This window comes from Natrix helvetica (assembly GCF_964273705.1).
Source record: "Natrix helvetica genome assembly, chromosome: 1".
In the NCBI taxonomy this organism is placed as follows: Eukaryota; Metazoa; Chordata; class Lepidosauria; order Squamata; family Natricidae; genus Natrix; species Natrix helvetica.
Window position 1 is genome coordinate 363,516,451 of NC_138548.1, and position 72,089 is coordinate 363,588,539.

At 40.8% G+C, this 72,089-nt stretch overlaps 1 protein-coding gene across 1 annotated transcript; it reads right to left on the bottom strand.

Annotated features, from left to right (window-relative positions):
* Positions 1–2,830: 2,830 nt before the first annotated feature.
* LOC309382504 (vomeronasal type-2 receptor 26-like) lies at positions 2,831–42,382 on the bottom strand (the record flags this gene model as incomplete). Its single annotated transcript, XM_081934087.1, has 6 exons — positions 2,831–3,726; positions 14,438–14,564; positions 16,708–16,935; positions 20,634–20,925; positions 41,880–42,052; positions 42,149–42,382. The coding sequence occupies 6 exons, from the start codon at positions 42,380–42,382 to the stop codon at positions 2,831–2,833; spliced, it is 1,950 nt and encodes a 649-aa protein (XP_081790213.1).
* Between the last annotated feature and the right edge of the window lie 29,707 nt (positions 42,383–72,089).

Genomic DNA, 72,089 nt, shown 5'->3' on the forward strand with positions numbered 1-72,089 from the left:
GCCGCACGGGCAATCATGGGAAGTACCAGGTACTCCCATATAACAGCTCTCCTGCGCGGGCTGCACTGGCTACCTGTGGCTTTTCGGGTGCGTTTCAAGGTGTTGACTATCATCTTTAAAGCGCTCCATGGCACAGGACTAGCTATCTGTGGGATCGCATCCTACCCCACACATCCCTGCAACCAATTCGCTCTCACAGAGAGGGACTCCTCCAGGTGCCGTCCACTAGGCAATGCCAGCGGGCGGCGCCCAGGAGTAGGGCCTTCTCTGTGATGGGCCTGACCCTCTGGAATGAGCTCCCCCCCGACATCAGAACAACCACCGATCTCCGCTCCTTCCGCAAGAAACTTAAGACCCACCTGTTCCACTTAGCTGGCCTGGCCTAACCGTAGCTTTAATCTTTAATCCTTCTGGCCGGTATTTTAAATTTTCGGGGGTAGACTTTTTAGGCTGCTTTTTAATTTTTATCATTGTACGGCTTTATATTTAATCTGTTTTTAAGGGGTATTTAATATTTTCTATTGTGTATATGGTTTTTTAGCTGCTGTCTGTACACCGCCCCGAGTCCCTTTGGGGAGAGGGGGCGGTCTATAAATTCAATAAAATTCAAAATTCAAATTCAAATTCAAATATAATTATCTTGGCTGGATGTCACAGTGATTTACGGTTTCTTTCACAGAATCTTCCCGGCTCTTGCATGGTGGACATTTACGTGTCTATCCAAATTTCAGTACACAAAAGAGCAACTGACAAGGTATTAAGTTACCATCCATTCTGATAACATGCCTCCCCCCCAATTTCATTTGGGCTCTGATAATCTAATAATGAGCTGATTAGAACTTGATCCTTGAAGAAATACTTTTACCCTTGCTATGTGGCTTCTTTGCCCACCACAAAATTCAAATCACCAGATAACTCAGGCAAAAAAAAAGCATTTAGTAAGGGGTGGGTGGGGTGTGTCATGTCTTTTATAGAATATAGAAACAAATGTTACCTACATTTGTAATATGTGATACATCAGCAAACGATCAAACAATAGAAGGCATTGTTTACACGGGAGACTTCAACAATGGAAAACATGAATTCTAGATAACATTCTACAAGTGACAAATTGATGGCAGCTGGTGATCAGTAGAAGCAGCCTGCAGTAGTAGAGTCTAACCTCTGAGCCACCATGGCTCATGGTGATCAAATGATACATACACTACATTTGTTGTATGTGATACATCAGAAAGCAAGTGATTGAACTCTAAGAGTCCATTTTATTGTTAACATCTTTTTTATTTTAGTGTGGAATGTTTTATCTTGGGTTTGTTTTTCCTTGATTGTAAGCCACCTAGAGCAGTGATGGCGAACCTTTTCAGCACCAAGTGCCCAAACTGGAACGTGCGTGTATGTGCGTGCACCGGAGCACGCTGAACTGAGCAAAAAGTGATCTACCGATTCTACTGAACCAGTGCAAACCAGCTGAATCCCACCACTATATATGGCATATATAGACAGGATTAAATAGTGTATTTTGGATGTTCAATAGTAGTAAATAAATAGAGAGGGGAATTGTATCTCATTCAGGCCTTTGGGGCAATGGGCTGGGGCAAGCCAAGCCACCCAGCAACACGAGCCCGGGTATGACATGGAGTGGCATGGCCGGCGTGGCGAGGTGCCCCCTCGACATGAGTGATGTCGAGTTGGCCATGCCTACCAAGTCACATGCCTACTGAGTTACACTTACCCAGCTGGTCATTAGGCCAGAGAACCGGTCATTAAATTATTTTAATCCCACCACTGGAGTCAAAGGCTTTTCTTTCCTAAAGGATCGGATTGGGGCATGTCTTACAGACAGCCTGATTGCTGTTTGTCTTTGCCTGAGACCCAAAGTGAACAAAGTAAGCAGAGAAGGGTCGTGCTCACCCCTCCAAAGCCAAAATCACCTTGCAAGACACCTCCAAACATTGCTCAGCTGAGCTCATTTCATGGCCAAGGGAAGCTAAGAATTGGAATGAAAAAGGTGCCACATACATTTAATAAACCTCCTTAGCCAAAGTAAACCTTTAGATCCAGACTGTTGCCTTAAATGTACTCCTAAATGGTTCTGGGGTTTTGGTAGCAGGAAAGGATATGGGATCAAGCTCACTACTGAAGGACTCAGGTTAGAATTAGGAAAATTTGTTAAAGGAATTGCTGAGGCAGAAAGTCTCCCAGAGTTGAGTATTTATTTATTTATTTATTTAAACTTATTAGTCGCCCCCTCTCCCCACAGGGACTCGGGGCGACGTACAAAAGCAACAATCAAAACCGTATTCATATGATGCAAAGAAAAAAAGTCTTAGATATAAGAAATATTTGCATCTTCAGAATCTGGGGTTACTATGGAGATGTTATGATGAAGCTTACCACAAGTAACTAGGAACTGCAAGGCCACATTCCTTATGTCTCCAATTGCCTACCAAAAAGTCCCCTTCATCTGGAAACTGACTTTATCCACATGGTTGTGACTAAAATGTATTATTATTGGTTTCTTTAGGACTGTAGAGGAACAGGAGTAGGAACAGCTTTAAGAATAGGAGGAATACGTCCTCTCCAAGTGCGTCTTGCTCCATGCCTTCCCTTACTTATCAATTTTAGACCAATGTTAGTGGTACTATTTATTGTTTTAATCTTTCTTCTTTTTTCTTGATTCTTAAGCTGCCTAGAGTCATCTCCAGCCAAGATGGGAAGAATTTAGGTTTAATAAATGAATAAACAAACATTAAATGATCAAAACGTGTTAATCAAGCCTACTAAATGACATTTTTTAAAAAATAGATTTGTAAAAGTCATTTTTAAAATTTTATTTTGACATCAAATATTCTTTGGTATTCAGATTTGGCCTAAAAATGATAATGTAGCATTTGGGAAAGAAGATACAACCTAGCAATCCAGCACTGGAGGCTAAGATGGAGAAGATCTGAACAGCTACCATGTACTTCCCCTTGGTGCTCAGATATGCTGGCACAAAGGACACCCAGACACTGCAGAAGACCAGCATGCTGAAAGAGATCAGCTTGGCTTCATTGAAGGCCCCAGGGAGATTCCTGGCCAGGAAAGCCACTGTGAAGCAAACAGCAGACAAGAAGCCCATGTACCCGAGGGCCACATAAAACATGGTGACAGAGCCTTGATTGCATTGAAGGATGATCTCTCTAGGTTGAGAGTACATGTCAGAATCAGGAAATGGAGGGAAAGTTCCCAACCAGATGCTGCAGATGATAACTTGGAGGCCAGAACAAGAAAGGACAATGGAGTTGGCTAAGCTCTTCCCCAGCCATCTCTGCACTTTATTCCCTGGTTTTGTGGCTAAGAAGGCTAACACCACTGTGATCGTTTTGGCCAAGATTGAAGAAATGGCAAGTGAGAATATAATGCTGAAGGCTGTTTGTTGGAGGAGGCAGGTTACCTTCCTTGGCTGGCCAATGAATAGGAAGGAAGTCAAGATGGAAAGTAGGAGGGAGATAAGGAGAATATAGGAGAGGTCACGGTTGTTGGCTTTGACAATTGGTGTTTCTGTGAATTTAATGAAGATCCCCAAACCAACGCCTGTAATTAAAGAGAGGAACAAGACAAAGGAAGTCAGGATAATCCCCAGATTTTCCTTATAAGAAAGATAGCTTTTAATCTTGGGAATGCAGTGAATTCGATGGGTGTTTGGATGTTGATCTTCTGGACATTTGATACATTTGTCTGCATCTGAAAAAGAGCAAGAATAGGATCTCCCTTTAACATGGTCTTTAATAAAATGCATTGTTTAAATAAAATTGTTGTTAGTGTGAATAGAAATAGAATAACAGAGTTGGAAGGGACCTTGGAGGTCTTCTAGTCCAACCCCTTGCTTAGGCAGGAAACCTTACACCACTTCAGACAAATGGTTATCCAACATCTTCTTTAGAACTTAAACTGTTGGAGCATTCACAACTTCTGGAGGGAAGTTGTTCCACTGATTAATTGTTCTAACTGTCAGGATTTTTTTCCACAGTTCTGTTGGAAGAAATGTCCTTCTGGGTTCAGCTCCAAGTGGGGAAAAAGACACTGGAAGCATGGAGGCTGCTTGAAAAGATGGTTTAATGCTGGACAGGATTGTCGCTGCAAGGTTCGCGACATACTTGAGCCCGGATTCGCCTGTCTGGGCCTTCAGGGTTCTCCCTTGGGTGGGAGAACGAGCCCCGGTCCTCACCGGGAATTTGGAGGGTCCACACGTGGACGAAGGCCGCAAATTAAGACACCACACAAAGAGTTAGTTCGAGGTAGGCAAGCACAGAGCTTGGAGGATGTATGGCTACATTCCTCCTGACATGTTCTGTACAGACCCTTTTTATTAAGCAGTTTCTTTAGGGCGGGGGAGTGGACACATCAAAGAAATACCTTCAGTAATTTTCCACAAGAAAATAATTAATAGGTATGTAGCAGTTAAGGGGTTTTCAAAAACATCCCTAATAATGCATCGTATACACAGTTAGATATTTGCAGTTAACCAACAACCTATACAAACTCTATGCTAAGCTAGATAAACGGTTAGTTAAATATTGTGGTCAGCAAACATCCTATACACAGTTAGATATTTGCAGTTAACTATCAACCTATGCAAGCATTATGTATGTTAAAGGTCACATTCTCATGGCCTACTTTCGTTTCAGCTTCAACAAGGCCTGAACCAAACTACTGTCATGCATTCACATCTCCTCTGTTTTGTTTTAAAAAGAGGTCAATATCCCTCCAAGGCTATGCGTTCCTCTAACAGCCCACCCTCCGGCAGGCAGTGAGAAGAACCATTCACCTTATCCGGGAATTGAAGCTCACTTTCTGTATCGGAGTCTGAATCCGAAAATGTTAACAATGGTTGTTTGTAGGTGTCATGCGAGGAGGGTAACAAATTTTGCAGTAGGTTTAAATCTTTGCGAGTAGCATCAACTTCTTTATCTATATCACCCAGGCGATTACGTAAAAACCTGAGCAGTTTTCCCATAACACAAGGACCAATGATACAAGCAATCAAAATCAAAATCAAAGGACCTATAAGGGCTGAAAGCAAAGTTGTAAGCCATGGAGAAAAGTTAAACATTCCTTGATACCATGTGTGAAACTTGGAGCGTTCTGACTCTCTCTCTTTCAATCGGGTATTTAATTCTGCCATAGAATCAAGCACAATGCCTGAACTATCAGTATAAAAACAGCATTCTTCTTTTAAAGCTACACATAAGCCGCCCTGTTTTAAAAATAACAAATCCAAACCCCTTCTATTCTGTAAAACAACTTCAGATAGTGAAGTAAGGGAATTCTGGAGAGCAACCATAGATTGAAAAGGTACTGCAGAACCTATGGCCTCATAAAATGGTGGTTGGAAAAAAAGGCACATCCAACACTCCGGATCAGCATTAGGAAAGGCATGACTGTTATTAAGAGCAAAATAGGAGGAAGAAATAAGAAACAATAAGGCTTATTACTTAAAAATATAGTTAACTACATTAACACATGTTACATTTTTCAGAGGGAGGATCATAAGCAATTAATCCTCAATGAAAGATAGTCTTATAATTCGAACCAATGAAGTGTTGAATTACTGCAGGCAAAATTCAAACAGGATCCAAGCATATAAAAAGCAAATGTTTCATGTACAGTTCAAGTCAGTGTGTGTAATGTTAGTTGCACACATAGATTTTTATTGCAGTCACTGTTCAAATGAGTTTTTTGGTGAGATGACAAAACAAGTAAACATAAACAAATGATGACTAATGATGACTAAAAACTTGGCAAAAATGGCAGCACATAAGTTGTCGTGTCGTTGTTTCAGCACTGCTTTGGTGGTTTTTGGTTTTTCATATCACTAGACAGCTGTTTTGGCAAAATCGTATTGGCCATTGTGCTGTCTGTAAAGTCATCTTGGTCATCTCTGGAACTGGATTTGGGAACTGGTACGACAATATTCTTGTCTAGACAAACATCACGTACTAGAATCCATAAAAATCTGTAAAAACAAGCACAGCATATCCTCGTCCCCCTTGCGGGGGAGGCAAACAAACTTTTTAAATCTATTGTGTTACCTATGCCAAATTAGCCAAATTGGGGTACACCAAATTACTAGGTACCCAAAATCCCTCCTTTTTTATATGTTTGAAAAAACAGTCCCTGAAGGACCAATTAACACGTTCCACAATGGCTTTAACCTGTGGAATTATAAGGAAAAACCCCAAAAATTAAAACTGGTGCAATTAGTACAAAATTACAAAAAGGCCAATGAAAAATAGGCCAGGCCATTGTCAGTTTTTTTTAAAAAAAAGTTTGCCCAAGGCAATAAAGGCTGGAAAAAAAAATGTGGCCAAAAATTAAAAATAGATAATACAATAATAATACAATAGTAGAGTTGGAAAAAACCTTGGAGGTCTTCTAGTCCAACCCCCTAACTAAATAAATGAATTTATTTCTAAGGAGCCAAAAAAAAAAAAAAACATAGGTGACATCCATTTGCCATAGTGATTAGAGGCCAAATCATAAAAATTAACTTCTTTGTCCCCAGAGGGGGATGCCCCAAAACACTGGGAACAAAATAAAACAATTTGCTTGGCCTGGTTGAGTGGCATATGGCAAAATTGTGCCAGTCCCCAGGCATTTTGATGAGAAAAAAAATAATCAAAAATAAATCTAAAGAAAAAAAAAACATAGTTTCTAAAAAATTAAAAATAAATTGACACACATAATAAAAGTCAGAAATATAGTTAAAAAGCTTATTAAAAAAAGATGTGAAAAAATAAAATAGCAAAAAACAATTTTTAGTGTTACAAAAACAACAATATTGCAAGGTAGGAAACTTTCATAAGAGTCCTTATAAACAATTTCATCTTCCATCCCAAAAAAAACAGTCTTATGAAAGCAAAGAATTGAGAACAATAGGCAAGCAGAAAAGTCATACAGACCACATAGTCAATTAAAAGACACTGAAAAAAAAATTATTTTGAAAATAAAATAAAAAAATCAAATTTTGGAATAGAAAAAATAATGTTAATAAAATCAGTCCAATTACCTAGGTCTTCCATTCAGACAGGCTTTACCTTTTTGTTACCTGCTAAATTTCTTACTTTTGCTTGAAGTGACCCGGCTGTTCTATCTCCTTAAGCACTAGATAGTTAATGCCTGTCTCTGCCCTGGGGTGTTCGTTTCTAATTTGGATCTGCCAACGGACGTTGGCTAATTTTTAAAGATCCAAATTCTATCTTGATATCCCAGCACGCGCTGGCATGTTTAAATATCAAGATGTATAAAAACAATGTACAGAGATGTTTGTCCACACATTGTTTGCATTCAGCCAGGGTTCTAGGTTGGCTCATGCTGGCATATTTTTAAAGATCCAAGATGTATGGAGACTTTCATTAACACATCATTTGCATCTGGGTGGGGCCCTTGATTCATCTGATGGTGGCCAGAAAATCAGCAAATTTGTTGACAAAATCTAAATCAAAACTGCCTTCTGGAGGCCAGGTTTTTACTTTAGGACTAATAGAGTAGGTTGGTCAGAAAAATGTGCAGAGGGTTTTTACTCAGGTTGAAGGCAAACCTTTAGTAGGAACTTCCTTCATTTCATACATACATACAAGGCAACAAAGGCAGAAAAGGAGCCAGCCCGTGGATCTACATCAGGAAAGTCAGTAGGAGTTTCAGTAGGAAAAGAAGCAGAAGTCTCCGCCAGGGGAGCGGAGGAAGCGACTGAGACTTTGGGGGCCTCATAAGGAGGTGATGAAACCTTCGGGGTTTCGTCCGAAGGAGAAAGATTAGGAACAAAAGAAACGGAAGAATCGTCTGAAGGAGAATTAGGATAGAGAGTAAGCGATAGATTTTCGAGAAAGCAGATAGACAGTGATGCTATTAATCTTTTGGAGAGAATTAGTACGCTTCACGAGAGCGAAAAGTTCCTCTCGGTGATGAGCAGAAACCTGTTAGCCCGAGGAGCCCATGACTTACGTGTGCACAGTGGCGCGTCCGGCCGGGTAAGTTCACAGGAGTGAAGGAGAGCACACCGCTAGACAACGATCGTGCCCACGAAGACACCAATACAGGACAGGACGAGCCCCCAGATGTCGCTAATACAGGACTGGACGAGCCCCCAGATGTCGCTGCAAGGGTCGCGACATACTTGAGCCCGGGTTCGCCTGTCTGGGCCTTCAGGGTTCTCCCTTGGGTGGGAGAACGAGCCCCGGTCCTCACCGGGAATTTGGAGGGTCCACACGTGGACGAAGGCCGCAAATTAAGACACCACACAAAGAGTTAGTTCGAGGTAGGCAAGCACAGAGCTTGGAGGATGTATGGCTACATTCCTCCTGACATGTTCTGTACAGACCCTTTTTATTAAGCAGTTTCTTTAGGGCGGGGGAGTGGACACATCAAAGAAATACCTTCAGTAATTTTCCACAAGAAAATAATTAATAGGTATGTAGCAGTTAAGGGGTTTTCAAAAACATCCCTAATAATGCATCGTATACACAGTTAGATATTTGCAGTTAACCAACAACCTATACAAACTCTATGCTAAGCTAGATAAACGGTTAGTTAAATATTGTGGTCAGCAAACATCCTATACACAGTTAGATATTTGCAGTTAACTATCAACCTATGCAAGCATTATGTATGTTAAAGGTCACATTCTCATGGCCTACTTTCGTTTCAGCTTCAACAAGGCCTGAACCAAACTACTGTCATGCATTCACACAGGATCACATGGCTTGAGCTCCTGAACAGAAAAGGGGGATCACATGCTTCAAGATGTTGGGTGAAGAAGAAGAAAGGGCTGATATGCTGAGAGGGCCCTGGTTTTATGCTCTTTGTTGGGCAAAGAGCTTCCTGTTGCTGTGTAAGATATGCATTCTAATTGGTGGTGAGACTCCCAGGGGGCAGTACAGAGGCAACTCTATAGGCTATGCTGAGACCCAAGCCTGTTTGTCCTGCTGGCTGATGCAATCCTCCCAGGTGCCATGTGGTTAAATGAGTAGAAGGCTAATCCTACCTTTGTTGTGTAGAATACACTGGCCCAGGCCTCAATGGCTTATTGAAAAGGGGCAGTAGGGAGCTGCAGGGAACTACTTTGTCTTTAAAAACATGGGTTTTTTTTTCGTTTTTTCATCCAGGGAACTATAATATTCTGCCTTTGTAATATTTCCTAGGATGAAATGCACAGGTACAGTATAGGTGGTACCTTGCTCAACAGTAGTAACTGTGAAAGGGATCTTGGAGTCCTAGTGGACAACCATTTAAATATGAGCCAGCAGTGTGCAGCAGCTGCCAAAAAAGCCAACACAGTTCTAGGCTGCATCAACAGAGGGATAGAATCAAGATCACGTGAAGTGTTGATACCACTTTATAATGCCTTGGTAAGGCTACACTTGTAATACTGCATTCAATTTTGGTCACCACCATGTAGAAAAGATATGGAGACTCTAGAAAGAGTGCAAAGAAGAGCAACAAAGATGATTAGGGGACTGGAGACTAAAACATATGAAGAACGGTTGCAGGAACTGGGTATGTCTAGTTTAATGAAAAGAAGGACTAGGGGAGGCATGATATCATTGTTCCAATATCTCAGGGGTTGCCACAGAGAAGAGGGAGTCAAACTATTCTCCAAAGCACATGAGGGTAGAACAAGAAGCAATGGGTGGAAACTAATCAAGGAGAGAAGCAACTTAGAACCGAGGAGAAATTTCCTGACCGTTAGAACAATTAATCAGTGGAACAGCTTGCCTCCAGAAGTTGTGAATGCCCCAACACTGGAAGTCTTTAAGAAGATGTTGGATAACCATTTGTCTGAAACGGTATAGGGTTTCCTGCCTAGGCAGAGGGTTGGACTAGAAGACCTCCAAGGTCCCTTCCAACTCTGCTATTGTATTGCTACGACAGGACTAGTTCCTTAAGGTCTGTGCTGGAGCCTGGCAGAAGGAGGGAGCAGAAGGAGGGAGACCTGTGGCACCAGGGACAGGGCGGGTTTTTTGCCCTGGAGACTGGCAGGAGGCTTAGCGCCAGGCAGGCAAAGGACTCATCGGCCCCTGCCACCTGCCTGCCATGGTTGTGCCCAGGTGCCCCTCACTGACTGATCATCTGTAACCATCTGTAACTACCTGCCCACCTGCTATTTTGGCTACTTATAATCTGCTTCCAGCTGACTACTATGCGTGCCTGCTTGATTACCCCCCACCATCTTTCATCCCTGCCGTCCTATTGTTCATCTACCCACCCCGCTTATCATCAAATATCATCAAATATTTACCTAGACTGTTTGCCTTACCCACACCACAGACTGCCCCTGGCCTCCATCTACCTACCATCTACCTACCATCTACCTACCATCTACTTACTCCCCACTTACCATTCACTTATCATCCACTTACCATCTACTCACCATCTATTTACTACTTGATTTATCATTTGAAGTGGAACCTGGCTTGTTGACTCAATTTAACACCGATAGCACCCTGACCCTGTTACAGCTCTCTCCAGCATATATTCGAGGTCAGACTTGCTCCTACTGCGGGAGTCCACCCTCTCGCAGGTATGGCCCTTTGCCCTCACAAGGGCCCACCTTAATGACGGGTTCGTTAACCCAGAGAGGTGGAGGAAGCGAAGACTCAGGGGTTTTTTAACTAAATGTTTTTTATCCATTTTAGGGGGTTCCAGGGTGGGTGGGAGGGATAATCAGGCCAGGAGGGGGACTTATGCCAGGCGAACAGGTGAGGTCAAGGTGGGAGTGAGCGGAGTGGGGGGCAGGGAGAATGATATTCCAATAGAGGGTTGTTTTATTCCAACAGTCGTGGGGAGGGGTGGGTGCGAGGACAGAAGAAAATCTCGTAATCGGTTGGGAGACCATGGATGTTGGACACATCCAGTCGCCTGTACCAACCCCCGCAGTCTAGGTGGCCAGGACCTACAGAGCCAGGGCCTGAGGCTGATGCTTTGCAATGCAAGGTCCGCTGTCAACAAGGCCCCCCTCATCAATGAGTTGATCTCGGAGGGGGAGCTGGACCTTGCAGGAATAACGGAGACCTGGTTGGGTCACGAGGGCTGTTTACCCCTCGTGGAGATGTGCCCACCAGGCTACCGTGCATTTCATCAGCCGCGGGCCCTGGGAAAGGGTGGTGGGGTGGCGGTAATTATACGGGAGAGTCTGGAACCGAGAGAGTTCACTGTGGCACAGATATCCAGGTGTGAGTCCCTTGGTGTGAAATGGGGCCCAGGGAGGCAGTTGGGCTTGCTGATTGTATACTTGGCTCCTCGCTATACATCAGCGGCCCTGCCCGAGCTCCTCAAGCTGATCGTGGAGACGGCAGTGGATACCCCCAAACTTGTGGTTATGGGGGATTTCAACCTGCCGTCGACGGGTGAAACATCTGAGGCGGCTCGGGAGTTCATGGCTTCCATGACAGCCATGGACCTGACCCAATTAATTCAGGGCCCCACACACGAGGGTGGTCACACACTGGACCTTATTTTTGTCTCTGGACAGTGGACGAGTGATCTGAGAATAGGGGATTTGGTTATTACACCCCTGTCATGGTCAGATCACTCATCTCTCCGGCTCGACTTCCCTGGCGTTACCCCCCACCGCGGGGAGGCAGAACCCGATTGTCCCAGATGGTTCCGCCCCAGGCGACTGATGGAACCGGATAGGTTCCAGACGGAGCTTGGGCCACTTCCTGTAGCCCTGACCCACTCCCGGACGGAGGACCTGGTAGCCGCATGGAATAGGGCGGCTGCTGGGGCCTTGGACCGGGTAGCGCCTTTGCGGCTTCTCCTGCGGCAACGAACCACCCTGGCCCCTTGGTTTACCGAGGAGCTGAGGGTGATGAAACGCCACAAGAGATGCCTAGAAAGCAGGTGGAGGTCCTCACGCTCCGAATCTGACCGAACACAGGTAAGAGCCTATTTACGGACCTACCTTGTGGCACTGAGAGCGGCCAAACGTAGACACTGTGCTGCTCTTATTGCGTCCGCAGATAACCACCCTGCCGCCCTGTTTCGGGTGACCCGCTCCCTCCTATCACAGAGGCCGCGGGAAGCCCCTCTGCAGGGGAGAGCAGAGGAGTTTGGGGAATATCTGCAGGACAAAATCGCTCATATCCGGAGTGGATGGGCCCCCTTCAGTGGACCAGGGGAGACGTTGGACACAAATCTTGAGGCACCACGCTGGGAGGAGTTTGACTCTGTTGCCCCCGAGGATTTGGACAGGTTACGTGGGCGACTGCGAGCCACTACATGTTTATTGGACCCGTGTCCCTCCTGGCTTGTACTGGCATCCTGGGAGGTTACACGAGACTGGCTCCTGGGTCTTGTGAACGCTTCATTGGAGGAGGGGTCCTTACCGACCGCCTTGAAAGAAGCGGTGGTGAGGCCCCTACTCAAGAAGCCTTCCCTGGACCCAGCGGAGCTAGCCAATTATCATCCCGTCTCCAACCTTCCCTTTTTAGCGAAGGTTGTAGAGAGTGTGGTGGCGCAACAGTTCCCAGGTCACCTGGAGGAAACCGACTATCTAGACCCGCACCAGTCCGGCTTCCGCCCGGTCACAGCACAAAGACGGCCTTGGTCGCGTTGGTGGATGATCTCTGGAGGGCCAGAGATAGGGGCTGTTCCTCTATCCTGGTCCTATTAGACCTATCAGCGGCCTTCAATACCATCGACCATGGTATCCTATTGCGCCGGCTGGAGGGGATGGGAGTAGGGGGCACCGTTTTGCGGTGGTTCTGCTCCTACCTCTCCGACCGGACGCTATGTGTGTTGGCAGGGGAGCAGAGGTCGACCCTGAGGTCGCTCACTTGCGGGGTGCCGCAGGGGTTGGTCCTCTCGCCCCTCCTGTTCAACACATACATGAAGCCGCTGGGTGAGATCATCCGTGGCTTTGGGGTCGGATACCACCTGTACACTGATGACACACAGCTGTACATTTCCACCCCAAACCACCCCAACGAGGCCGTCAAAATGATGTCCCGGTGCTTGGAAGCCGTTCGGGTCTGGATGGGGGACAACAGACTCAGACTCAACCCCTCCAAGACGGAGTGGCTGTGGCTACCGGCGGCCCGGTTCAACCAGTGGACTCCATTGCTGGCCATAGGGGGCGAACAACTGCCCCCCGTGGAGCGGGCGTGCAATTTTGGGCGTCCTCCTCAATGCCCGGCTGTCGATGGATGACCATGTGGCAGCCGTGGCGAGGGGGGCATTCCACCAGGTTCGCCTGGTGCGCCAATTGCGCCCCCAATTGGACCGGGACGCCCTACGCACAGTCACTCATGCGCTGGTGATGTCTCGCCTGGACTACTGCAACGCTCTCTACATGGGGCTCCCCTTGAGATGCACCCGAAGACTACAGCTAGTTCAGAATGCGGCCGCGCAGGCTATCATGGGGAGGACCAGGTACTCCCATATAACACCACTCCTGCGCGAGCTGCACTGGCTGCCTGTGGTTTTTCGGGTGCGTTTCAAGGTATTGGTTACCATCTTCAAAGCGCTTCATGGCACGGGACCTAGTTACCTGCGGGATCGCATCTCACCTCATATATTCCTGCGACCAATCCGCTCCCACAGGGAGGGACTCCTCCGGGTGCCGTCCACTAAGCAGTGTCAACGGGCGGTGTCCAGGAGTAGAGCCTTCTCTGTGATGGGCCCAACCCTCTGGAATAACCTCCCCCCCGATATTAGAATTACTACCGACCTCTGCTCCTTCCAACAGAAACTTAAGACCCACCTGTTCCAATTAGCTGGCCTGGCTGATTTATAGTCCCATTTTCAACCTCCTGGCAAACACCTTATTTTGGGGTAATTTTTAAGGGTATTTTTAATTTATATTCGAATTTTAATCTATTGTACAGTTCACAACTTACCTCCTCTGTCTATTTTTGTATTTCTACCTATATTTTTGTATTTACATTGTTTTAATATGACTGTACACCGCCCCGAGTCCTGTTTAGGAAAGGGTGCGGTCTATAAATTAAAGATGATTATTATTATTATTATTATTATTATTATTATTATTATTATTATTATTATTATTATTATTCATTCATTCATTCATTCATTCTTCTAGGAGAGGGGTGGGTGCTAACGTCCTACAGTTCTAAGTTGCTTCTCTCCATTGCTTCTTTTCCTACCCTCAGGTGCTTTGGAGAATAGCTTGACTCCCTGTTCTTTGTGACAGCCTCTGAGATATGGGAACATTATCCTGTACCTTTATCCATAATTTGTAATCCAGTTTACTTGATCAGTATACCAGATTAACTTTTTATAGTTCAGTTTGAAATAAATTCGTATTTTATGCATTTATTAAGTTGTATATTCAAAGGGATGGGGCCCACTCTGGCCAAGTCTTCAAGAACGCATGCTCGTGGAAAATGTCAGGGTCATTCTCCTTCCAAAAATTCTTTCTCCTGCAATCACTCACCTTCCAGGGTGGAGATGCTTCCTTCTGCACATGGATGACAATTGTAACAGCAGATAGGCTTCCCTTCCTGAGCCACCTTCATGAATCCAGGAGAACAACTTTCCACACACCTGGAAGTGGGCAGGGGCTGGTTAGAGAGAGAAAGAAATAACATCCACAACATGATTTATTGTATTTCCTAAACAGGTAAAAAGAAAACTTGGGGATCTCCAATTCAAGGCTTAGCTTTGCTAAATTTGAAGCCTTAAAAAAAAAAACAGCCACCTTGGAGCTCATCAAACTGATTTGGTTGTTTGTTGCCTATTAATTCTCTCTTCTAAAGTTTCTCACCCACAATTTTTACAGAATACAGAATAACACAGTTGGAAGGGACCTTGGAGATCTAGCCCCTTGCTCAAGCAGGACACCTTATACCATTCTGGACAAATGGATGTCCAATTTCTTCTTTAAAATCTCCTGTTGTAAAGTAGCCACAATTTCTGGAGGCAAGCTGTTCTTACTGACAGGAGATTTTTCCTTAATTCTAGCTGAGATCTCTCTTTGATAAGTTTCCATCTGCTACTTCTTGTCTTGTCTGCTGATGTTTTGAAGAATAGGTTGACACCTTCTCTGTAACAGCCCCTCAAATATTGGGAGACTGCTATAATGTCACCCTTAGTCAGAGGTGGGTTTCTCACGGTACGGTACGGTACGGTACGGTACGGTACGGTACGGCAGAAGAGCTAGTGAAAATCTGGCGGACCGGACCGGACCGGTAATGGCCTGAACCTTAGTCAGAAGCTTTTTTTAAAAGCCCCTTTTCCCTGCCAGTTCAGGCAAAAGAAAAGAGGTTTTAAAAATTGAGAGGGGGGGGGAGAAGGGAAGGGAGAAAGAAAGAAAGAAAGAAAGAAAGAAAGAAAGAAAGAAAGAAAGAAAGAAAGAAAGAAAGAAAGAAAGAAAGAAGAAAGAAAGAGAAAGAAGGAAGAATAAAGAAGGAATCTGGGATTCAGCAAAGGAGAAAAACAAATGTTGTCACTTTAAATTGGAACTGAGCATGGAATTCTGAGAGTTGAAGACCACAAGTCTTAATGCTGCTGAAACCTGCTTTAAATTGAAAAGCTGCTCAAAAGGAAGTTTGAAGAGTTTGTTTCTGGGTCAACTGAACAACAAACTGGATAAAAGGTAGGATTTTTATATGGTTCTATGTTTTTGAAGTTTTGGGGTTTGTGCAATATGGGCTTTGTGTTTCTAAAAGGGCTTGGATTATTCTCTGCTTGTGAATGGAGCCAAACTTTCTATAGGCTCATGATCTCTATCTGGCAGGAATGTGGAATGAGCCTTTCTGGGAATATTTTATTGCGGGGAGAGGGTTGGTTTCTTCCCACAGAGGGAAGGAAGGGAGAAAGAAAGAAAGAAAGAAAGAAAGAAAGAAAGAAAGAAAGAAAGAAAGAAAGAAAGAAAGAAAGAAAGAAAGAAAGAAAGAAAGGAAAGAGCAGCACAGCACAGCAATTAGGGCTAGATGACTATTCAGAGGTCATCTAGTCCAACCCCCTGCTGCAGCAGGAAACCTTACATTATCTGGATTATTTTGGTGCCGCTAACAGAGAGGAAAATTGCTAGAAAGGAGAAGGAGTTTACTACTACAAGGCTGCCATGCAGAGGAAGGCAGAGATAGTCCTTGACATATTACTACAATTGAGCCCAAAATTTTGGTTGCTAAGCAAGAGCATTGTTAAGTGAGCTTCACCACATTTTACCAATTCATGACATCTCCTGGTGAGTGACATCAAGTTGGCCATGCCCGCCCAGTCACATGACTGCCAAGCCATGCCCACAGAATAAGCCATGCCCACAGAATAGATAGTAAAAAAAATTGAAACCCACTCCTGCCCCTAGACCTTCTTTTTGTTAGACTAGACATTCAAAGTTCCCAGAACTGTTGATCATTTGGTTGAGCCTCCAGTCCCCTAATCGTCTTTGCTCCTCTTCTCTGCATTCCTTCTAGAATCTCAGGTTCTTTATAGTTTACATTTTCAATGTACATGCTCAAGGTAAAGTTGGATGAATTTTCTGCTTTGGTGAAATGTTGCCCCACAATTTAAATCTTGCTGCCTTGCAGAAAACTGATAGACGGTTAACTGGAATAGTTAAGGATATTTTTCTCAGACACCTGAACATGTAATCAATGAATATGGTTCCTCTCTTGGAGAACAGAGATGGCATCCCTGTCCCAACTCTGGAATTCTCTTGATAAGATCTTCAGAAAGGATAGATAAAAGCCTTTTCCCCACCTTGTTCAGCATTTCCATCTTTGCAGTAGCATTTTGCTTGATCATCAACTTGAAATCCGAGGATCCCTGCCTTTCTAAACTCCCAACAGTCACTTTGCTGACAGACATATTGGAGAAAATCATCCAGTTCACAATGTCCAGGTCTGCTACCAGCAATCCATTCTCATTCAAATATACCCCATCAATACAATTATTATAAAACTGTGGGGTTTGAAGGAAAGAATGAAGCTGGAATGGAAGAGAAAATGAGAAATGTTACATAGACAAAGAAAGTTCTCTGGCAAGACATCTACATTTGAGCTGGAATGAGGAATCTGTACTGAGGAATACAGAATAAAAATCTTGTTAAAAGGAAGCAAAATGAAAAGGATGGTGAACTTTACCTCTTTTGTTTTCATAATTGTCACTGCAGATTTGGCAAAGCAACTGATGAGCTGATGATGTCCAAAATTAAAACCTCTGAAGGAAATGGATATGCAAAAGCACACTGAGGGAATTTTGCCAATGGAGCCAAAATTAAATCAAATGCCCCACACAGAAACAATCCTTTTAACAACTGGTGTGCAGGTCAATGGGCAGATAGGAGGAGAAAAATCTTTGCTCACAGTGAGAATGACTATGGGGGCCTTTGCTATACTAGCAGACTATAATTATGAGGTGATAGATGCACCACTTGGCGTGGAGAAGAGACCCCAGATCTTCACTGTGAAAGATGATCCCTCCTACTAGTTAAAGTCACCATTAGAATTATATGGTACATATAAGGAATATTTAGAGTAGGATAGGATGAATAGAATAGAATAGAATAGAATAGAATAGAATAGAATAGAATAGAATAGAATAGAATAGAATAGAATAGAATAGAAGTGTTGGAAGGGACCTTGGAGGCCTTCTAATCCTTTGCTTAGGCAGGAAATCCTATACCATTTCTGACAAACGGTTATCTAATCTCTTTTTTAAAACTTCCAGTGTTGGAGCATTTACAACTTCTGGAGGCAAGTTGTTCCACTGATTAATTGTTCTATCAGGAAAGTTCTTATATCTAGGTTGCTTCTCTCCTTGATTAGTTTCCACCCATTGCTTCTTGTTCTACCCGCAGGTGCTTTGGAGAATAGTTTGACTCCCTCTTCTTTATGGCAGTCCCTGAGATATCGGAATACTGCTATGATGTCACCCCTAGTCCTTCTTTTCATCAAATTAGACATACCCAATTCCAGCAACCATTCTTTATATGTTATTTATCTTATTATTTAATGTAACGTTCACTATTGCTTCTTCTAAACTTTTTCTCCATCCAACCCAACCCTTTGTCTTATAACCTAGTTTCAGTGTGTTTAGCTTCTCTGCCCAAACACATTTCTACATATGTTGTTGCTTGACGAGACCTTTTGATGTCTCTGATCCTACTGAGAGGAATGAGACTTACTCTATGCAAGACTGTCCTGGAGCAGAGAGGCAATTCATGAAGGGGTAAGAAGTGTTAGACTGTCTATGGAGATTCTCAGTCATCCAGGTCATAGTTGTCTCGAAGGTGCTTTTTCAAAAGGCAACTGTATTGTTTTTTCCTTGATGAAAAAGCAGACATTTCACTTCTCATCCAAAAAGCTTCCAGAAAAGAACAGTCCAATTGCCTTTTGAAAAATCACATTTGAGACGAGTGTCTATGGAGCTTCTCAGGCAGTCATGTCACAGTTGTTCCAAAGGTGTGAATATCTGAAAAGCTAAGGAGGATCTTCAGCCAAAACATCATACATACACACTTTAAACCCAAGAATACACTAAAGCAGAAGCTTGTCCACTCAAAGTTTAAAACACTCAAACACCAACTAAGCAATATGGTACATGCAGTACAATGCAGTGAGCCATGTGCATATCTGTACATTGGGGAAACAAAACAACCACTTCATAAAAACATGGCACAACATAGGAGAACAAACCCATCAGGATAAGATTCAGCAATCTGCATTTAAATGACAAATGCCACACTTTTGAAGACAGCAACGTCCACATTTGGGAAAGAAGGGTCCAAAAGGCCATCCATATCAAAATTGAACATCCCTCTCTCAACAGAGGGGGGGATATGACATCATCTATCTGCAATCTACAGCACAGTCCTTTCAGTAGTTCCAATTTGCACTACTCAAGTGACCCTGAGGACACAAGTAAACCTCCAAGTGGCTTCAATGTCTCTATGAAATAATGCAAATAACTAGCTGTATGCAAAGAATATAAATCCCTCCATTCCCACCATCCAGTCAGAGCTGAAGAGACTTCTTGGATAAGAAGCAAAACATCTTCACAGAAAAATAAGCAAGTCCAGTTGTCTCTTGAAAAAGCACCTTTGGGACTTTGAGACAAGTGCTAAATATGCACAGCACACTTTCTTAGATTGTGGGGGGTACAGTAATGCTCCTGCTTGTAAAGAAAAGAGTCCAAGAATAAAGAGATGGAGGCCAAACAATAGATTTACCAAGAAGCTGTTAAAAAGAAATATATTACAAAGGAAATAAGCAGGGTGAAACACATACAAAAGGGAGAACAATAGAAATTTAGAATTCAATTTAATTTTTATTTTCAAGATAAATTATTACTAGCCATCAGAATCATTATACGGTTCTTAACCATTATAAAAATGGATTCTCAACTGCAATGGAGAGATTGCCAACATGATTGCCAATGTCCAATGATGGATACGGCACAAGAAGAAGAAGAATGGAGAGATGTGTGATAGGAAAGAAATACCTGCCATGCTTTCAGCATTTGATTTTTCATATTTTGACCCTCTTTATATGTTGTCCTCCTGGATCTGGATAAATAAGCTGCATTTAAGGCCCGTACCACAGCCCAGATTGTGTTGTAAATGAAATAGCTGTCCAGAGCCAGGATTGGATCCCTCTCCTCTTTCCTCAGAGTCTCCAGTTCTTCTCTCTCCCTGCACCTTCTCCAGACTTTCACTGAAAAGGCATCCTTGGTGTAAGAACATAGGAAGGAGTTCTTTGCAAAGACTTCCATGGTGGATTCCAACTGCAGATATCCATCATACTTTATTATTTTATTTTTCTTCATAAGAAAGGAAAAGATGCTATGGATGCCTTGAGTGGGAAAGTAATCACCTGCCCAGTAAATACTGGTCATGAAGTCCCAACGGGTTGTAGTGACCAGGATTTTTCCTCTAAGAGGTTCAATAAGTCTTTCAAATATATGATACATAATTACAAACCCTATATTGAATGTATTTATGTCTGAACCATAAATAAAAACCTTCACCTTCCTCCAATGTTGGTATAGATACATGTCTATGAATAGCTTTTGGAGATCTGGGGGAAAGGATTGTAATAAAACTGGGCAAACGCCATTCTTTATCAGCATGGAAGACAATGTCCTCATGAACCTTTGTCCATTCTCAGTGTCTGGAGCAAGAAGACCCACCAAGGTCCACCTGAAATGGAGGACCAGCTTCACTATCCCTAGGTACTGGACCCCTTCAGCAGGGAGCATTGGGTAAAAGAAAGGAAGCTGAGTTTTATCACTCAGAATCTGGGAAATAAAACTGTGACTGATCTGAAAAGGAAAGAAAGGAAACACTATTTTATTGGAGACCCATAAAACCAAAAATCTAGCCCTAATGGTGGAATTGTCCACTTTTGTAGGGGGTCTCTGGTCATTTTACTTTTACATTGCTTCTCTTCTCACTTCAGTGTAGCATTTTCTTCTTGTGAATGGTCAGTAGACATGCAAAATCTGCATTAAGAGTGCCATTCAGGGGATTTGTCTGCTCAGATTCTCGTCTCCCATTTGGTAGAACCTTCATCCTTATTTTATACAGTTCTTATACTAGAACGTTGCTCTTCATTTATAACAGAAGATGTAAAATGTAAAACTGAAAGATGCATGACTAAAAATTCATCTTCTCAGCAAAGACACACCTGTGGGATTTTGTGGGTGCCTAGTATGGTTGAAATCTGGATGGAGATGTCAGTATCAGCCTCCTCAAGAACGGCCACTGTGTTTCTTTGCCTTCCACAGCTGTAGTTGGGAACATTGGCTTCCCCCTCTGAAAGCAGGTCCAGCAAAGCCTCTGAAGTAATTTGTGCACTGAAATAATTGTCATAGATGTTGTATCCCAGAGTGACATTGAACAAAATGTTGGGGTTCTGGTTGATTTCTTGGATGGTGATAAGGAAGGACAGCAATTTCCAATGCTCCATTGCTGCTCTCCTGAAAATATGAATATATTGCAACTTAATCAGTGGAAAGAACATGTAATTAACCCTTTTGAACAATAATATTTTAATCCACCCAAGACAAAGATGTTTGAGAGCATTTCATTATATATTTGAATCAATGGTGAAATTCAGACTTCTTTACTGCTAGTTCTGTGGGCATGGCTTGGTGGGCATGGCAGGTGAAGGATACTGCAAAATACCCATTCTCACCCCAATCTGGGGCCAGCCAGAGGTGGCCTTTCCCCATTCTCCAAACTACTCAAAAATTCTACTACCAGATCTCCAGAACCTGTCAAAACCTCCTGAATTTCATTCCTGATTTGAATGGATTATTTCCAAAAACTGTCTTTGGTATTTGAATGGAACAATGGGGGTCTTTCAACATATTTTATTTTAAGATGAATGCACCTTATGTCTGAAGTAATCTAATTATTAAATTTGGCTTATTTTTATTTTATATTTAATAAGAAATTTATGTAGAATAAAAGTTGAACTCTAAGAAGAAAAGGAAAGAAAGGAATGGAAAAAATATCTTGTTGCAGTTACCATATACAAAATCCATCCACTATGAATCTTTTCTAGTTCATTGTTCAGAGATCCCAATTGAGTTTCACACATGTATTGATAGTCAATTGTGACCTGGGATTCTTTCTTTAACTTAGTGAATTCTGGTTCAAGAAAAAAAAATGTTTGAGAAAAAATGTATTACTGCAGAGAAAAATACAATATTCTTGCATTTTTGTACCCGTGTTGACCCCTTAATGGGACAAGGAAGGAGTAGAAGAGAAGAATCATCACCTCTTCTCATCCACAGTCCAACTGGGTTCAGAGGATATCAAGAAAAATGGATCCAGAAAAAGAAAAGATTTCTTCTGGTGATTTACTTGAGAATTTCATATCAGCTGCAGAGTGGAAAATGTTTCCCCAAGGACAAAATGAGACAGAAAGAGAGAAAAGTTCATAGATCAAGGGAACTATTCATTGCAAGAGAGGAGGCTGAAACTTTAGAAATCAGAGAGGAATAAAGTGGCTCTCATGCAATGTGAGATCAAAACATTATCTACTGGAGAAGGAAATGGCAATCAACTCCAGTATCTTTGCCAAGAAAACCTCATGGATGGTACCAAAAGGCACGGCCCTGGAGGAACGTTGTCCATGAGGTTGCGACGGTTCGGACACGACTTCACAACTACCAACAACATACTATGCAGGAAATTTGACTTACATAAATAATTCAGTTAAAGGAAATTTATTGAAGCATAGGTATTCAAAATCAGCCTTTGTTGCAGAGACTATGCCACCAATGATAAATTCTCCTGGCTTGTAATGGTTTCCTGTGTCCACCTCATTCTTCCTCAGAGTCTGAGGACATTTGGGTCTGAGACCCACTAAGACTGCTTGGGGCAGCAGAAGCAGCAATATGATTTGTGTTCCTGATGGCGTCTCCAGCCTTGCATCTGTTTTGAAGAAACAATGATATGAAAAGGTGGGAGATAACCAAAACCTTCTTCCAAGAGAGAACTTCAGGGGTTTCTTAATCCAAAGTCAAGCCAAGGTTTTACATCTGAAGGTCAGGAGAACAAATGCAGTACCTGTCTGTCCTTAAAGCCTCCCCAAGTGTTCTCTTTCTCCAGAGCCATTTCTACCCCCAAGATGAAAACATGTTATGGCTGGGTTTGTGTGACATCCACAAGTTTTCCAAAATATCTTTAGGGATTTAGCATCAAAACAACACCTAAATCACTATGATTTGGATAATGGCACTAAGGGGAGACATCAACTCTCTAAACTCTGAGTGAGTCAACAGGCAGGTGCCCAATGAGGGGAAAAGTCTACAGAAGTCAGCAACAAGGGGTCAGATGGCAAAAAGAACATGGAGCTTTTGCCCATCCATTTTGCATGTGGATTAGGGACTTGAGGCAGTTCTGCATGTGCTTCGACAATAATGGTTGGGTGACTCTAGAAGATACAAGAAATTTCAGGGGCAAAATTGACCTCAATGGATGTGCTCTCCATTCTTGTTTGGGTTGGGAGAAAACCTGACCAACAAGGAATATGCTTGTTTCTATCACCTCCATTCTCAGTCATGAGTGACAAAGCCTGTAGGTATGATACTACTTGAAGTTGCCCTTGTCCGGTGCTGCACAAAGGAGGAAAAACCTAGGATGGAACTAAGGACAACTTAAGTCAATCTTATTTGTGAACTGCAGACAATGAGAAATAGTGTCTTAGGGAGGGAACAAAAAACAGTAATCAATGCATGTTTCTGCTAGGGTGAAGTGCAAATAAACAATTAACCAATGGAACAGCTTGCCTTCAGAATTTGTGGGTGCTTCATCACTGAAGACTTTCAAGAAGAAACTCGACAGCCACTTATCTGAAATGGTATAAGATTTCCTGCTTGAGCAAGGGAAGTCCTCTAAGAGAAGTCCTCTAAGGTCCCTTCCAGCTCTATTCTGATTTATTGAAATTGAGAAAACTCATTAGTATTAAAACATGAAAGCATTTACAAAGCACCATCAGACTACCTGGAGCCCAGTCCATTAACACAATAATTTCACAGGAAACCCTGAAAAAGCAGAAGGAATGAACAGAGTGAGACCTAACCAAGGAAGCAATAAATAGTTGTGTCAGTCATCAGAGCAGGATACTGGTTCTGTTCCAAATTCAACCCACAACTTTATTCTTCTGGTTTCAATTATATATTTAGTTTGAGAATTCTGTGAATTTAAAATACATTTTATCCCATTTGATCTCAGTATTTCTTAGCTTTCTTACATGACCAACAAAGATGATGAAGATACCTTCAAACTGTTTATATTTCCAACATAGATTTGACACATTCTTTTACATTTTTGACAATTTGTCAGGTGTTAAATACCAATGATACGTCATCTAATAAAATGTACCAGGGACAATAGTGCACTTATGTATGCCCTCTTAAAAAAAAAACTCTTAAATTTGGGGTTTGGTGGTTTCTCTCCTCCCCCCCCCTTTATTGCAAACACAGAATCCGGAAGCAATTTCAAACTAGAGAAAATGAAATTTCAATTCAACAGGCTTATTTTTACAGAAATGGATTGCACATACTGTTGTGTAAAAGCAAAAGGTTGTGATTGTAATATTGTTATCTTCGACTGTGCCAAAGAGAGTCAGAAGCTGGTGCCTTTTTCGTTTTTCATCCCATTACACCAGTGCTTCTCAATTATTTTCTGTCATGCCCCCCCTAGGAAGAAGAAAACATTTCGCCCCCCCCCCCCCCGCGCGACTGTAAATAGTATCATTTGTCTATAAAATTGTTATAAGTACACCTCTGCATAACATAGCACACCGGTCTTTCCTCGTCTCCCACCGTAGTCACATGCTTTCTTTCCTCTTTCCCTCTTACTTGTCTATCCCTCCTTCCACCCTCCCTTCCTCCTTCCCTTCCTTCCTACCTCCCTTCCAGTTCCCTCCTTCCTCTTTCCCCCTGCCTGCCTGCCTTCTTTCCCTCCTGCTTATCTATGCTTTCTTCCTTCCTTGCACCTCCCTCCCTTCTGCCTGCCTGCCTTCTTTCCTCTTTCCCTATCCTCCTATCCTTCCTTTCTCCCTCCCTCCTTCCCTGCCTCCCTTCCAGTTTCATTCTTCCCTCCTTCCTTCTGCCTCCTTCCTGCCTGCTTGCCTTCTTTCCTCTTTCCCTCCGGCGTGTCTGCTTTTCTTTCCTTCCTTCCACCTCCCTTCTGCCCTCCTGCTTTCTTTCCTCTTTCCCTCTTGCTTGTCTATCCTTACTCCCTCCTCCCCTCCCTCCCTGCCAGCAGCTCCTCCAGCATCCCAGCTGGAAGCAGCAGCACAACAGTCGCCGTTACCAGGGGCGAAGGGGTGGCGGTGGCAAGATCGGGCGACCGCCGCCCCTTTGTCCCTTCCCCAACAGCGGCTGTTGCGCTTCCGCTTCCAGACGGAATGCTGGCAGTGGAGCTGCTGGCGGGGAGGCGAGCTACGCGGTGGCGAAGACGGGCGGTCCCATGCTTCCCTCCCTCCCACCCCCGCCCGAGCAGGCTTCTTGCACAGCTCCAGCCCGCGGCTCCAATGAAAATCCACAGTCCGAAGTGCTGCCACTTCCAGGTGGGATATATTATGCCTCGCTCACGCCTTCGCCGCCGTTGCACCCAGATGGAAAGGGAGCCTTCACGCCCCCCTTTACGGAGCCTCGCGCGCCCCCCACTATTTGAGAACCGCTGCATTACACTATACCCCTTCTTTTTCCCTTCTTCTTCTCTTACTTTTCCATGGGTTTTTTTCTTTGTATTTTATACTTCAATAAACTCATAAAAAAGTTAAATTGAAAAAAAACCTCTTAAATTTGGGATGAGATCCAAAGAAGTTAATTTAGAATGAAAACTGTGAAAGTTAGTAGCTGATACAACTGAATCAGTTAAGAAATTCCAGATTTTGATAACTTTGTTACAAAAACTGATTTTTTTACAACCAAGCTTAAAGTGCTTTAGATTATTTTTAAAGTGGTTAACTTGCGTGTTACGTTATGATTAAAACTAAAAAAAAAAAAAACAATTTATAGGTAAGACATTACTGTGTAAAATTTTGTAAGCAATACTGATCACAAATGTCCCAGTTCTAAACTATCTTAATCAAGAATTTCAAGCCCAGGTGCATAAGGCAGTTAATTATGGAAAGTACTTCTGAATTTGCTTAATTGTATTCATGTCTGATATGTGGTAAGAATTCCAAACAGTTGAGCAATATTCTAGGTTTGGGCTTATGTATGTTTTGTAAGCTCTAGTCAGTAATACATTTTTGCCACACACGAAAACTTTCATAAAATAAAATTCACAACTTTTAGTGCTTTTAACAATGCTATTACAATGAATTTTAGAACATAAATATTTACATTCAGATCCTTAATAAAATGAGGATCATCAACTAGGTCAGGGTGTCAAACTCAAGGCCTGTGGGCCAGGTGCTGCCCACGGGGTGCTTGGATCTGGCCTATGGGGACACCCTGGAAACAGGCCTGCAATGCCTCTGTCATCAAAAACGGAGCCCGGGAGGGCTGCCCACGGCCCTCACGAGCTCCATTTTCAGAGTGATAGCAAACTACTAGCAAAAGTAAGAGAGTTCCAAAGGAGTGTTCCTGTTTTCCAGTGTTGGAAAAAAATGTCCATCTGGGTTCAGTTCCAAGTGGGGAGAAAGACATTGGAAGCATGGAGGCTATTTGGAAAGATGGTTTAATGGTGGACAGGAGCACATGGTTTGAGGTCCCGGGCAAATGAGCTCATGGGGGGGTGAGGAGAGGGGGGAGGGGGGAGGGAGGGAAGGAGGGAGGGAGGGAGAGAGAGAGATTTATACCTCTCTTGCTTCCTATTCCTATGTAAGGGCAGGTATCCTGATTGGTTTTCAGACTCCAATGGGGCCACGCAGGGGTAACTTTGTAGGTTGTCTTGAGTCCCAGGATTGGTTGAATCTTGCTGGGAAATAAGAAATAAGATTAGTGGTTTTGGAATTTAGAATAGATCTCTCCATTCTGTTTTTTAATACCTGTGCAATTTCAGAGGTCATCTGGAAAATTGGGGTTGGGTTGTAGTGTTGTAGAAAAGAAGGGACTAGGCCAAGCTCTTCAATGCAGGAAAGAGTTTATTATGCATAGGTTCAAATGGCCAAAACAAAGCACATGGTTTGAACCCCGAGGGGTTTACAAAAGCAGGTTCTTATACTCCAAATTACGTGTACATTAACTGGGTGCCACACACAAACGCACCATCTCAGCCTGACACTGTAACCAATCTTCGGCTTTTTCAGTCAAAGCATTTACCCACTGATCTATGTATGGAAACTGATCTGAGTATTTTTCCTGAGCTACTGCTATAATCTCCCACAACTCATCAGCAACTTCCTCCTTGAAAGATCCCTCTGGCGGCCACCCAGTTCCCATATGTGGCCACACATTTTTACACAAATACTTTAATCTATCCTTTGTTACTTTGGGATATGAGGGGTCTCTAAAATAGCTATCAAAGCCTTTCAACATGCATGCCAACGGTGTGTTGGGCACATTCTGGGTCCCCCCCATCCTAACACACTGCCACCGACTCGTAGCACCAGTGCTCACGGTCACTAACGAGAACTGTGGTGACTTAACCTTCCCACACAGTTACCTCACACAGACTTCATTAGGACAGCCGTCCCGAGTCCAGGGGAGAGATCAGGTCCCCTCTTCTGTCTTCACGTGAGACAGGTAACAATTATTACAGATACTCGCCTGAGGTGTCACTCCACGCGTCCTGGCCAGGAATCCCACGAACCTTCTTTCCTACACCGCAGGGTTCTTGGACTCGCTCACAGCACCATCGGACTCACAGGGAAGTCGCTACCTCATTCATTTCATTTCATTTATTAGATTTACCTCCTCCCAGAAGTGAGGAAACTCCCGTGGCGCCTGGAGGATGTTCAGGAGCGGCTGCCCCGAGGACCCGAGGGGTTGAGTGGTCCTCAGCAAAATATTGCCTCAGCCCAAATGTCCCATCTGGGGTGCCATCACTGTTGTAGAAAAGAAGGGACTAGGCCAAGTCTTCAATGCAGGAAAGAGTTTATTATGCATAGGTTCAAATGGCCCAAACAAAGCACATGGTTTGAACCCCAAGGGGTTTACAAGAGCAGGTTCTTATACTCCAAATTACATGTCCATTAACTGGGTGTTACATTTGACATATATGGTCTTAAGAGGAAAATGCCTCATACAGATATTTGGTTACAGTTAATGGAAGAAAAGGGAGTTACACGCATCTCAAGAATTGTGCAGACCTTATCAAATTCTATCAATTGCATTTGGGGTAAAAAGCAGAAGTGAACAACAGGATACACCCATCTGGGTCAGTCTGCACAGCTACAGATAAAAATACCATATGTCATCTCAGCAACTCCTTCCCGGCAGAAGGAGGAACTATAGCCTTGACCAAAGTTCGGGGCCTTTAATATAAAAGCTATTTAGCCTGAACCAAAGTTTTAGCCTAGCTCAGTAGCACAGTGTATCTATGCTTTGCCTTGCCTATGATTTGCCTCCTGGTCCATGCTGGAGGGGCCTGCCAAATTCTATCTTCATGCCTGAAATTTGTGAGAGTGAATGGGAGACAAATTAACCCACGCAGGATGGAAGTGCTGTATCTACATTTGGGTCTTCTTTTGCCCATTTATTTCTCTCAAGAAGAGTAACTGCTGTTGAAGTCCACAAGTCTAAAAATATTTGAAACCCACCACTGTGTCAGTGCCTCACCAGCCATAAACCTCACTGCACGTCACTGTTGTCAAGACATGTCCAGAAACCAATCCTGGATGAAAGTAGTTCAGCATCAAGGGAATTGACTTCTGCTGTCCTTCAGCATGGTATCTTGTCTCCAGAATCTGCTGCGGAAGTTCACTCCAGCTATGGAGTTTACTGCCACCCTTGATGACACTTAACAATTTTAGAAGATTTTGTTTTGTAAATGGATAGAATGTTATATGGTAGATATAAGGGGTTTTTTATGTTTCTTTCCATGATTTTCCCCCTTGAGGGAAGAGCTGGAGGATCTATAGGACCACCCAGACAGTGATGGCCAGACAATGGGCCATATAGAGGACATCTTGTGAGCAACTTGAAAATTGTCCTACTGTACAATCCTTGGTTTCTACTCTAATGCCAGGCAAACTGATCCTTGGTGGCTCTTGCTTCAAGTTGCTGTTTTTGAAAGGCAGGTTGATGCAAAACATGGTGTCCTCCATGATGTCTGCCATGTCTCACTGAAGCCAGGTTGTGCTCAGAGGGATGGAAGTCCATTCTCATTAAGAAATGTGCCTGGTTTGGTAAGAAACCCTGGTTTGTGAGTTTGCCCCAGGGGAGAGGAGGGGACGCTGTTGTTATCTGTGGTTTGCTTCAGCTCTCAGGAAGTGTCACACATTTTACACACATTCACCAATTTTAAAACATGTTTACCCTATTGCACACATTCTGGTAGGTGGGAACCTACCTCCATCCTGTGTAAATGTGTGAAGCAGGTGATCATTTTAAGATGTGTGGACTTCTATCCTCAGAATTCTCCAACCAGCAATGCAGGAACTTCAGGGATTCTTGCTATGCCCAGATTTGGGTTTGACTGCTATCTCTCTCCCTAGAGCACTTTTCAAATCTTGGCGAATTGAAGGTGACTGGACTCCAAATCTTAGAATTCTCAGTAGTGGCTATGCTAGCTATGGAATTCTGGAATTTGAAGTCTATCTACTTGGAAATGGCCAAGTAGAAACCTTGCACTACAGCAAGGGTATCAAACTCATGTCCTGCGGGCTGGATCTGGCCCATGGGGTACTTAAATCTGGTCCATGGGGCCAGCCTGGAAATAGCAAAGGACCAGCCAGCAGTGCCTCTGGCAGCCAAAATGTGGCATGGGGGAGAACATGTGACTCCCCCACGCAGCCAAATGCTGCAGGATGGCCTCCTGCAGCACTTTGCAGGCCAAAACGGGGTGCAGGGAGGCTGCATGCATCTCCCCTCCCCCCATTTTGGCCAGCAAAGTGCTGCAGGAGCCTGTCCAGGCTGATAACTGGCCATGAAAACACCTCCTCCCCCCGCAGGCCCGTGGAGAACTACAATGCTGATCCGGCCTTTGAAGAAATCTAATTTGACACCCCTGCCCTAGAAGAATGAAATTGTGGTGGTGATAAGAAATGAGGACTATGATAATTAATTTTGAACCTGATCTGCTTTGCATAGGCAGAGCACGAGTCCTACTTAACAACATTTGCTTTGCTCTTTGTTTTTATTGGCAGAAGCATTTGCAATGCCACTAAGTTTGAGAATCCCATAACATAGAGATGACTAATTAATCATCACTCGGTGATTAAAGGGGCTATTTCTTGCCCAGTCCTAACCTCAGAAATGATGGGTTTTTCTACTGGGGAGAGGACTGCACAAAATAACTTATTTTTTTAGGAGGATGTGATACTACAAAGTTTTGGAGACCTGCGTTGCAGGGCTGCTGCACAAACATGAGATTGTCTGACTGACACACAGTTCTCTAGTTTCCAAAAGTTTAAATTACCTCTTCCTCCCCAGTTAAATTTCCAGTTTTGATAGCCTGTAACTCCAGGATATAAGTGAAAATCATCTTTATTAAAGGTGCCAAAGAAGATAAGGTTTCATACAGAGAACACAGTTTATCTACAAAGGATAAAAAACCCAAAACCCCAACACAATTTTGGCCACTACCAAGTCAGTTTTCACCTTTGCTAGATTCACCCCCTCCTTCAGGACTCAGCCAATTCTCTCAAAAGAGCCCCAAAACTCTTCCCACATTTTTTCCATTATTAACTTTCTGGTAAGTTGATTATTATGAAGCGCATCAGTATCTGGAAACTTACTTTAGACTAAATAGAAGCCTTAAGGGAAAGCTCAGAGTGACCTTGGAAAGTCTCTTATCTTAAAAAAAAAGAGACTGAATCTATTCTTTTTTTCTAGCTTGGTGGCAGTTTTTATACTATTTTTATATTATCTTGCTGGGAAGATGGTGGGTTTTTTTTTCTTTTCTTTTTCTTCGTTGCTCTCTCTATTTTATTCTTATTTTTTCAAGATTTTAGAAATAAATGGATGGTTTGCCTTAAATATGAGTAAATTGGATTGAAGATTTTTTTCCTCTCCTCTCCTCTTTTTTATTTTATTTTATTCTTTTTTACTCTCCTCTCTTTTTCCTCTCTCTTTCTTACTTTTCTTTTTAACTGAAAGATCTTCATCTCTCATTTTAACTTTAGACACCTTTCAAGGGTACTGACTGCTCCCTTGGCATTACAAGACAGGCAGCACCAACATTAAAAGCGTTTCAATATTTAAAGGGCTGCTATAGAGAGGAGGGGGTCAAGCTATTTTCCAAATCACCTGAAGGCTAGACAATGAATAATGGATGGAAACTGATCAAGAAGAGATTCAGCCTAGAAATAAGGAGGAACTTTCTGACAGTGAGAGCAATCAGCCAGTAGAACAGCTTCCTTTGGAAGTTGTGAGAGCCTCATCACTTGAGACTTTCAAGAAGAGATTTGACTGCCATTTTTCAGAAATGGTGTAGGGTCTTCTGCTTGAGGGGGAGGTTGGATTAGATGGCCTATAAAGTCCCTTCCAACTCTGTTAATCTGTTAAAAACTGTTCATCAACCAAGAGTGACATAAAACTCCATAGCTCTGTGTTACCTTCCCCAACAGTCTCTGGAGACAAGAGGCCATGTTGAAAGACAAAGAGATTGAATTATCTACTTCAGCTCCACTTCTGGACATGTCCTGACAAGGACAACAATCACTACAGAATAATGCCCCCAGGGGACATTTGTGGTTTCTCTATAGAATATTTTTCTCCAACTAATCATTTGTAAATGGAACCCTTGAAGAAGTTCACAAAAGAAAAGTCGCACCTCATTGTGATTTTCACCAACATGGTCTTTGAGGTCTCTTTTGCTACTATTCCAGTGGTTGCTTCAATGTAAACAACAGACTGAAGCAATATGGAAGGGCGCTTGTATCAGAAAAGGATAAATGCCTCAGGCAACATTCTCTTCAGAACACGTTTTGGGACAGGTAGGAGCTGGGCTCTTGAATGTACTTTCTCTTTTTTCCAGATGAAATTTGGTTTGTCTCTGTCTGATTCAGGAAAGCAGCTGGTATTCTCATCTTGTAACAGTTCTTTGAATTCCTCTAACTCTTCTGGTTATTATTTAGAAACAGCAAAGGGATGAATTCATCTCTATTTATTATGGACCTCCTCCTTGTAGTTCTTATGCTGCTAGCATCCATGCCAGTCTCTGGGAACCTTAGAATCAAGTGCCCGCTGAGTTTGGAACATTCAGATGGAGAAAAACCATGGAGCTATTACAGACCAGGAGACCATCTCATTAGTATAGTCATCACTGCAACAGAAACATCACATACCATATTGCTTTTCAACAAGGCTCCTTATAATCAGTCTGTCTTGTAAGTCATACAGTGTGATGAATGTGTGAATTCTCTCCATTTGGAGCTCTAACACTGTCCACATTATTTTCCTCTCCTTTACAACCCATGCCATTTGTTTCCATAGTTTTCTAACCCACTCATTGATATTCATTTCCTGATCCTTATAGGAATAGATGATTTAGAATGGCTTTTCTGGGTCACTTATCAAAAATCCTCTTTCATTTATGATGGTTTTGTTTGAATGATTAAATTATTTTGCAATAGTTCCTGGACTGAGGAAAATTGGTACTGCTACATATTATGGTGGATTTGTGATACTTAACCCTGGTGGGGAACTATCTCCATCTTCTCTTACCAGCAGTGATTAAAATTAAATTTTGATGGGTGACAATAGTTTGCCGCTGGTTTTGGATCGATATTGGCTTAAGATTCAAAAGACTTGTAGAGAAAAAGAATGTATTAAATATAAAAAAATATATATTTTTATTGCTGTTGATAATGCTGATATTGACATTAACTTTTTTTTACATTAGTTTACCTTATGATAAGTCAAGAATAGTACACTTTGTTTTCAATATTCAAGTTGTCAACAAAACTCCCCAGCTGTTACACAATTTGACACTTGGCTACAACATCCATGACAACTATTTGAACACACATGGAACTTCAGATGCCTTGCTAGACATTCTCTCTGCTGGAGAAGCCAATGTTCCCAACTACAGCTGTGGAAGGAAAGACAACCTGTTGACTCTGGTTGACGGAGCCGAAAGGGACATCTCTATCCAGATGTCAACATTAGTTGGCCTCTACAAAGTCTCACAGGTTTGTATGTTTATTTCTCTATTTGGTATATTGAGTAGAGTGGTAGTGGGTGAGTGATAGATCCAACCATAACACTTGTAGGTATCATGGCCAAAGATTAGGCTCAATAGTTGGGAGGAAGTAAGGATCACAACAGACATATCCTCTTAAAACATCATTCTTATTGCTTTGGGAGCTTCTACTACAGACTTGTGAAGTGAGCATAAGCTTTGTGTTCAATTAAAAAAAACTTCTGGGCAACTGAAAGTTAAGCAGTGATGGAAAGCTCATGTTTTCCATATGATCTTAGTCAAAATAATGACAACTTCAATTTTTCAGATTCATGAAAAGAATCCAAATGGATTATCTTATCTACTGTTGATAAATCATATACTGTATGCCTTTTACTGTATTGTCTTATCACTTTTTCAGATTAGTCTTGAAATTGCTTCAGAGGCTCTGAGTGAAAAAAGTCAGTTCCCTTTTTTCCACCGGACATTCCCCAAACAAGGTTTTCAGTACCCAGGAACTGTCCAACTTCTCCTGCATTTCAGATGGACCCTGATTGGTCTCTTTGCTTCAGATACAGAGAAAGGAGATAATTTCATGAGGACTTTTACTCCTTTGCTTGTCAGGAATGAAATTTGTGTTGTTATATCACAACAATTCTCAACAACTATGCCTAGACAATCCTTCAGGGAGGCCATGTCTAAGTGGAGACAAGTCAATGCCTTTGTTCATTTTGCAGAATATGATCCCATTTGGGAGAGAATTCTTCCTTTCCATTTAACCTTTGAAGATTTGCCGGGACCCATTGAAGGGAAAGTCTGGATCATGACAGGTTTGGGAATGTATGAAATGAGAAAGCATAAACTGCTCAAATACATTCATAGCATGTGGAACTTTGCTTTTCTTTCAAAGGAAAGCTCAAAAGATGATGCCTTTGAACCCTATTTCTTTCTAAACCCCCAGTTTGAAGATGAGTCTTTTGAATGTTCTCTTTCAAAGCATGTATTTTCTGTCAAAGGCCGGAGACGATGCACTGAGAAATTGTCACTGGGAACCCAAAAGAAAGGGAGCAATTTCCAGATCCCAAATGATGAACATTATTACAGTTTCATTAAGACTCTGGCCCATGCCTTGAATGTTGCGTATTCCTCCAATTCCAGGCGAGAAAGGAAGGAAGGGCAAGAAAGTTTGGGCACTCGAAGACTACAGCCATGGCAGGTATGAGGTCCTGAAAAGGCTCCATAAAACCTAGTTAGTTTGGGGGATTCAAAATAGGAGGAGAACCTTCTCAACCTATTTGTGCTACAAAAGGCCAATTTGATTTGGCCAATCTAATCACTTGGGAGGATAATTTTCCAAATAGACTATACTAAAAAAGATACATTTTGATATTGACCATGGCTAATTTTAAAAAGAATGTATGCATTTTAAAATAAATGCCCGTATGTATAGATATGGATGGATGTGGTTAGCATCATATAATTTTACACTTATAAATATGAATAAGACCACTTCTGTATGCAGGAAACCTAGTTAAAGCTTTTTAACTGATGGATCCTCTATCTTTGCATTAAGGGAAATCAGTGAAAGGGAGACTGAACTTTTCTGCTTTATTGGTTCAGTTCTAAAATGGTTCCCCCTTCTAGAATGTTTTCCTCTCATTCAGCCGGAATCTTCTCTCTTGTGACTGAATGCATGTTATCATGTCTGACACCCTGGACCAACAGTGAGAAAATATTAAGCTTCTGTTTAACATCTTTCAGTTATTGGAAGAGTGTGATATCTGAATATTTTATAAGTTGAAAAAGCTGCTTCCAGACTTGTTATTATCCGTTGCCATAGAGCAATGAAGCTCCTCTCCTTGTCTTTTCTGAAGGCTAAGAGCAGACCGTTTGATCTCTTCCTTGGCTTCCTCACTTTTCCCTAAACTTGATTCAGGGTTTGTACAATGCTTCTTCTCCAAGCATGGTGCCTTCAGAGGAACTGTATGTGAGTTTATATCTCCCAAAACCAGAATATTTATATCCTGATATTTTTATGGATAGATTTATCTTCTTTGCACGAGCATCTTACTGCTGACTCAAATTTGATTTGCCAACAACTACAATTTCAAGATTGTAGTATATTTTCACAAATATACTTACCAATTTTGATATCCCTTATGCCTCTTCCAGTGTATCATTAAAGTACTGTAATTTATCAAGCCCATATTGCTAAAGCTCAGATATTTTACTACTGTATTTTACTGATGCAGCTCTTCCTATGAGGAAATCATAAATATTTTTCTGTAAACTTGGCATAGCTGGAATGAGATGAAATTAGCTTTTCTAGGAATTTCTATAAATCTTGCATCAAACAGATTTATCTACTATACTAATGACGATATAGAAAAAATGGTGACCAAGAACGAAGGAGTTATTATTAATCATAACTCCCCATTTTTATGAGAAAGGTTAAAAATATTAAACATTATTTCAGTACAATTTTTAACAAAGTTTTTGTCCACTTAATTGACCTACCATCCAGCCCTCGCATAACTAGGTTCCTAATCATCATTTCATGAAATAGGTTTTTTAATACTTTTCTGAAATCAGATTATATCACCAGAATTCACACAATCTATGAAGAAATATAATATGTCAGAAAAGGATGTGGTGCATAGGGAGTGATTAGATAAGGAGAACTAAGCCTGCAGTTATATAATGGGCAGAGAAAGAAAACCAGAAAGATATTGAAAAAAATTGCTTGATTTATTTTTACAGTCTTGCATGATTCTCTCACTTAGCCTTCAAAAAAGTAGAATTAGCTCATCTGCTCCTGTTTCCCCTCTGGTCTATTAGGGAGAAGTTTAGATTGGCAACTTTTATATTGAAAATCCATGCTTTTTGGTAATCACTCTTTTGCTTTCAAGTTTATGAATAATCTATTTTTTATTGTTCAATTTATTTGACACTTGCTCTAGAATGTTCTCTATAAATAACCAATTGTGCTTTTTACATTTTGTTAATATAAATTCTGTCAATATATTATAGAGAAATTTTGCTGAACTTTTTTCCTTCACTTATGAAGATGTTGGTGACACTTTTCCTCCTTATTAAGCATACTTTGAAGTTAGAGAACAATATTTGCAAGTTGTACAACTGTAGAAGAAAGAATCAAATGTGAAAAGAACACATGGGATAAGAAGTCAAGGTTTCTGCTTCTAAAATTCTTGGATGTTTCCATTCTAGTTTCATCCCTTTCTGGAGAAGAATGAGTTTTGCAATCTTTCCCAATTTAAACTCTACATAGACCAAAATGGAGAGATAGCAGCAGATCTGGTCATCATGAATGTGTTGGTTCTCCCCAAAGAGGATCTCATCCGAATGAAACTGGGGGAATTTAAAAGGCAAAGACTTATTTTCTACGAAGGTCTTTTGTCAGAGCTAACATTGCTCAACAAAGTGGGTGAAATTTTGCCATCTTATCTCTGTTTTTCAAAGCCTTAGAACCCAATTCAAGTGGGTTAAGCCCACAATTACCACAATGGGTGACTTCATTGAGAAGTGGGGAATAGAAAACTTATAGTTACTGCTTGGGAGGATTCAGTACTATTCACAAAATTATTCTGCAGATGCTATAATAAGGGACAGTTTTTTTAAAAATTATTTTAATTGAACAAAAACACAAAAAAAGAATCATCCTTCCTTACATCTTGTAGAAAGCGTGTCAATTGGTTACAGATAACTTTCATGCGCTTCTTCCACAGTCATCACTTATAGTTCACATTAGATTATACACTTTAAATAAAAAATCTTTGTATATCTTACTATCAATGTGCCACCATTCTCATTTGACTACAATTATTTGAACATGCTTTTACCTCAAATCATTTATACTTAAAGACACAACCACATAATGGCATTCATTAGCTATTTCAAAGATCCTCCAATAACATTGCACCTTTACGACATATTCTAAATAAAAATCAATTAATAAGGGACACAGTTTTAAGTTGATTCGGACACGTTCAATATTGGATTTTTCTTTAGGATGCAGACCATGGCTCTCTTGTGGCCCCTCCATCAAATTAGTGAAACACCCACAAGGTGTCTTGAGTGACCATGTGTAAATAGGCAGCAATATAATGTTTCATAAACAAACAAATAAAGAAAGAAACAAATGCTGGGAAATATGTTGCTAATAGCCTCAGATTCACTTATTCCTTATCCTCAAACAGCAATTCTATTGACCAGTGCCTGAATTCAATTTTGGACTGAATCAGATGAAACTGAATCATGACTGGATCAGAGGTGGGTTGCTCCCAGCTTGACTGAACCGGTAGTGGAATTCAGGCCTGGGTGGAAGAACTGGCAGTGACCCAGGCCTGCCACTTCCCTGAACCAGTTACTTGGCCACCACTGGGCTGCTGCCATTTTGGTTTTTAGTGACTGTGTGTGCACAGTTCACTGTAAATTGTTCTGCGCATGCACAAAGAACAATTTACATTGAATAGCGCACGCATGCATTGCGCATGGGTTGTGAACAAGTTGTCAGCATTCCAAATATCATCCAAAATTAAATCAGAGTCCAAGGCAGAGCTTTCCTCAAAGTTCCAATTTATTAATAGAGACATGTTGGTACATCTGAGGAAAACCCAAATCTGAAAGCTTCCTGGGTTTCCCTACCCAGTTGAAAGTTCATGATCTTGCCCCCACACCCACAAGTCCATCACGTGGTCCAATCTTCCACTGGCACACTGGCAGTTCCACCCATCCAGTTCCGGTCAGGTTCAGAGATGCAGAGACAAAATATGACCTTGGGCTTCTAGAAAGAATTTTTTATTTTGACAACACAAATTCTACTCGTTACTATTCCCCCTCCTAATTCCCCATTAATGAAAAAGCATCGTAACATAATAGAGAGTGTGGCAGGCCAAAGATCCTAAAAGGAAACAGCTGCAGGTCTGACACAAGTAATAAAACCAGTAGCAACTCCTGGACTGGATGATTCTCTGGTCCCATTAGAAAATAAGTGAAATCTTATCCTGGTTGAGGAAAATGTGCCCTGAAATGGCAGGTCCATAATCTTTGATGTTTTTAAGCATCCCAGACTTTACCAGAGTTATCTATGCCTCTATTTCACCTCATTGGGATAAAGTAGGAGACCTTCAATATTTTTTTTGTGGCAGTTGGTGTCTCCTAATTGCAGTTCTTTAGCAGAAAATACCTTTTCTTGGATACCTAGCTGGGCTTTAGAACTATTTGTTTCTTCCACAGGGCTCATACCTATGTCCCATGGGCTCAGCAAAAGATTCCTCATGCTACCTCATATAGTGTGGTACTAATACCACTCTATAAAGCCCTAGTAAGAACTCACCTAGAGTAGTGCATCTAGTTTTGGTCACCACACTATAAAAAAAGATGTTGAGACTCTAGAAAAAGTGCAGAGGAGAGCAACCAGGATGATTAGGGGACTGGAGACTAAAACATATGAAGAACAGTTGCAGGAACTGAGCATGGCTAGTCTAGTTAAGAGAAGGACTAGGGGAGACATGATAGCAGTGTCCCAATATGTGAGGAGGGGCTGCCACAAAGACAGGGGGTCAAACTATTTTCCAAAGCACCTGAATCTTCTTTCACTACAGATACAGAAACTAAACAGTCAATGGTAGAAAAGAATATTCATAGTTCAGGGTTAAACTGTGCAGTTCTTGGTGCTTTGTGGTTTTCTTATAAATATTTCGTTACCAAATGAGGCAACATCCTAAGTCCAGTAAATTCATTAGCCTAGCAGCCATAAGATTTGAAGAAATAAATATACAAATAAAAAAGAATGTGCCCTTCAAAGTTGGCAGAACTAATTTGTAAGGAAATTATTTATGTATATTAAGTAAAAGTTCATTTTTTACTATGTTCAAAAGAGAGCAGCTTTGCAATGTTTCATGCATTCCAGAACAAAACTTTCCTAAAGTGTAGAATTTCTTTCTTCTTCACAGTTATACATATTTTAATAAATCAAATAGAATCAAATGTTAATGCATATTATTTAGAATGTTTTATTCCAAAATTTAATATAAATACATTGCCAAAATTTAAAATCATGGATATATGTAGAATGGAGGCCATGTGCACTGGTTTTGATTTAATGCTTAAATCTTGTTTCAGTTCCATCCTTCCAAACTTTGTTAAATAGAAAAATACTTCATTGTAATGTAATATAGTTAGAGATTTCATATTTACCAATAAAAACTCTAAAGATTACTTGGTGAATTGTCATGTATATCTCCATTATGAATAGATAGTATTGCTAACACATTTTCTTAGTCATTCTTTTTTTTTTTTACTTAGTCGCTCCCTCCGTCCATTTGTGTGGAAAAATGCCATCCTGGATTTGTCAAAAGGGCTCAAGAAGGAGAGCCAGTGTGCTGTTACAACTGCGTTCCTTGTCCAGAGGGGACCATCTCCACTCAGGAAGGTGGGTAACAACAGAGGAAATGATTCTGGATTTATCCAAAGCATTTTGATCAATATTCTTTTACAAGCATGGTATTAATTATTGTCCTAAAAAGTATTGCTTGAAAGGTAAAAGGATATAATATTAAAGAAATTTTGCCTTTTGGTTTTCTCAGATACAGAAAAATGCACCAAATGTCCAGATGATAAATATCCAAATGAGGACAAAGTACAATGTATCCCCAAAAGAATAACCTTCTTGTCTTATAAAGAACATATAGGAATCATCCTGATCTCTTTTGCCCTATTTCTGTTCCTAACCACAGACCTTGTTTTATTCATATTCATTAAATACCGAGAAACTCCCATTGTCAAAGCCAACAACCGGGATCTCTCTTACATTCTCCTGGTCTCCCTCCAGCTTTGCTTCTTGTCCTCCTTTTTCTTCATTGGACAACCAAGCAAAGTCACCTGCCTTCTCCGACAAATGGTGTTCAGCATTGTCTTCTCTGTTGCTGTTTCTTCCCTCTTGGCCAAAACCATCATGGTGGTGCTGGCTTTCCTGGCCACAAAACCAGGCAACCAGGTGAAGAGATGGTTGGGAAAGAGCTTGGCCAACTCCATCATCCTTTCTTGTACTGCTGTCCAAATTATCATCTGTTCCACCTGGCTAGGAGTTTCTCCCCCATTCCCTGACTCTGACTTCTACTCTCAGCCTGGAGAGATCATCCTGCAATGCAATGAAGGCTCTGTTGTCATGTTCTACATTACCCTTAGCTACATGGGCTTCCTGGCTGCCATCTGCTTCATGGTGGCTTTTCTAGCCAGGAATCTCCCTGGGGCCTTCAATGAAGCCAAGCTAATCACCTTCAGCATGCTGGTCTTCTGCAGTGTCTGGGTGACTTTTGTCCCCACCTACCTGAGCACCAAAGGGAAATACATGGTGGCTGTGCAAGTTTTCTCTATCTTGGCCTCTAGTGCTGGTGTTCAGGGCTGCATCTTCATCCCTAAGTGCTGCATTATTATTTTGAGGCCAGACTTGAATACAAGGGAGCAGCTTACAACCAGAAGAAATGTTGAAATGTGAAACAGAGGAATTTTGACTCTCCATACTTTCCAACAGGCCAATCTAGAAGCTATTTTCCATACATGAGTTGGCCAATGATTTTGCTTGAAAAAAAAATTAAAGGGTGGTCAGACAATGGTATCCTCCATACTTTATCCAGTTGAATTGCAAGATAGTCCCCATTCTTTTTTGAACAGTTGAAGTATCATATCTTAGAATACATGAGCTCTGAAATGCCCCATCAAAATATTTTTAAAATGACACTGGTGCAATGGAAATGCTGTTGATATGCCAGAAAAATTGCATAGGGAAGGCCTTTTAAAATGTCATTATTTTAGTTATATCACAGCTTATCTAGCTGTGAGAATCAAGAAATATAGCCTATTGATCTATTAGATTCAATAAGTCCTATGGATGATAGAAGGCCCCAGAAGAAAGAGATATGAACCAAAGTTTTCAGCTAGGATGATTTCAAAATTTACCAGAAATATTTGTAATCCTGCCGAACCATTACTAACTGTGAAATATGTTTTTTTGCAAAATGTATGGATTTGTTTAAAACAGGAAGAATGAAACTGTTGAAAATGAGGAATTGAAAGTAATGTACACAGAAAGTGACAGTTAGTGAATTTGTGAAGCATTTTGTGGTTAAAGGATAGGATTCAAGATCGGCTCTGGGCTCTTTGGTTTATAGCAGTCCTTGTAGGACTTGCTATTTCTCATTGGCCCTCTGCATTAATATGTCAATGCGGTGTATTACTGCTATTATATCTTTTATATCTCTTAAAGTAAGAATTATTGCTTTTGTTGTTGCTTTTGTTTCCTATTGGAATTTTCTTATGACATAGCTGAGAAGTAGAAATTGATTGACTGACTGACTGAGTGACTGACTGATTTGCCACCCATCTTACCATAGTGTAATTTTGGGTGGCTTACAGTTACATACACAGTTAAAACATAAACAGTTTTAACTGTAAAACTCAACATAAAAGTCAAATATTAAAGCCAAGGACACATGGGGAGGGCGGAGTGGAGTGGGAGGGAGGGAGGGAGGGAGGATCTGTTACTACTCAATCATCTATGGTGAGGGCCAACCTCACATCAAGGGCCACATGTTCCAGAGGGCAGAAGCAACAGCAGATAAGTCCCTCCTCCTGGACCCTGTCAGCCAGAATAATCAGGCTGATGAGACATGCATCCCTCCTCTGCCTACATGAATCCCAGTGAATGCCATGCAGGGTTTTAAAGTTGATCACCAACAACTGCACCTGGAAGCAAACTGGTAACCAATGAAGCTCGTGGAGCAATGGTGTTACAGAGGCCATTCTTGAGGCCCTTGCTGCCATATTCTGCACCAGATATACCTTCCAAATGTTCTTCAAGGGTAGTCCCATCTAGAATGACTGAGGTCAGATATTCCTGATCCAGGAAAAGCTGTAACTGGTGCACAACAAAAATTATGCAAAGGCTCTCCTAACCATGACTGCCACCCACTCCTCAAGTCATGAAGAACTCATGTGGATATTGTGGACCTGATTTTTCTGGGACAGTGCCACGCCATCCAGAGTTAAAGATGACAAGATCCCATATCCCAGAGCCCTGTTTACCCAAAGCCATTTAGTCTTGCCAGGGTTCAATTGAAGTGTGTGGTCCCCCATCCAGGCCCCTACCACCTACAGACATTGCAAGAAAGCAGATACAGCATCTTTTAGGTCACCAAAAGTGGAAATGTAGAGTTGAGTGTCATCAGCATGCTGTAGATAACTCCACCTGTGGTGATGGTTGATCTCACCCAGGGATATCATATAGATGTTGAAAAGGAATGGACCACCTAAATGGGTTGAGCCTCCCTGTGGAGGGGGGGATATGAGAGCCTTAAGGACACCAGGGTATGATCTGACTATGATAATCTTAAATCCCCAAAGACCACTCTCCCAAGCCAGTACCGTAATAATTTGGGATAGGCCCATGGCCACCAGGATGGCCATGAACTCCTGGGCTGCTTCCAAGGATGCACGCAGAGATGACAAATTGAAGTCCTCCAGAACCATAAGAATGGGGAACTCTACTGCCAGCCCCAAGACAGCCTCCAGCAGCTCAGACAGGGAGCTTGCTGCACAGTAGGGAGGCTGGTATACCACAGTGGTGGGTTCTAGATCCTGCAGTGTCCACATGGACATGTGCAGTGCGCGCATGCATCTTGCCATCCAGCGATGCCTCCGCAAGCCTCCGTGACGCTCCAGCTGCTCGGCAGAGTGTCGCGCAGGCGCTGTCTGCGTCATGTGCATGCACAGAGGTGCCGAAGACTTTAAACACAGGTAAGGAGCACGGGCGTGCAGGTGGGCCCTCCAGAGCACCATACCGGAGTGGCACCTAGTGCTCCGGGCAGGCTCCAGTACGCCTGTACCGGGGCCTACCACTTGCAACCCACCACTGGTATACCAGCAACAATCCCCATAATCCAAACTTCAGAAACATGGTCTCACAACCAGAAACTTGTAGAAAAAGTTTCCATTGATGAACTTCACAACACATGTCTTCTCTGAATGCAAAAGAATACATATAGAATAAAAGTATTAGTACAACTGAAATGTGTTATATGGACTAATGGAGGATGAATGAATGGTGCTCTTGTATATCCAGGAGAGTATTCACCCACTACTGGAAAGTCCTCTCCTTCCTTTTTGCCATCCAAGAGATCAACCAGGATCTCTAGCTCCTTCCCAATATCCACCTAGGTTACAATCTCCATGACAATTATTTGAATCCCAGAATGACTTCTGGGGCTATATTGGACCTTCTCTCAGCATGGGAGGCCAATGTTCCTAAGAAAAGCTGTGGACTTTTTCATTATCATCGAAGGGACTGAGGCTTACATCTTTCAGATTGTGTCCACATTGGCTATCTTCAAAATCTGACAAATATGTGCTTAATGTTGTGCAAATGCTTTCTCATGCTGTAGCAGTATATAGGAAGAGGTTCAATGGTTGACAGAATGAGCAGATACATACTCCCTCTGCCCAAGTTTCTATCTGCAAGAGGAGAAATCACTTGATTCTTCATAACAACCACCATCTTCATAATGATTTTACTTCCCCCCCCCCAATAAAACTAATTACATTAATGCAAATTGTTAATGCCCTATTTTTTATTCTTTTTCATATCAGTTCTGCCTTGAATGAAAAGAAAATCTGGTGTCATTCAGGCCCTTTACACTCCTATTTGACATTTTTGGATAAAACACTTTTTTTTTCTTCTTGTAAACATTGCATTTTAGCGGATAGCTGGATAAAATAGGTACATTTGGTAATGAATCTTATGACTTCAGGATGACATATTTTTGTGAATAGGATCTCTTGGTAAATTTCTATTTTAAAAAGATAAAAGAATATCTTCTGGATAAGAGTCATCTCCCAGTGACCACGCAGAAACTTTTGAAGTGTCCACAAGAAGAATTTGTAGATATATGAGTTATCCCAACCTCTGACTGGGAGTTTATGCCAAATCCCTCCCTCACATCATATATTTGTGATCCTAAATCATCTAAGTTTGTAAAAAATATTTTCTAAAAATCTTATGAGGCTATATTTTAGCTCCTGTGCTCTTTATCTATAATATTTTAATTGAACAGTTGGTTTACCCTCCTTCTTGAGTCCAATACTGTAAAGAACCCCAACAGCAGATAAACTATGATGCAATTGGACTTTCTTGTTTTTTTTTCTTTTGAAGACATGTCATCTCTCATCCAAGAAGTTTTTTCAGTTTTGACAAGATAGTGATAGATCCTGTCAGAGCTGAAAAAGCTTCTTGGATGAGAAGCAAAATGTTTTCAAAAGAAAAAACAAGGAAGTCCAGTTGCCTTCTGAAAAAGCACCTTTGGGACAACCATGACCTGGATGACTGAGAATCCCTACAGACTTCTAGCTATACAATTTGGGATGAACACCCTTTGAATGTTGTGGGAGAAGGAAAGGATTTCCAGAGGAAAAGATTGCAGACTGCAGGAACCAGGAGCACTACTCAGGTGACCCTGGAGACACAGATAAGCCTCCAAGTGCTTCAACGACCCTCTAAAACAGGGGTGTCAACCTCACATCGTCACATGATGTATTGGGACTTTTTCGCTCTTCGCTAAATCAGGTGGAGGTGTGGCCAGCATATAACACATCTGCCTCACGGGCTGCAAGTTTGACAGCCCAGCTCTTAAAGGATGCAAATGACCAGCTGTCTGCAAGGAATATAAATCCTTCCATTCCCCATCTTCAAAAGAAAAAACAAGAAAGTCCAGTTGCCTCCTGAAAAAATACCTTTGGGACAACTATGACTTGGATGACTGAGAATCTCTACAGACTTTTATGATGCAACTAAAATAATGGCATATTTAGAGAGCCTCACCAAATATGTTTTTTAACGTTTTTATTTCATTCAAACAGTTAAAAGACAAAATCCAAATAAAAAAACCTTAAAGAGAGACAAAACAAAACTAGACAACAAATCTATTAAAACACGAATAGCTCCCCCCCCCTCCATTGCAAGGCAGGTCAAAAACGTATAAGCTTGTATAGACCTACTATTTGCAATCCAATTGACCTGTCACACGTTACATATATGAAAGAAAAATAGTTAACAGGTTAAACAACAGCAAAGTTAACATTCAAAGTTTAAAACACTCTGTTATTTTAGTTTACTTATAGAAAGTCTTACATGATTTCTTATTTACCACAAGTCACCCCAATCATTCTCAGTCCAGGATCAAATACCCTGGTTTGGTTCTTAATAATAAAATCTTTCCTTAGATTTTAATTGGGAACTTTCCCAACAATTGCCTCTCATTTTCAAAGTTCATAAATTTCTGTTGTAAATATCTCTGCTATGTTTCTGCCATATTATTCTACAAATGTCATATTTCAAAAACCTGAATGTGGCATCTCAGACCACAAGTAGGCTAAGGGCAGAGGACAGATAAGTTCCTTCGAGGATTCAACAGAGCTTTGTGAACAACTTCAAATTTCACTGAACACTTCCAGCTGCCCTTTAATTATTTCAAGCAAAATTGTTGGGCCACTAATTTATGGAGAAAAACTTGGACCATTTTCTAGGTGTGGCCTGTTGAAATATGTTGAGACTTGAAATTCCTCGGTCAAATTTTTACATTTCTTCTGATTGTAAGCTGCTCCTTTGTATTCAAGTCAGGCTTCAAAATGATAATGCAGCACTTGGGGATGAAGATGCAGACCAGCAGACCAGCATTGGAGGACAAGATGGAGAAGACCTGCACAGCCACCATATATTTCCCTTTGGTGCTTAGGTAAGTGGGCAGAAAAGTCACCCAGACACTGCAGAAGACCAGCATGCTGAAGGTGATCAGCTTGGCTTCATTGAAGGCCCCTGGAAGATTCCTGGCCAGGAAAGCCACCATGAAGCAGATGGCAGCCAGGAAGCCCAGGTAGCTGAGGGTGATGTAGAACATGACAATGGACCCTTCGTTGCATTGCAGGATGATCTCTCCAGGCTGGGAGTGGAAGTCAGAGTCAGGGAATGGTGGAGAAATTCCCAGCCAGATGGAGCAGATGATAATTTGGACAGCAGAACAAGAAAGGATGATGGAATTGGCAACCATTTTTCCCAACCATTTCCTCACTTGGTTGCCTGGTTTTGTAGCCATAAAAGCCAGCACCACCATGATGCTTTTGGCCAAGAGAGCAGAAATGGCAACTGAGAAGATAATGCTGAAAACTGTTTGTCGGAGAAGGCAGGTGTTTTTCCTTGGTTGACCAATGAAGAGAAAAGGAGACAAGAGGCAAAGCAGGAGCGAGACCAGGAGGATGTAAGAGAGGTCCCGGTTGTTGGCTTTGACAATAGGTGTTTCTAGGTATTTAATGAATATGATTAAAATTACTCCTGTGGTTAGGAACAAGAGTAGAGCAAAAGAGACCAGGATGATGCCCAGATGTTCTTCATAAGACAAGAAGGTTATTCTTTTGGGGATACATTGGACTCTGTTCTCATTTGGATATTGATCATCTGGACATTTGGTGCATTTTTCTGTATCTGATAAAACAAAAACAATATTTCTATAAGATTCTTCACTTTTACCTTTGAAGAAATACTTCTTGGGAAAACAGCTGATATGGGAACAATGTTCCAAGATACATTTCTTAACAATTCCACAGAAAAATGTTAAGAGGAAGATCATTTTCTTAAAAAACATATAACTAAGATCTATGAAATATGGGGAAATCCAAAGACTTCTTAGCAACCTAGATTATTAAAGTAATTAATCAGTCAGTTAATCTTTCTAGGCAAACATCCTGATTACTGCCACATGACACTTTTTAATATAATGAACTCAGAGGATGTCTCTCTCATAAAATCTAGTTGGCTGGCAGAGAAAGCTAGTCCTGCTAATAATCTGGAATGCTACTAGGACCTGTGACAATATGGATGTAATGAGATGGACCCACGTGTGTCCATACCACTTCACTGTTGACCAGTGGTGCCTTCCTAGTGATCCTCAAGAAAAGACTCATGTGGAACGCATGGCAATAATCTTTTCAAGAGGTTGACTTGAGGCAGCTCCTCTTATCTTCCTAGGAAAACAAATATAGAAGGATCTGTAAAAAAAAAAAAAGCAGAAAAAACATTTTTTCTGACAGAAGCTTGCCCATTCTTATTTTTATTTATTTTATTTATTTGTTTGTTTCATCAAGCATGAGTTAGATAACAGATATAAGTATAGACATGATAATGAATACATGAAATGAATACAAATAAAAGGGAATATTAGGATAGGGAGGGTAGGCACGCTGGTGCACGCCCCTTAAAGATCTCTTAGGAATGGGGTTAGGTCGACAGTAGACAGTCTAAGGTTAAAGTTTTGGTGGTTTGGGAAAGAAACCACAGTGTCAGGTACTGCACTCCAGGCATTGGCAACTCTGTTGCTGAAGTTGTATTTTCTGCAATCAAGTGTGGAGTGGTTCACTATAAGTTTGTATCTAGTGTGTGCTCATGTCTTGCTGTGGCTGAAGCTGAAGTATTCATTGACAGGTAGGACATTGTAGCAGATAATTTTATGTACTATGCTTAAGTTGGATCGAAGACGGCAAAGTTCTAAGTCAGTGATGGCGAACCTATGGCATGCGTGCCACAAGTGGCACATGGAGCCATTTGTCAGGGCATGTGAGGCGCTGCCCTGTCAGCTGGCCAGCGCGCATGCATGCGCTGGCCAGTTGAGTTCACCATTTTAAAAGCTATTTTTCGCCTTCCCCAGGCTCCAGAGGCTTTATAGGAGCCTGGGGAGGGCGAAAAGAGCCTCACCCGCCCCCCCGGAGGCTTCCCTGACGCCTTCGGAGCATTAAAACCACCCTCCGAGCAAACCAGAAGTGACTTCCGGGTTGCTCGGGGGGTCGTTTTAAGCGTTCCGAAGGCTTCAGGGATCGTCCGGAGGCTTCCCTGATGCCTTTGGAGCGCTTAAAACGACCCTCCGAGCAAACCGGAAGTGACTTCCGGGTTGCTTGGAGGGTGGTTTTAAGCGTTCTGAAGGCTTCAGGGACCGTCCGGAGGCTTCCCTGACGCCTTCGGAGCGCTTAAAACGACCCTCCGAGCAAACCGGAAGTGACTTCCGGGTTGCTCGGAGGGTGGTTTTAAGCGTTCTGAAGGCTTCAGGGACCGTCCGGAGGCTTCACTGATGCCTTCGGAGCGCTTAAAACGACCCTCCGAGCAAACCGGAAGTGACTTCCGGGTTGCTTGGAGGGTGGTTTTAAGCGTTCTGAAGGCTTCAGGGACCGTCCGGAGGCTTCACTGATTTGACTTCCGGTTTGCTCGGAGGGTGGTTTTAAGCACTCCGAAGGCTTCAGGGAAGCCTCCGGACGGTCCCTGAAGCCTCCGGGGGGCCTCCGGGGGGCAAGGGAGGCTCTTTTCGCCATCCCCAGGCTCCTATAAAGCCTCTGGAGCATGGAGAGGGTGAAAAAAACATGTAAAAATGGGGGGTCGCGCGTTGTGCGCGCATGCACACTGGGAGGGTGGTGCGTTGCATTATGGGTGCGGCACACCTGCACACGACCCCCCTGCGCTCCCCCCACTTGTGGCACGCGAGCCAAAAAAGGTTCGCCATCACTGTTCTAAGTTGTCTAAGCCCAAAATTTCAAGTCTGGTGGCATAAGGTATTCTATGGAGGATTCTTCTCATGAAAAATCTCTGGACTCATTCAATTGTATTGTCTTTCCCCAAAAATATGACATGTCCTGATAATAAGGCCATGACACATTTTTCTGGTGGGCAAAAATATAAGCCCTCCCCCACAAATAAGGCCCCTGGACAACCCCCCACCTCCGGCCAGGCAGAGCACTGCTCACTAACCTAGTGGTATCCCGAAGGTGCCATGTCTTGTGAACTGGGGGGAGGCAAAAATGATTGTGTTGCTTGGCGCCTTCGGGATACCGCTAGGCTGGTGAGCAGCACTGTGCCCAGCTGAAGAGGGGGGTTGCCAGGCGGCTGCTCTCTTGCAAGCGGGCTCCCAAAGACCCAGGCACAGCCTCATGAGAGAATGGCTGTGTTGCACTGTCGCAGCAGCGCAACACAACAGCCATGAAGCGACCATGCTCACGAGCAGCCACCCTGCAAACCCCCTTTCCAGCCTGGCACAGCACCATTCACTGAGCTAAGGGTATTGCCAAGCCGCGTGAGCGCCTGTTTGCCGCCACCCAGCTCCCGCAGCTTGGCACCTTCGAAATGCCAGTGAATGGCACTCTGTATGGCTGGAGAGGGGGGGGCACCTCCGCTGCCATCGTCGCCATCCCAGCATGGCTTTTTTGGCAGCTTCCAAATTGAGTCTTTCACCAGTGGCCACTCTGGGCGTATGCTCTATGGTTGTGCGCCAGCTGCCAGAAAGAGCGTACAACCATAGAGCGTTCACCCAGAGCGGCCATTGCTGGAAGACTCAGTTTGGAAGCCGCTGAGAAAGCCATGCTGGGATGGCAGCAGCGGCGGCAGCAGAGGTGTCTTGCTCTGCAGGGAGAGCTGGGCCAGGGCATTGTGAGGCTGGGAGGCACATGAGCGAGAGCGGAACAGCCACTCGCACAACCCCCCTCTCCAGCCATGCAGAGCGCCATTTGCTGGCATTTTGAAGGAGCCAAGCCATGCTGGGCGGCGGCAAACAGACGCTCACATGGCTTGGCAATACCCCTAGGTCACTGAATGGCGCTGTGCCCAACTGGAAAGGGGATTTGCCGGGTGACTGCTCGTGAGCCTGGTCACTTCATGGCTGTTGTGTTGTGCTGCTGTGACAGCGCAACACAGCGATTCACCCATGAGGCTGTGCCCGGCTCTTTGGGAGCCCACTCGGAAGAGAGCAGCCGCCCAGCAACCCCAAAACAATAAACCCTCCCCTCATAATAAGGCCCAAGCCATATTTTGTGGGTAAAAAGAAAATAAGACCCTGTCTTATTTTCGGGGAAACATGGTATTTATGTCTGATATTCAGTGCAGGTTCCAGACAGATGAGCTACCCTTCCACAATTTCCTATCTTTTCCCAGCCTTGCTCTCAAGATCTTTTTGATATTTTGCCCCATAGTTTAAAAAATAGGCATTTTGATAATAAATAGAACAGTTGAGGTTCAATACATCTTTCAACATGCACTGTCAGCAAAGTGCTTTGGATTAATCCATTTCTGCAAGGTTTTCATTGTCACCCACCTTCCTGAGTGGAGATGGTTCCTTCTGGACAAGGAACACAATCATAGCAGCAAACAGGCTCTCCTTCTCGAGCCCTCTTGAAAAATCCAGGATGGCATTTTTCCACACATTTGGACTGAGGCAAGGACTAAGCAGAAAAACAATTAACGCCAAAGAAACTAGGTTGGGATTCACCATTCACAGAAAACTGAAGTAGACAAGTCAAGTAGTCTTTGGGCTTCATTTAGTTCAGTGCGAAATATCACCCAACTGGATTGGCCCGTCTCACTTGTTCCATTGTAAGGGGCCCATTTCAGATCCCATCTGAAATGTTATAGTTAAATTTGTTCTAAAAGATTTATGAAGTACTATTGTATTATATTTACCAAAATAGAACAAAACTGATGAAAAAAGAAACTTCTTACCAGTAGGTCCTAGAAAGGTTTCTTCTAGACTATGTTAAACATCGCCAAGCTGTTCCACTTTGAAAGTAGTTGAAAACTACCTCCCAATTATCCCACTTATCCCAGTTAAGATATAATTATCCCAGTTTGGATACAAAGGAAAAATTCAATACAAATCAATACCATCAACGTTAAAAGTGATTTTCTTTGTTTCTTTGTACATTTATTTGCTAAATTTATATGGATGCCATGCTGATGAAAATTACTGCCAAGTTTCTAGAACTGTAGTGAGTTGAGATGCAGGTCAGGTCATGGGAATATGTCCATCAAAAAGGGTAAGTTGGGAATCTTTTACTGCAGCAAGTGGAACATGAGTATGAGCCCTGTGTCAGAAAGAGATATTTCTAAGGCTCAGCTAGGTATCGGAGAAAATATCCTTTCCTTTAAAAAACTACAATAACTTGACAACAACTGGCATAGAAAGACAGACACACATTTATTCTTAGTTATATTTGGAGCCTCCTTTTCCCCCAGAGACATCAGTTAAACAGTGGCATTCAAAAATTTTCACATAAACTGTTACTCACACGCCAAAGGCTAAAGCTAACTAGCATTTCCTTTCAAATTGTCCTTCTTTACTTCTGATGTCATGAAGCACTTTTCTTTGGGTAAAAGTCATGTTTCAGAACTTTGGTTTTCTGGGACAGGAGATTATCTCACATCAGAGAAATCATTATGATTTCATATGATCTGAAAGCCTTGGATTTACTTCCTAAGTGTAGAAGGCCTATTGCATATCTTTGTGGGGTGAAAGAGAAGCATGGATAACTGGCCAGGTCTGGGTTACTTAAAGCATCATAGAGAGGATGGACCTGCTCTTTCATGGGACAATGTCCAGAGCCAGGACAAAGTGAATCTTAATTAGAAGCTTATTTCCCACTGGGACCCCCATCCTGTCTTGATTCAATTTCGTGAGATTCAATTGCCTTCTTCTTTTTGCCAAGGAGCAATCCGGGTTTATCCTATCAGCACCATAATCCCCAGAATGTGAGAATTTCTCTCAACAGTTTTACAGAGATACTAGATGCAGAGGGCATGATCTGTGTCCTAAAGAATCACCACTCAGCATCACATGCTGGACATTGCCATAGTATACATGCTTAAAAAGATGTTCCATATTATAGCAACTGAAAGACACCAAAGGTGCTTTTTCAGGAGGCAACTGGGCTTTCTTGATTTTTTCTTTTGAAGATGTTTTGCTTCTCATCCAAGAAGCTTCTTCAGCTCTGACAGGATAGTGGAGAATGGAAGGATTTATGTTCCTTGCAGACAGCTGGTCATTTGCATCCTTTTAGAGGATCATTGAAGCACTTGGAGGTTTATCTGTGTCTTCAGAGTCACCTGAGTAGTGCTCCTGATTCCTGTTGTCTGCAATTTTTCCTCTGGAAATGCATTCCTACTCCCACACCATCCCAAACTGAATAGTTAAAAGTCTGTAGAGATTCTCAGTCATCCAGAAAGTCATACAAAAGAAACATCCAAGTGCTTCAATGACCCTCTATAAGGATGCAGATTACCAACTATGTGCAAGGAATATAAATTCTTCCATTCCACACTGTCCTGTCAGAGCTGAAGAAGCTTCCTGAAAAAGTACCTTTGGGACAACCATGACCTGGATGAGTGAAAATCTCTACAGAACTGAAGGACAAGTTGGTCAATGCTATTGAAGCCTCCCGAGCCATTTAAAAAATCTATAAGGATTACCTCTTTGGTGGCTAAACCTGTCCCGCTTAAAATGGCTCCTAAGGCTTTGGAAAACAAAGAATGGTCTCCAATAATTTCCTCACCTTGTTGAGCAACTTTAACCGTGAAAGGGCTTCTTCACTGATAATAAGTCTCTGTCTTTCAAAACCTCCTAGTTGCTCTTGGATGGGTTCCTCATTGGGGAGAAAAACCCAGCCCATGATGTCCAGATCTGCTTTTACATCTCCAGTTTGGTCCAAGTACATTTTAAAGTTGGAAAGATTGCAAAACTCATTCTTCTCCAGAAAGGGGTGGAACTAAAATAGGAAGATACAGAAATTTTAAATTTAAAAAACTTGGTTTTTTATCCCATAATGTACTTTCATATTTGAAACTTCTGTTTACAGTTGTCTAATTTGCAATTATGCTTAGATTGGAGAATTAAGATTTATCAATATCATCAAAAGATACTGTATAAATAATTGGCAAAATTGTTCAATTATAAGGAAACTCTTAGAGCAGGTTACAATTAAACAAACAGAGAGGTTATTCATAAACTACTTGAAAAGAACAAGGTGATTACTAGAAAGCATGGACTTGTCATGAAATAATTTGCCAAGGTAATCTTTTCTCAGGTACCAGTTGAGCCAATTGTATTTTGTCATAAGGCTACATTAACAAAACCTCTCAAATCTGAAAGTGCTAATCTTCCAACAACTCATTTTTAAACGTGATAACTTAAGGAGGGATTGTTTCCAAGTTTCTTTGTCTGCCCTTTATGCAGCTGTGGCCTCCCCATCTCTTATCTGATCATTCCTGGGCACTATCACTTCCTTCATCATCAATGTCATTCCCACATATAATTAAACTTCCTTATTGGATTGTGGGAATGCTTTTGATATAATTTGATTTTAGTGAATTATTAAAAACTACCTCCTGATCTATTTATTAGGAATCTAGTTAGGTAAGAATGGATGATGTGATAATAAAGTGAATAAAATCTATTTGTAAAATTGTAGTCAAATACTTTTCAATGTTCTACATAAAATGGAATAGTCATGAATAAGTTAGCCCAATAAGTTGATCATCTGTTCTGCTACATTTACATTTATATAGACAGAGATGACAAATCATGATTTATACTAACTCATAGACATAGCTACTGTGGTGTCTATTCAAAAATATTAATTTCTAATATCAAATTATTAACAGAGAGAAATGCATAAATTAAATCTAGTAGAAACTATCTGCATTTTAGCAACTAGTGCTTAAGAAATTATAGTATCCCATATAAATACAAATGGATGGAAACTATCAAGTAGATTTTGTAATTTTTCTGATAATATTATTATATGGATCCTAGTCACTAATAATAATATATTAATAGTAATAAAGAAGTTCAGTGTCCCCTTCAATGATTGTCTTAAGGCAAAGACTGGGGAGTCATCAGTCCTAGTCCTTTACCTGGGATTTCTACAGAGAGGAGGGAGTGGGCTAGATGCTCTCTGGGGCTCCTTGAAATTCTTGAAAGTAAAATTCTATGAAGGTGATCACAACTATACATACAGGAATATATTAAAAATTCATGCTTCTTCTTTTAAAAAAACATTTGATGATAGATGGATGGATGGATGGATGGATGGATGGATGGATGGATAGGAGAGAGAGAGAGAGAGAGAGAGAGAGAGAGAGAGAGAGAGATCTACCTATATCTATATTGATCAATCAGTAGAGATAGATAGATGATAGATAGATAGATAGATAGATAGATAGATAGATAGATAGATAGATAGATAGATGATAGAACAGATAGATGGATGGATGGATGGATGGATAGGGAGAGAGAGAGAGAGAGAGAGAGAGAGAGAGAGAGAGAGAGAGAGAGAGAGAGAGAGAGAGAGAGATCTACCTATATCTATATTGATCGATCAGTAGAGATAGATAGATAGATAGATAGATAGATGGATGGATGGATGGATGGATGGATGGATGGATGGATGGATGGATGGATGGATGGATGGATAGGAGAGAGAGAGAGAAAGAGAGAATCTATCAATCATAATGTCATCTCTATGGAACATTATGCCCCCAGCAGTTAGATTTGCCTAACTTGTTGATCTTTTGTAGCACTAGGAAGTTGAGAAGATTCTTCTTCCTCTCATTTGTATTCCTTTTTCAAAGGAACTAACTTTGATGCATCCTTGTCTACACCCCATACCTGCCATGGCTGCAGCCTTGAAGCCCCCAACCTCTCCTTGCCTGCCTTATTTTTCCACCTGGATCTAGATGAATATGCAGTACTCAAGGAATGGGCCAGAGTCTTAATGATACTGTAAACATGATGATCATTTGGTATCGGGATGCTGTTCCTTTTCTCTTGGGTCTCCAGTGGTGCTTTTTGGGTGCATTTTCTTTGGCCCTTGATAGAAAAGAACTGCTTTGAAAAAGAACAGCGAAAAGACTGGTCTTGAAACTGAGGTTGTATAAAGAGAATGGGTTCAAAGGCATCATCCTTCTGACTTTCTTTATCCCTGGGTGTCAGATGAAGTCTAAAATAGTACCTTTTAATAAATCCAAGTTGGTTGTCAAAGACATTTTAGTATAGTTTATTGCTGATTAGTCATTTGTCCATATCAAGATACAGACTATAAAGAGCAGAACAAGACCCTACGTAAAAATACAAAAGAACAATGTTAAAGAATGAAAATCATATTTCTCAATCACCCCTATGATTTACTGTGATAACATCCATATAACCTCATTTCAACTGCACTATTTTATTCAAATAAATGGCAATAGATGATAGATAGATAGATAGATAGATAGATAGATAGATAGATAGATAGATAGATAGATAGATAGATAGATAGATGATACATGATAGATGGATAGATAGATAGATAGATAGATAGATAGATAGATAGATAGATAGATAGATAGATAGATAGATAGATGATAGATAGATAGATGATAGAGATAGATAGATAGATAGATAGATAGATAGATAGATAGATAGATAGATAGATAGATAGATAGATAGATAGATAGATAGATAGAGATAGATGATAGATAGATAGATAGATAGATAGATAGATAGATAGATAGATAGATAGATAGATAGATAGATAGATAGATGATAGATAGATGATAGATAGATAGATAGATAGATAGATAGATAGATAGATAGATAGATAGATAGATAGATAGATAGACTGAATTTTGAACACACAGGAAATATGTTGTTTTAACATAAGGATCTGAATATGATATTTATAAATAAATAGATATTTATTTAATGGGCATTCTAAGATATTGATCTCTCTCTTTGTTTTACATTTGACATTCAAATAATAATTTTGTTATGTCTTAGATCTCTGGAATTATGCAAATATAACACTGTTCATTATAAGGAACTTGATTAAATATCTATATTTAATCACTGCGTCCAGCTGCTTAAATATTGTTGCTGAATACTGTCCTATGATATTTAGTTATTTCTGCTTTGAAATACTTGATAAACTTTCAAAGGTACAATTTTAGCTAGTCATCCTTTTCAGTGTGCCAACTTTCCTGAGAATGGGTATATGTTTCTCTGCTTAGATACTCTCAATTCTTTTTAACTGTAGTTGTACAAAACACAGAGAAATCAAACCTGTAATATAATTTGTCAGTTGTACAAGCCAAGAAGTCTTTAAATGAAATTTTATCTGTTCTAACAAAAACAGATTTGGGGGTCTGTCAGTTTCTAAGCTTTAATTTTACACTAATAATTATATGTCCTGATTTTAGATAATGAACAAATTGTATAAATTCCCAATTAGGCTCTGAGAGCATCAGCTGAAGTCCTCATAAGATACTTCACAAATGCTGACATTGGGTTTGTTTTAGTAGTGATATCCATTTATAGCCCCAAACTGAAGCTCTGTCTAAGACAGTGGTTCTCAACCTTCCCAATGCCGCGACCCTTTAATACAGTTCCTCATGTTGTGGTGACCCTCAACCATAACATTGGTGTCTCTGTTCCTAAGACCATCGAAAATATGTTTTTTCCGATGGTCAGGCGACCCCTGTGAAAGGGTCATTCGACACCCAAAGGGGTCCCGACCCACAGGTTCAGAACCACTGGTCTAAGAGAATCAGGATAATCTTGCCCTTATATAAATTTATAACTTACTGATTGAGGCTAAGGACGGTGGTTATCTATTATTTTATTTTTTTCTGCTTTAGCAGTAAATTCACTTCTGCCCTTGCTTTAAGTGAGTTCCTTTGATAATGAGGAGCCCATGGTCCAGTTCAGACAAAAATAAAGAAATGTGTTAATAGCCATCTATTGCCATAATATCATTTTCCAAAGAGCATCACTTTTTAACTTATCTGATTTATTTATACTGAGAGAATTATGATGGGATTAGGAGTCTAGTCTTCCACTGTATATAGCCAACCCAACCCAACTTGCGAGCATAATAATAACATATAAGCATATTGTTAGGGTTCCAAGTAACACACTCAACAGAATCAAAAGTCCAAGGCAGGCATATTCCTCAAAGTATAGATTTATTGGGCAGGTCATATTGGCACATCTGAGGAAATCCAACTCTAACCCCCCCCTCAGGTTTCCCCCTTTGTTAAAAATATAATTTTCTTTCCCCTGCCCATCACATGGTCCAATCAGGCCCCAGTCCAGGGATCCCTTGGTTGCAGAACGATCCCACCTCTTTGCTGGTGGGAAAGTTCTCAGTTCTCAGAAGAAAGAATTTTATTATGGCTACACTCCTTTACCTATTTCTTCCTCCCCCCCTCCCGTTCTCACAGCTTGACTCACTTTGCTGTGGCAGCCCTGAAAGTGCTGGAGAGGGGGGAATGGTTCCAGGGCTGACACATATGTTGAAATAACTGTTTTATACCTTAGGCATGTGTACTTCAGAATCCTTTGTTAGTCCTGGTAAATTGTTAATCTCTAGACTGCGTAACAATCAAGTATGCCCCCTTGTTTCATGCCTTGGTAAACTCAATCCTGCTTCTCATGGCTCCATTGAGCCCAAACCACCCTCTCTAACCAGTGCTTGTGTAAAGAGATGAGGACCAGCAGTCTTGCATTTTAAGGACAATTGATTTCCTCCAGGATATTTCTGTGTTCACAATGACAGATGCGGCACTGAGTTCTAAGAAGACAGAAAACTATTGTTTCCCTGAGTGATATATTTTGTAGTTAGATGAATGAAGATAAAGTTGTCAACAGGGCCTAACGTTTGCTTGTTTAAATGGAAGGAATGCCCTTTTCATCTACCTACTCTCAATGCAAATTGGTTTTTCTAAAGGCAACCAAACTTTCTTGTTTTTTTTTTCCTTGAAAACAATGGATAATTACTGCTAAGGTCCCAACGATTCTATAAGATATATATTTTTATCAATTGTAAATAAACTAATTCATTGGAATTATTTAATTGAATATAGGCTTTGCTCACCATTGAAAATACCATTATTTTCATAGATGGTTTTTATTAATGTGTGTATTATATATGTATGCAATTTATTTATATATTTATTTCTCTTCATGATAAAAAACAGCTCTTGAATTCCATTGAGTAAACATGATTGGATATATTGCCCACTCACCACTACTTCACTCCCTTTACCAGATAGAGAAACATACACACAAACCTGTGGGACCTTGTAGATGCCTACTAATGTTGACATCTGGATGGAGATGTCCCTGTTAGCTGCATCAAGAAGGGCCAAAATGTTGTCTTTCCTTCCACAGCTGTAGTTGGGAATATTGGCTTCTCCAGTCGAGAGCATATCCAGCAAGACGTCTGAAGTGCCAAGTGTGTTCAAATAGTTGTCATGGATGTTGGAACCAAGTGTGAGATTGTGCAGAAGCTGGGGATTCCTATTTACAACTTGAATGGCAAAAATGTAGTGGAAGATTCTAGATTGATCAGTAGATAAACTACTGTAAAAATATTCATGTTATTATTATCATCATTAACAGAAACAATAAAACTTGTTATTTATTCCTCTTTGTCTTCAATTTAGGGCAATACTGATTCACAATCAGAGGCACCTCCTATCACCATTTAATTTTTATGAGTGTTGAGAATATGTAGATAATCCTCCACCAGGTTTAAGAATCACAAATGCAGAGAATCATTATTTGAACGAGCGTTCAATACCATTAAATAATTAAAAGTAGAGCCATCATAAAATGAAGAGGATGTTTCATAAGTGACCCAGAAAAGAAACTCTAACTTCAAGTCAACCTTCATTTTTATAAGAAACAGTCTTTGAATATCAATGAGTGGTTATAAAAATATGGAAAAGGCTGGGCAGATCCATCTACAACCCTTTCAATAATTACTATAAACAAAAGTCAGTATTCAAATGATGAATGAAGGAGTGGATGGGGAGAGGAAAATAACCTGGATATGTTTCAGATATTTTTCTGCCACGTTTTTGGATTTGAGACTCTTACAAAAAAAAAAGATAAAAAAGGGAAGCCGTGGAAATCAAAACAATTCAGGAAATTAAATCGGTCCTGCAATATTCCTCTAGTAGTAAAATATGAAGAAAAGAAAGAAAGAACTTAAAATGGAGAGAATGCAACTCTATCACACTGAATGACTTACAGATCTGACTGTGTATAAGGAGCCATGTTGAAAGGAAATGTTAAATGAGATAGTATTGTTGCAGAGGTGACCACACTAATGAGGTGGTCGTCTGGTTTATAATAACTCCATGGCTTTTTTCTATCTTCCTCCTCCAAACTTAGCGGGCACTTCATTCTAAGCTTCCCATTGACTGGCTGGGATATCAGCAGCATCAGGAGCAGAAGCAGGAGGTCCATAATTCATCGGGCTGGGACATCAGTAGCATCAGAAGCAGAACTAGGTGATTCATAATTCATAAACCTGAATTAATCCCCTTCCTGTTTCTAAACAAGACCAACAAATAGAGTTAGAAGAATTCAAAGCACTCTTGCAAGGTGGAATGTCAGTGGCTTTCCCAATTCAGAAAGAGACATACCCAGTTTCACCTGGAAAGGAGAGAAATTCATTCTGGATACCAGCCCAGCCTCTGCCTCTATTAAAATTGTGCCACACACAGTGTGACCCAAGGCATTTATCCTCTTCTGATGCAAGATCCCTTCCATGTTGCTACAGTGTGATGTTTACATAAAGGCACTGGAGAAGTAGCAGAAGAGGTCTCAAAGACTGGAATGATGATTCACTATAATTTTCAGTAACTTCTCCTCTAGGGATCTAAACTTCTCTGGGGCTCTATGTGCAGAAGGGTAATTGTAAAATAAGCTAGTGAAGAATCATAGATCCCATTGGGACATTTTAAAAATGAACTATTAAAGAGATAAAGAATTTTTTAAAATCACATCAATCTTGGAAAACTAGTTAATCTTACACGTGGTGTGAAGGAAATTAGTGCATGCATATGATTAACAGTTTGTCTCAAATACAAAAGACACTATAGAAAACCTGGCCATATTACTAGGTGTTTCTGCAGATGCATCAGAAAAAGAGATTTTCTGCACATTGTTCAATGGTACAGACTGTGACATAGTACTTAAAGGCTAAATATTTATCCAGCTCCAAGAGGGGATGAAGCAGACTGAGAACATCTTGAATGCTAGGAAGATACAGCCATGATACAGCTAAGAAGGATGACCTAGTGAACAACACATAGTTCTGCTAAATTTGAGAATCAAAGAGAGAAATTTTAGGAGAAATTCATTCTTTGAACAGGCTCTCTTGGCAAACAACCATTTTAAGAAGCTAAGAACAGATCTTCTGGAGAAGGCAAATGTTCATCTTTATTTCCAAGTGATCAGCCAAATAACTCTGGAGTATCCAACATCAGAAGTAGGAAAGCATGAATTATGACAACCTTTGATGGGGTGTTTCTCCCCAATCTCGCCTCCCTCTCTCACACCACATTCATGCACCACTCAATCATTCCATTCTGTAGGAATTATTTGATAGAAATCTAATGACTTTGTATTTTAGCTCCCCCCCTTGTTTAACCTCTATATAATCAATTAGTTGATTAGTTAGATTACCCAGATTATCCTCCTTCTAATTTGACTGGGAGGATTCTTTCTCTTTTCTATTTAGTGATGATGCTAAGATCTTGAGTCTTACACTATAAAGAATCCCAACTGCAGATAAACTATGATAAAATTAAAATAATGGAACGCTGAGAGAAAACTGCCAAAAATTATTTATGGCATATAAACAAGATTCACATTGCACAATAGTCATGTTTCAAAATATTTTTGCCACAAACTAAGGGGATAGGACAGTTCAGGAGAGATCAGTGGCCAATTTGCAATTCTATTAGACAAGGATGGGGGAAACTATCTTCCAGACACACATCAATTATTTCAAGCACAATGGTTGGCCCAGCTCCTGTTTTAAAACAGCCCATTTTCTACTTTTTGCCTATTGGAACATGTTGAGAGTGAAAATTCCTATTTCTCGCATTTATACATTTCTTCTAGTTGTAAGCTGTTCCTTTGTATTCAAATCTGGCCTTAGAATGATAATGTAGCACTTGGGGATAAAAATGCAGCCCAGCAATCCAGCACTGGAGGCTAAGATGGAGAAGACCTGCACAGCCACCATGTACTTCCCTTTAGTGCTAAGGTAGGTGGGCACAAATGTCACCCATACACTGCAGAAGACCAGCATGCTAAAGGTGATCATCTTGGCTTCATTGAAGGCCCCAGGGAGATTCCTGGCCAAAAAACCTACTGTGAAGCAGATGAAAGCTAGGAAGCCCAAGTAGCTGAGGGTGATGTAGAATATGACAACAGAGCCTTCATTGCATTGCACGATAATCAATCCAGGTTGAGAGTGTGGGTCAGAACCAGGGAATGGGGGTGAAACTCCTAACCAGATGCAGCAGATAGTAATTTGGATAGCAGAACAAGAAAGAATGATTGAGTTGGCCAAGCTCTTCCCCAACCATCTCTTCACTCGGTTTCCTGGTTTTGTGGCCAGGAAAGCTAGCACCACTGTGATTGTTTTGGCCAACAGAGAAGAAATGGCAACTGAGAAGATAATGCTGAAAAATGTTTGTCGGAGAAGACAGGAGGCCTTCCTTGGTTGACCAATGAAAAGTAAAGAAGACAAGAAACAAAGCAGGAGGGAGACCAGTAAGATGTAAGAGAGGTTCCGGTTGTTGGCTTTGACAATGGGAGTTTCTAGGTATTTAATGAATATGACTAAAATAAGACCTGTGGTTAGGAACAAGAGTAGAGCAAAAGAGACCAGAATGATGCCCAGATGTTCTTCATAAGACAGGAAGGTTATAACCTTAGGGATACACTGGACTCGGTTCTCATTTGGATATTCATCATTTGGACACTTCATGCATTTTTCCGAATCTGAGAAAAGACAAAAGTAGTATTGATTTTGTATTATGTCATTTTACCTTTCAAGAAATACTTTCTTGGAGAAAAGATGCAAGATATATTTCTTAACATTTCTACAGGAAGAAAGTTAGAATAACATTTTCTAAAACAGCCATATTTCTATGAAAGTGGGAGACGTATTTGGACCTAAATGATTTTCTGTGTAATATGAAGAACTTTCACAGGGACCTACAATATAAAAGGTAAATAATGAACCAGCTGCTTGGTCTTGGTAAATGTCTTTTCACATGGCACTTATTAATATACTGAACTGACAGGATGCCTATATTGTGAAATCTTGTTGACTGACAGAGAAAGCTAGTCCTTTAGTCCTTTTGGAAAACCAAAAGGATGGGAACAGTTCTTCCCTCTGGTCGTTGAGTGCTTGATAGGATGGGGCTGCAGTAGGAAAGTATGTCTCATTGACCTAGTCTGCTGGAATTCTTTAGTAGATGGGGTCCACAGCAGGCCTCTTCTACTGGTCTGAGTGGGGTGGGCTAGTCCCATGGGGTAAGATGACTCCTCAGATACCCTGGCCTCATGCCATATAGAGCTTTAAAGGTAATAACCAATACCTTGAATTGGACCTGAAAGCAAACTGGTAACAAATGCAGCTTGTGGAACAGCTGTCTTATATATGCCATCCTAGGAGCCCTCACAACTATGAATGCCACTACATTCTGCACCAGCTATAGAACTCAACTGTTGAGTTTCAATATTTCAGAAGAATCTAATTCCACAAGGAGAATTATTTGGTGTTACCCACCTTCCTGAGTAGTGATGGTCCCCTCTGGACAAGGAACACAGTCATAGCAACAAACTGGCTCTCCTTCTTGAGCCCGCTTGACAAATCCAGGGTGACAACTTTCCACACATCTTGACTGAGGCAGAGACTAAGCAAAACAAAAACAAAAAATGCCAAAGAAAATATATCAGGACTAACCATACATGGCAAATGTATGTGGGCATGAACATTATCCAAGAAGTGTCTGATCTATCACCCCTATGGGATTAAGCAAGCAAAATCAATTGCACAGATGTAGAATAGGCAGTACCTGGTGCAATAGCAATAATTGTGCTAGGGATCTAGATATTAGCAGACCATGGCTGATGTATGAGACGACGAAATGCTGCAAAAAAAAAAGCCAATGCAGTTTTAGGCTGCATTGACAGAGGGATAGAATCAATACCATGTGAAGTGTTAGTAGTACTTTATAATGTCTTGATAAGACCACACTTCAAATACTACACCCAGGTTTGGTCACCATGATACAGAAAAGATGTTGAAAGAATGCAGAAAAGAGCTAGAAAAATAAATATTAGACTGTAGCATAAACATATGAAGAATGATTGCAGAAATTGAGTATGTCTAGTCCAATGAAGAGCAGTGTTCCAATTTCTAATGGACTGCTCCAGAGAAGAGGACATCAACCTATACTCCAAAGCACCTGAAAGTAGAACAAGAAGCAAAATTATGAACAGAGATTCAACCAAGAACTAAGGAGACAATTCCTGATGGTGAGAACAATTAGTCAATGGAATGGCCTTCCTTCAGAAGTTGTGGGTGCTCCATCATTTGAGGTTTTTAAGAGATTGGATAGCCATTTGCCTGACATAGCTAAGGTCTCATGCTTCAGCAGAGGGTTGGACTAGAAGACTTCCAAGGTCCCTTCCAACTCTGTGGTTTAGTTTTTCTGAGGAAACTTATTCCTAGGAGCAAATGTCCTATTACTCTATCTCAATGGGGTGAAAGTGAGGCATGGATTATTTTGGCAAAGTCTGGGCTGCTTAAAAAAACTAAAGAACAGTTTTCTGAACAAGACAAGTTGAGATTTATTTCCCAATGGGACCAAAAACATCTCCATCCAATCCAAACCAGAATTCAGGCATTGATCAACATAATTCCCTTTTTTGCTATTTGACGACAAGGAAGAGGTAAAGCTCTACTGCTCTATCCCAATGGGATGAAAGAGAGGCATGGATAATTCTGGCAATGTTTGGGCTGCTTAAATATCTCAGACAATGGACACTGTCCCCAAGTAGGATATAGTGACTCTAATTCCAAAAGCTTTTTCCCACCTGGACTACAGGATCGCCACCCAGTTATGATTAAATTTCATCAGTTCAGTCCACAATTGAACTCAGGCATTAGTCAACACAGTGGCCTTTTACTTTGCTAATTTTGGAAAAGGATCAAGCCATTTTGAGTCTATTAGCACTACAATCTCCAGCATTTTTTCACCTCTCATGAGGTCATGGCCATTGTCTATGCCATACACAGTATTGGTTCGCACCACTTCAGTAGAACCAGTTGTTAACTTTCTGAGCAGTTTAGTGAACTGGCTGTTGGAAGAAATCATTAGGGCAGAGAACCGGTTGTTAAATTATTTGAATCCCACCACTGGCCATACAGTAGAGTCACCCAGCATTCTATGTTGGACATAGCTGCATCAGTTAAAAACAGTGTTCCATTTTATAGCATCTAAAGGATACCATGTTCAAACTACCAAAGCCTCCCAAATCATCTAAGAAATCTATAAGAGTTCCACTCCCCACATTCAATTATTAATGAAGGTCTTCTATTTTGGCGATCAGACTTAGCTTGCTTGAAATGAGCTGAGAAATCAGAGAAAACTCTCCAATATTTTCCCCACCTTGTTGAATAATTTTAGTTGTGAGTGAGTATCTTGGTTGATAATAAGTCTTTGTCGTTCAAAACTCCCCAGTAGCACTTGGATGGGATCCTTCTTGGGGAGAACCAACAAGCTCCCAAAGTCCAGATTGGCTGCTACATCTCCATTTTGATCCAAGTAGAGTTTCAAGTGGGAAAGATTCCAAAAGTCATTTTTCTCAAGAAAGGGGTGGAACTGGAATGAAATCATCCCAAACTTTAAAAGAAGAAACTTTGATTTCTTATCCCATGTGGCCTTTGAACAATTCAATTTTTTTTTTCAGCAGTTATTTGCGTTGCAAACATGTTTAGCTGGGGGAACAAATATTACCACTATCCTCAAAAGTGAAAAACAACATTCAGCAACATTCAGCAATCACACGTTGAGGAAAAATATATACTGACAAAATAATTATTTGAGAAAAGTTGGCAGTTATAAAGATCATTCTGGAACAGGTCACAGTAGCAAACAAATGAATATATTATTCATAAACTCCTTTTTTTAAAAAAAAAAGTGTGATTACAAGAAAATATGGATTTAACAAGAAGAAAGTTGCCAAGCTAATCTTTTGTCAGGTAGACCAGAGTGAAAACAGGAGCAGATGAGCTATGTCTGCTTCATTGTAAGGTTATATTGAAAAATCTTACAAGTTTACAAGTACGAATCTCTTATCAGTCTGAAAAGTTAGGGAGGATCCTTTCCAAGTTTCTTTCTCTGCGCATTATGCAACTATGGTCTTTCATCTCTTATGTGATTGTTCCTAAGAAGGATATCTTCCCTATAATTTGCACAGAACATTACCATATATCTACACTTTAATAGATTGTGGGAATGCTAATAATAAATTTGATTTCAACAAAGTATTTTTAAAAATTGCTTTCTGGCGTTATGATTAGGGAGCTAGCTAAGTAAGGGCTGGATTGTGATAATTATGTAAATACAAACTGTCTTACAAATTGCAATAAATTAATTTGCAACAATCTGGTTTAGTTATGAAAAACAACTGATCCTTGTCATATATATTCTTCTGTATTTTCATAAATAAAGATATGTAGATTTTAAAAATCATATTTCAGTGATGCCAGATTTATACCATAGACAGCTATTTTAATCAATATTATAATACCAAACTTCCAGGGAAATATTTATGATTTCCTGAAAGAAAGAAGTCATAAGTAAAATCAAGTTGAAAAAGATTTTCAGAAACTAGAGTGATGAAATATGGTAACTTTTATAAGAACAAAATGATGTCAGCAACAATGTAGACCTTTTACTAAGTTTTCATTTCTATTTTTTCCATATAATTAAATATCTGTACTGGTTGATAATTATAGCAAATTAGTAGTGGTTTTAGTATTTTCATGATTTGATGATAATTATATAATTAATTTGATCGTAATGTCATTAATGATACATAGAAAGAAAAATGATGGATATCAAATTTGCTTGTGAAAATGATCTCAAAATCTCAAAATAGTGATAAAAACCAAATGTGAGCAAGCAATTAGATACTCATGTCAAGAAGGCAAATATGCAGAGTCGACAGGAAGTTCTCCAGCTGGACAGACGTGGGAGGTGTGGGCTCTTAAGAGTCTCACATGAACCCTGTCTGACAATCCAATTCCAAGATTCTTTTGAATCTGAACCCCCACTGGAGGTGGGGGCAAAGAAGGGCAGTGTCTCATCAGACCCTGGGGGAAGCAACAGATGCCTCGTGGGTTAGAGATTTGCTTATGAATCGGAGTCAGGGAGGTAGTCATCATGGCTGAGAAGATGCTTGCTTTTTGTCAAGCAAATGAAGCAGGCAGAGACTGGGAGAGATGGTAGGCCTGGTAAGAGAATTTATCTAACCCACAACTATAAATTAAATCTGGAAAAGGCAAAGAAATCTTGAAGAAAGGAAGAAAGGAAGGTGGAGGGTTATAACACCAGCCCCCCGCTCCCCCCCCAAAAAAGTTCTTTGTTTGAAACGCTTTTGAACAGAAGAATAGAAAGCAGAGAAGTGACAAACCCACCCAATTATAAACTCTAAATTTGGTTTTGGATCTTAAACAGAAGTCAATACTTTTACTTTGTTTGAATTCCTTCCAGCTAATATAACCAAGAAAAAAAACAAACATGTCCTCTTACTAATAACAGACAACTTAACCTTGACTAAATTTGGAAAAGCAGAGGCAGAGAAAAACTTTTGGCTGATTACAAACTTATTATAAGTGATTTATTTTGAGCAGTGATTGAAGCAAAGGATAAATATCGGACCTGGGAATTACGAAAGCTTTTTTTTCTCTTCTCCTCTCTCTTCTTTTTTTTCTTGCTGCAGAGGATTAAGATGGTATTAGCTTCTCTACCGGTTTCAAAGTAAATGGATCTTAAACAGAAGCCAATACTTTTACTTTGTTTGAATTCCTTCCAGCTAATATAACCAAGGGAAAAAAAGCACATCCTCTTACTGATAACAGACAACCTAACCTCGACTGTGCGAGAAGTTTTAATTAACCAACTGCCATAAATCAGAATTTGGAAAAGCAGAGACAGAGAAAATTTTTTGGCTGATTACAAACTTATTATAAGTGATTTATTTTGAGCAGTGATTGAAGCAAAGAATAAGTATCAGACCTGGGAATTACAAAGGGGTTTTTTTCTCTTCTCCTCTTTCTTCTTTTTTCTTGCTGCGGAGGATCAAGATGGCATTAGCTTCTCTTCCAGTTTCAAAGGAGAGGGATTAATTAAACTTAAGGTGGACCAGAATTTTGAAATAAGATTTGTACAACTAACTAGAACTGGATATCAAGGAAGAACAAAAGACTAAGATGGCTCCCATTGCTTTTTTCCACAGCAATTGAAGTACATAAATCTAAGTTCTCTTCCGGTTTGAATTGAAGGTGGTCCAGAATCTTGAAATAAGATTTGTATAACTAAGTGCAATTTTGGATCTGGACATTAAAGTAGAATAAAAGACTAAGATGGCCACCATCATTTTTCCCCACAGCAATTGAAGCAGATAGACTTAAGGTGGAACAGACCTCTGAAATAAGAACTGCATGACTGTATAATTAGCTATAACTTTGGAACTGGGCATCATGGAAAACTGGGAATTTGAAGAACTATGTGAAAATTTAAAAAAATATACTGTTCATAAATCAGTAAAATCAAGCCTAATTAGAATTTTGAATTCAGAGAAGCAGATAGCTATAGAAGAACTCAAAGAAGAAGGGGGGTGAGACATCGAAAGGGTAGAAGCAGAGGGAAATAAAAAGCAGATAAAAAAACTCCTTTGGTCCCGGCAATGGTGTAGGGAAAATTGTGAAAAGGGGAGGTGTCCCAACAAAAGGGAAAAGAAAACTGAGAAAAGTGGTCTTGGAGGCTGTTAGTGGCATAAGGAAAATTGAAGCAGGAGGTTATGCCCCAACAAAGAGGAATAGAAATTATTCTTTTGGTCACCTGGGGAAATTTGAAGGGAGTGGATCTGTCAAAATAAAGAAAAGGGAGAAGACATGAACAGAGAAATGGGACAAAAGACTCACCAGGAAAAAAACAGATAATTAGAAGCTACTATATGGGAAAATATAAAGTTAAGATAAGGGCTTTATTCCTAAATATGATAATAAAATGGAGTTGCTAACTGGTTAAACAAGATAATGGAAAGATAACTAAATAAAAGTTAAAATATATGGAATATGGATAAATATGAAACTGATATGGGGAGCTTGTAAAGCAGATGTTTGTGATTTACCTATTTGACATGATAATTAAATTGAGTTGCGAATTGAGTGAATATGATAATAGAAGGAAAACTAAGCATGGGTCAAAATCTATGAAACATGGACATATATAGAACCTTTAAAATAATGAACAAAGTGAGAGGTTTACCGCCTGTTACTTTATATAATACATTAAGAGAAGTGTAATGAACACTGAACAGCAAAGATTGTCATCTAGAGATAATTAAGGGTAATCTAATCCAAGGTATAGAAAAATGGAGAGGGAACATGAAATATACCTACAATGGGAAACTATTGTGATAAAAAGACAGAATCACAAATTGGGGGCATGAAAGGATGTACAACTATATAAATATAATAATGAGAATAGCTGAGAATTGTAACCAGGTCTACAGCTTGACCAAAATTAGGTGGGGGGGGGGGGGTTAAAAGCACAATGACTATATATGTATACTTTTCTGTTAGACTACTTTTTTTCTACTAAAAAGGAGGAGAGAATTTAAATATGTATAGTGAAAAAGAAGTATAAATGCCATCAACATAAAAAGGAGCTGGCTTAGAAGCTGAAATGCACCAAGTAAATGAGATGAAGAGTGGGAAGTAGAGGAGAAAGGTAAGGGAAGAAGAGAGGGATAGGAGAGAAGGTAAGGGGGGAAGAGGAGGAGAGAAATTAGGAGTGGTAAGGGGAGGGAGGAGGAGAGAGGAAGGGGAAGTTGAGAAGAGAAGGATGACAGAGGAAAGAAAGGAGGTAGGGAGGGGGCGGAGAGGGAGAAGAAAGTGATGGATAAAGTACAAATATGGTGTATGGAGAGCAGAAGAGCCAATAATTGGTTTTTGGGAGTAGTTGGTAAGATGAATTGATGTAAATATTTAATAATACAATATGATGTTGGCTATGTAATAGTATACATGTGGTTATATGTTATGAAAATGGAAAAATAAAAAAAACTTTAATTAAAAAAAGGCAAATATGCATTCATAAGAATCTGAGAGAAGTGAACATTCTTATTTGGAGAGACCCCCAACTCAAACACCAGCTCCCTTCAGGCATTATGCCTGGAGAAGACATTACAGAAAATGTGGATCAGCTCTAGGAATGGACAAGGAAGTCAAGAAAAAGATCAAAGGAGCTACTTTTAGCCTTGAGGAAAGACAACAAGAAAAGCCATGCAGTCTATAGGAACTGAAAATCAGAAGGTGACTTGGGGTCCCTTTTCCAACTAACACAATCTCTTGGTTGGAGAAGAGAGGATGCAGCACTCTTCCAATTAACTGAAATATGTTATTCAGAAGCTTAAGATCTGTTCACTTTTATTCCACATGTCATAAAACGAAAATGAACTCAGTTAAAAGAAAAGAAATTCTGGCTGAATGGAACATCCTAAATGGAGGATTAGAGTTCAGCCAGTGAACCAAAAACGTTCGGTCTGAAAGGTTGCAAAGCAAATTGTCTTAAATCAAATGTCAAGCTTGAAGTGTGCTTATGCTGTTGCAATCATTATTATTTCTTAGATTTTTAGACCGCCCCTCTCCCAAAAAGGGACTCGGGGCAGTGTACAGTCAATACAATAAAACCAGTCATAATAATTAAATACATTTAAGCTACATTTAAAATACATTTGGAGGGGGAGATAGGCTGTACTAAGAAATAAATACTTAAAAACATCACAATTAAAACCCCAAACCCTAAAATAAAATAAATCCCTGGGAGGTAAAACTAAGAAAGTGCCAGGCCAGCTGATTGAAATAGGTGAGTCTTTAACTTTTGCCGGAAGGAACGGAGGTCGGTGGTAGTTCGAATGTCTGGGGGGAGGTCATTCCAGAGGGTTGGGCCCATCACAGAGAAGGATCTACTCCTAGGTGTCGCCCGCTGGCATTGCCTAGCAGACGGCACCAGGAGGAGCCCCTCCCTGTGTGAGCGGATAGGTCGCAGGGACGTATGTGGTAGGATGCGATCCTGCAGATAACTAGGTCCTCTGCCATGGAGCGCTTTAAAGATGGTGATCAATACCTTGAAACGCACCCGAAAGGCCACAGGTAGCCAGTGCAGCTCGCGCAGGAGAGGTGTTACGTGGGAGTAACGTGTACGTCCCATAATAACCCGCGCGGCTGCGTTCTGAACTAGCTGCAGTCTCCGGATGCGTCCCAAGGGAAGCCCCATGTAGAGGGCATTGCAGTAGTATTATCACTTCTCGACTTGCCAACAGACATGGGGAGGGGGAAGAGTAAGAAGGAATGCAGACTCCTTCAAGGAGGAAAGCCATGAGAACCAAGGACACATATGCAAGTATTATCCAAAACCAGAGTTTCTCATAACAATACGATAATACTCAATTGGACAACGTGACCTGCACTAATAGGGAGGAGAGGGAATTTTAATTGTAAATATGTGGGTTGTGCAAGAATGAGGTGGAGCTGATTTTGCCTTCAATGGTGCGGAAATGATGTACTCAATAAAGTTTTGCATTGAGACATTGGCTGGTCTCAAGTTTTCCTGCTTAGATTGGGATCGTCAGTTGGGACATTGACAGTAAAAATGAAACAGCAATCTTTCAGAGAAGCTTTAACTTGTATTTCTGCAGGGAGGAAGCTTTCAGCTTGATGATCTCCTAGGTTCTCTTTCAAATGTATGAATACAAAAATTCTATAATGTTAATTATAATTTGTGTTTAATTTCATTTTTATGCAATGATGCACACTCTGGAATATTAGGTCCCAAACAATTAGATTAGCCAAACCTGTTGACTTTTTGTAACCCAAGGAATTTGAGAAAGTTCCCTTCTTTCTTTTTTGTACTCCTCAGTACAAAAGACCCCCCATACCTGCCAGGGCTGCAGTCTTGGAGCCCCAATCCACTCTTTGCCCTGTTTCATTCTCCTCTTAGATCTGGAGAAATATGCAGCATTCAGGGTATGGGCCAGAGTCTTAACAATACTGTAAACATGGTTATTAGTTGAGATCTGTAAACTGTTCCTTCCCTGTTGGGACTTCAGTGATGCTTTCTGGGTGCATCTTCTTCGACCATTGAAAGAAAAGACATGATTTGAAAGAGAACACTGGAAATACTGATCATGAAACTTGAGATCTACAAACAAATAAGGTTCAATGGCATCATCTATTGGGCTTTTTTTTACCTGAAAAGCAAAAAACCAAATGCTATGGATATATTTGAGAAATCTGTGCTTTTTCAGTGAATATGTTCCCAAAGTTGTGCTAATCCAGACTTTCCTTTCAATGGGCCCAGGTAAACCTTCAAGTGCTAAATGGAAAGGAAACATTCTATCCAAAAGGGAAGTATATTCCATGAAGTGAACAAAGACATTGACTTGTCTCCATTTAGAGATGGCATCCCTGAAGGGTGCTGTATATCCAGTCATTGACAATCGTTGAGACAGAACAACACAAATTCCATTCCTGACAAGCCAAGGCGTAAAAGTCCTCATGAAATTATCTCCCTTCCATGTGTCTGAAGCAAAGAGACCAATCAAGGTCCATCTGAAATGAAGGAGCAGTTGGACAATTCCCAGATACTGGGTCCCTTCTTTGGGGAGCATTAGGTGAAAAAAAGGGAACTGATGTTTATCACTCAGAGCTACTGAAGGAGTTATATAACTGATCTGAAAGAGTAGTGAGGAATGCTGTGTTATATTTGGGATCAGATTAAGTCCAAAATATTAATTTTAATACACCCATTTTAGTTCTCATGAATTTCATTTTTGAGTAATCATTATATGATACAAAAATACAAAATATAAAACACAGAACATTAACAAGACAATATATAAATACAGAACAAAAGAAACCAATTAAGAAAAAAGAATAAGAACAAAGAATGAAAATCACATTTCTTTCCCATCCCTACAGTTTACTACAATCAGACCCAGATATGTAGATTTCAAGTAAGCTCTTTTGTTCAAATAAAAGTCTGCATTAAATGTAATTTTTAAATTCTGACTGCACAGAAAATATGTTCTTTTAATATAAGGATCCCAATGGATCATTTATGTAATGTGCACTCCAATATACTAATCTCTGCTTTTCTTATAGAATTAACATTAAAATAACAGATATGTTTATCTCTGAAGCTCCAGAAATAGTGTTGGGATATCTCCCATACTTAACAAAAATAACAACTTTAAGAAATTAATTAATAATCGCAGTATTATTATGAGAGTCTTTATAACAGCAGATGCAACCCAACTTGTGAATATTATAATAATAACATCATTGTCTGTGTACAATAAGGTGT